This window comes from Salmo trutta, unplaced genomic scaffold (genome assembly GCF_901001165.1).
Source record: "Salmo trutta unplaced genomic scaffold, fSalTru1.1, whole genome shotgun sequence".
Lineage (NCBI taxonomy): Eukaryota > Metazoa > Chordata > Actinopteri > Salmoniformes > Salmonidae > Salmo > Salmo trutta.
This window is the reverse complement of record NW_021822709.1, coordinates 168-72,256: the sequence shown is the minus strand read 5'-3', so window position 1 is coordinate 72,256 and position 72,089 is coordinate 168. Positions and strand designations below refer to the sequence as shown.

Genomic DNA, 72,089 nt, shown 5'->3' with positions numbered 1-72,089 from the left:
CCCCTGACCCTAACCCCTGACCCTAACCCTGACCCTAACCCTAACCCCTGACCCCAATGCAATACTTCACTAACCCCTAACCCCTGCCCCTGACCCCTGACCCTAACCCCTGACCCCAATGCAATACTTCACTAACCCTAACCCCTGACCCTGACCCTAACCCCTGTCCCTAACCCTTGACCCTAACCCCTGACCCTAACCCTAACCCTAACCCTAACCCTGACCCTAATGCAATACTTCACTAACCCCTAACCCCTGTCCCTAACCCTTGACCCTAACCCCTGACCCTAACCCTGACCCTAACCCTTGACCCTAACCCCTGACCCTAATGCAATACTTCAACCACTAGAAGCTGTGTGTACTAGTGCTGAGCGATGAACCACATTTCCAGGGGGGGTTTGGTTATTAAACAACTACTTGACCAACGTTGGTTCTATTATTAGTTCAAGGGGTTTTTGTGAGGTCAACGCGCACCATTTCTCCAGAGAGAAATTAAATCATTCACGAGAGAAATTAAGGCAAATAGTCTAGTGGTTGGAGCGTTGGGCCAGTAACCGAAAGGTTGCTGGATCGAATCCCCGAGCTGACAAGGTAAAAATCTGTCGTTCTGCCCCCTGAACAAGGCAGTTAACCCACTGTTCCCCGGTAGGCCGTCATTGTAAATAAGAATGTGTTCTTAACTGACTTGCCTAGTTAAATAAAGGATAAATAAATATAATGAAAAAAAGAACTATGAGATGCTGGGCTGAAGGGAGTTGAAGTTTTCATTATGCAAATATTCAAACCAAGTTCAGCTCAAACTCACTAATTAACTACAATGACCATCATCCATTGCGCCTGTTCTTTTCCATCTCGGACACAAACAGATTCACTTTAGGTTTAGAAACTCTGTTTTTCTCTCCGCCTGCTAAGTTAGGTTAGATACGCACAGACCAACGATGTATATAAACCCTGGACTGCTGATGCTTTGTATTGGCCATTGAGAAGCTTTAAGCCATATTGGCACTCCTCGGTAGGAGCAGTTCTTCATAGGAATGAATGGAATTCTTCAGTATTTCAATGAAAGGTTTCAAGGACAACATTACATGTGTTTAAGTATGTTGTTGTTGTAGTGGGGACAGTAGCATTACGACTTTCCGAAAATGTATGATTTATTAGTCATTTCTGACAGAGACAGTGGAATATTTTCAATTATTGAATGTTCACTATTTTTGGATTTGGTATTTCCATTAAAAAGCGCTAATCATTCTAATCATTATTTCATAATGCATTTAATGTTAAAAAAAATTATCGAAACATGTTAATTTAAAAAAAATAATGAACCGAAAAGACCTCAAAAAGCACTAATCGCTCAGCACACTTTTACATTTTATTTAACTAGGCCAGTCAGCTAAAACCTGTCTGGGCTAGGGGGCAGTATTTTCACGGCCGGATAAAAAACGTACCCAAATTAAACAGGTTACTACTCTGGCCCAGAAACTAGAATATGCATATTAGTAGATTTGGATAGAAAACACTCTGAAGTTTCTAAAACTGTTTGAATGGTGTCTGTGAGTATAACAGAACTCATATGGCAGGCAAAAACCTGAGAAAATTCCAAGCAGGAAGTGGAAAGTCTGAGAATTGTAGTTCTTTTGATTCTCTATCAAAACTACAGTGTCTGTGGGGGACGTTGCACTTCCGAAGGCTTCCATTGGCTGTCTAAAGCCTTCAGAAAGTGATTTGAGCATTTTCCTGTCACTGGGCAGATAATAGGAGCTCAGTTACTGAGTGGTCTGCCTGGCAACAAAGGGATTGGATATGCGCAGTCACACGAGCACGCCCCTCCTTCTTTTTCTTCTTGAATGAATACGCTATTGTCCGGTTGGAATATTATCACAATTTTACGTTAAAAATACCATAAAGATTAATTTTAAATAGCATTTGACATGCTTCTAAGTACGGTAATGGAACACTTTGACTTTTCGTCTCGCGTTCCGCGCTCGCGCGTTATGCCTTTGGATAAATGATCTGTACGCATGAACAAAACGGAGGTATTTGTACATAAATATGGATTATTTAGAACAAAAACAACATTTCTTGTGGAAGTAACAGTCCTGGGAGTGCATTCTGACAAAGATTAGCAAAGGTAAGAGAATATTTCTAATACTATTTCTGAGTTTAGGTTGCCCCGAACTTGGCGGGTGTCTGAATAGCTCACCGTGATGGCTGAGCTATGTACTCAGAATATTGAAAAATGTGCTTTCTCCGTAAAGCTATTTTAAAATCTGACACAGCGGTTGCATCCAGGAGTAGTCTATCTATAATTCTTTAAATAATTGTTATATATTTTGTCAACGTTTATGATGAGTATTTTTGTAAATTGATGTGCACATTCACCGGTGGGAATACATTTTCTGAACATCACGCGCCAATGTAAATTGCTGTTTTTGGATATAAATATGAACTTTATCGAACAAAACATTGTGTAACATAATGTCCTAGGAGTGTCATCTGATGAAGATCGTCAAAGGTTAGTGCTTCATTTAGCTGTGTTTTGGGTTTTATTGACACATGCCCTTGCTTGGAAAATGGCTGTGTGATTATTTTTGTCTACAGTGGGGGGGGGGGGGAGTATTTGATCCCCTGCTGATTTTGTACGTTTGCCCACTTACAAAGAAATGATCAGTCTATAATTTTAATAGTAGGTTTATTTGAACAGTGAGAGACAGAATAACAACAACAAAAATCCAGAAAAACGCATGTCAAAAATGTTATAAATTGATTTGCATTTTAATGAGGGAAATAAGTATTTGACCCCTCTGCAAAACATTACTTAGTACTTGGTGGCAAAACCCTTGTTGGCAATCACAGAGGTCAGACGTTTCTTGTAGTTGGCCACCAGGTTTGCACACATCTCAGGAGGGATTTTGTCATGCTGGAATACCCATCCACGACCCATTTTCAATGCCCTGGCTGAGGGAAGGAGGTTCTCACCCAAGATTTGGCGGTACATGGCCCCATCCATCGTCCCTTTGATGCGGTGAAGTTGTCCTGTCCCCTTAGCAGAAAAACACCCCCAAAGCATAATGTTTCCACCTCCATGTTTGACGGTGGAGATGGTGATCTTGGGGTCATAGGCAGCATTCCTCCTCCTCCAAACACGACGAGTTGAGTTGATGTCATAGAGCTCCATTTTGGTCTTATCTGACCACAACACTTTCACCAGTTGTCCTTTGAGTCATTCAGATGTTCATTGGCAAACTTCAGACGGGCATGTATATGTATTCTTGAGCAGGGGGACCTTGCGGGCGCTGCAGGATTTCAGTCCTTCACGGCGTAGTGTGTTACCAATTGTTTTCTTGGTGACTATGGTCCCAGCTGCCTTGAGATCATTGACAAGATCCTCCCGTGTAGTTCTGGGCTGATTCCTCACCGTTCTCATGATCATTGCAACTCCATGAGGTGAGATCTTGCATGGAGCACCAGGCCGAGGGATATTGACAGTTCTTTTGTGTTTCTTCCATTTGCGAATAATCGCAAATGTTTTCACTTTCTCACCAAGCTGCTTGGCGATGGTCTTGTAGCCCATTCCAGCCTTGTGTAGGTCTACAATCTTGTCCCTGACATCCTTGGAGAGCTCTTTGGTCTTGTCCATGGTGGAGAGTTTGGAATCTGATTGATTGCTTCTGTGGACAGGTGTCTTTTATACAGGTAACAAGCTGAGATTAGGAGCACTCCCTTTAAGAGTGTGCTCCTAATCTCAGCTCGTTACCTGTATAAAAGACACCTGGGAGCCAGAAATCTTTCTGATTGAGAGGGGGTCAAATACTTATTTCCCTCATTAAAATGCAAATCAATTTATAACATTTCTGACATGCGTTTTTCTGGATATTTTTGTTGTTATTCTGTCTCTCACTGTTCAAATAAACCTACCACTAAAATTATAGACTGATCCTTTCTTTGTCAGTGGGCAAACGTACAAAATCTTGCACACATCAACAACTGACACCCCACGAAGCATCGTTACCCATCGCGCCACAAAAGCCGCGGCCCTTGCAACGCAAGGGGAAACCCTACTTCAAGTCTCAGAGCGAGTGACGTCACCCGATTGAAACGCTAATAGCGCGCACCACCGCTAACTAACTAGCCATTTCACATTGGTTACATCAGCAGGGGATCAAATACTTTTTTCCCCGCCACTGTATGTACTCTCCTAACATAATCTAATGTTTTGCTTTCGCAGTAAAGCCTTTTTGAAATCGGACAATGTGGTTACATCAAGGAGAAGTGTATCTTTAAAATGGTGTAAAATCGTTGTATGTTTGAGAAAGTTGAATTATGACATTTTGTATTTGCCGCCCAGATATTTCACTGGCTGTGTCCCGCAGGTGGGACGCTAGGTAGCCCATAAAAGTTAAGAACAAAATAGTATTTCCATTGACGGCCTACCCTGGCCAAACCGGGAATTTGTGCACCGCCCTGTGGGACTCCCAATCACGGCCGGATGTGATACAGCATTAGTACATTTCTGTACAGCACTTTGAGATATCAGCTGATGTAAGAAGGGCGATATAAATACATTTGATTTGATAGGCATGGTCTGAAGTTACCGGGAGAATAAGCACACTATCAAGTCAAGTTCAGTTTTCAGACTTTTTCGTGAACTGATACACGCATGTTTTGGGCCATATTCTGTGTAGCGTTTATAAATGAGGGTCCAGAGGGAATCATAGCTTTCTGGACAGAGAGGACATCTCGCCTTTTCCCCAGATATTGGTTCTGGTATCAATACACTGTCATATTAAAGGAATGATCCCCTGGGCCTTTTTCTGTTAGACAACTAGTTTACGCTTCTTGCTTATCCAGTCACTTTAGCTGGCTAGCTGGTTAGCGTTCTAGCTGGTTAGCGTTTTAGCTGGCTAGCTGGTTAGCGTTTTTAGCTGGCTAGCTGGTTAGCGTTTTAGTTGGTTAGCGTTTTAGCTGGCTAGCTGGTAAGCGTTTTAGTTGGCTAGCTGGTTAGCGTTTTAGCTGGCTAGCGTTTTAGCTGGCTAGCTGTTTAGCGTTTTAGCTGGCTAGCTGGTTAGCGTTTTAGCTGGCTAGCTGGTTAGCGTTTTAGCTGGCTAGCTGGTTAGCGTTTTAGCTGGTTAGCGTTTTAGCTGGTTAGCGTTTTAGCTGACTAGCTGGTTAGCGTTTTTAGCTGGTTAGCGGTTTTAGCTGGCTAGCTGGTTAGCGTTTTTAGCTGGCTAGCTGGTTAGCGTTTTTAGCTGGTTAGCGTTTTTAGCTGGCTAGCTGGTTAGCGTTTTTAGCTGGCTAGCTGGTTAGCGTTTTTAGCTGGCTAACGACATGGATGCGAACTATAGTAGACAACGTGATCAGACAGCTTGTCAGTTAGCTAACTAGCACCTCTCTCCGTCGAGATACAGATGGCTGGGACCCCTCAACTACACCGATTAAAAAAACAAACCCTTAAAACCACTGTAACGGTTAGGGGCCACCCCTCTCCCCCCTTCCCCCCGGCCTTCCTTACGTGTTGTCCTGGTTAAAGTTGGCGAAGAGGAGCTGGCTACAGCCGGTCTCCCCGCTCTGACTAGCCAAGTTCATGGGCCCGGCACCATCTAATCAAGCCTTGTGAGAAAGCAGCCGTCGGGTAGGTTGTGGATAATAACTGGGTAAGAATGAAGTTAGCCTGTATTCATGGAGACATCTCGCTCTTCCCTTGGTTCCAACAGTTGTTGTTGTTGTTGTTGTTGTTTTTGTCAGTCGCTGTTGCCCCCCTCCGGTCTCTCTGCGCATGAGCGGTGACAGGGTTTTTTACGACAGTTTTATTTTTAAAGGGACCGTACTTCCATTTCAAAAGGTTTGGTTTACGGCTGTGAATGGGGATGGAAGAAGATAAATCGACGTGTGGTAAATGACAATCACTTTAATGGGCAACGTCTCAAAAAATCTATAATTTATCGGAATCTCGTTTTCAGTTGAAACAATAATCTGTTCAACGACCACCGTTTTACTAAAGATTTTATGAACTAACCCAAGATAAACCAGAGCCTGTCGTTTCCAATGGGAACATATTAATCACAGTGGGCAGAGATTTCCGTTAGGAAGCACACTTCCGGTTACTGTGCTTCCTCTCATCACCATATTTGGTAGTGAGTGGAAACGCCAACCGGATGCTTCATATTTACACATCCGGTGAAATATCTGTCTGATTGTTCTGTGGTCGTGGCTATACTATTGATATTATTGATATTCTGACGTACTTGTCACCAAGAGATGGCGCAGTCTGACAACATACATTTTCATAATTTTTAGACACTGGACAACTGCGGTTTAATAAGAACTGGAGACTGCGTCCAAGATGTCCGCCTGTTGTTGTCAAGGTAATGTAATGTAATGTAATGTACTCAAATAAAATTGTATTTGTTACATGCCTTGAATACAACAGTATTTACCGTGAAATGCTTGCTTACAAGCCCTTTACCATCAATGCAACATTTTTCAAAAGTAAGAAACTTTTTCCACATTTTGTTACGTTACAGCCTTATTCTAAAATGTATTAAATTGTTTTTTCCCCTCCTCATCAATCTACACACAATACCACATAATGACAAAGCAAAAACAGGTTTTTAGAATTTCTTGGCAAATTTCTTACAAATAAAAAACTGAAATATCACATTTACATAAGTATTCAGACCTTGTACTTTGTTGAAGCACCTTCGGCAGCGATTACAGCCCCAAGTCTTCTTTGGTATGACGTTACAAGCTTGGCACACCTGTATTTGGGGAGTTTCTCCCAATCTTCTCTGCAGATCCTCTCAAGCTCTGTCAGTTTGGATGGGGAGCGTTGCTGCACAGCTATTTTCAGGTTTCTCCAGAGATGTTCGATCGGGTTCAAGTCTGGGCTCTGGCTGGGCCACTCAAGGACATTCAGAGACTTGTCCCAAAGCCACTCCTGCGTTGTCTTGGCTGTGTGCTTAGGGTCGTTGTCCTGTTGGAAGGTGAACCTTCAGCCCCAGTCTGAGGTTCTGGAGCAGGTTTTCATCAAGGATTTCTCTGTACTTTGCTCCGTTCATCTTTCCCTTGATCCTGACTAGTCTCCCAGTCCCTGCTGCAGTTAATCTTACATCTAGACGTTCCGCTAGCGGAACACCTGCTCCAATATCCAATGATGGGCGTGGCGCGAAATACAAACTCCTCGATTTCAAAAAGTCTTTACAGCGAAAGCAAAACATTAGATTATGTCAGCGGAGTACCCAGCCAGAAATAATCAGACACCCATTTTTCAAGCTAGCATATAATGTCACAAAAACCAAAACCACAGCTAAATGCAGCACTAACCTTTGATGATCTTCATCAGATGACACTCCTAGGACATTATGTTATACAATACATGCATGTTTTGTTCAATCAAGTACATATTTATATCAAAAAACAGCTTTTTTACATTAGCATGTGACGTTCAGAACTAGCATTCCCACCGAACACTTCCGGTGAATTGACTAAATTACTCACGATAAACGTTCACAAAAAACATAACAATTATTTTAAGAATTATAGATACAGAACTTCTTTATGCAATCGCGGTGTCCGATTTTAAAATAGCTTTTCAGTGAAAGCACATTTTGCAATATTCTGAGTAGATAGCTCGCCATCACGGGCTAGCTAATTTGACACCCACCAAGTTTGGTCCTCACCAAACTCAGATTTACTATAAGAAAAATTGGATTACCTTTGCTGTTCTTCGTCAGAATGCACTCCCAGGACTTCTACTTCAACAACAAATGTTGGTTTGGTTCCAAATAATCCATAGTTATATCCAAATAGCGGCGTTTTGTTCGTGCGTTCAAGACACTATCCGAAGGGTAATGAAGGGTGACGCGCGGACGCGTATCGTGACAAAAAAATTTCAAAATATTCCATTACCGTACTTCGAAGCATGTCAAACGCTGTTTAAAATACATTTTTATGCAATTTTTCTCGTAAAATAGCGCTAATATTCCGACCGGGAGTCGTTGTTTTCGTTGAAAGACTGAAAAAGTAAAATGGACTCTTCATGTGCACGCGCGCACCCGTCTCATTGTTCTCAGATCGACCACTATCCAAATGCGCTACTGTTTTTCAGCCATGGGCTGCAGAGTCATCATTCAACGTTCTGGCGCCTTCTGAGAGCCTATGGGAGCCTTAGAAAGTGTCATGTTACAGCAGAGATCCTTTGTTTTGGATAGAGATGACAAAGAAGGCCAAGAAATGGTCAGACAGGGTACTTCCTGTACAGAATCTTCTCAGGTTTTGGCCTGCCATTTGAGTTCTGTTATACTCACAGACATCATTCAAACAGTTTTAGAAACTTTGGGGTGTTTTCTATCCAAAGCTACTAATTATATGCATATTCTAGTTTCTGGGCAGGAGTAATAACCAGATTAAATCAGGTACGTTTTTTATCCGGCCGTGAAAATACTGCCCCCTATCCATAACAAGTTAAACATCCCCACAGCATGATGCTGCCACCACCATGCTTCACCGTAGGGATGGTACCAGGTTTCCTCCAGACGTGATGCTTGGCATTCAGGCCAAAGAGTTCAATCTTGGTTTCATCAGACCAGAGAATCTTGTTTCTCATGGTCTGAGAGTCCTTTAGGTGCCTTTTGGCAAACTCCAAGTCGGCTGTCATGTGCCTTTTACTGAGGACTGGCTTCCGTCTGGACACTCCACCATAAAGGCCTGATTGGTGGAGTGCTGCAGAGATGGTTGTCCTTCTGGAAGGTTCTCCCATCTCTACAGAGGAACTCTGGAGCTCTGTCAGGGTGACCATCAGGTCCCCCGATTGCTCAGTTTGGCCGGGCGGCCAGCTCTAGGAAGAGTCTTAGTGGTTCCAAACTTCTTCCATTTAAGAATGATGGAGGCCACTTTGTTTTTGGGGACCTTCAATGCTACAGAAATGTTCTGGTACCCTTCCCCAGATCTGTGCCTCGACACAATCCTGTCTCTGAACTCTACGGACAATTACTTCGACCTCATGGCTTGGTTTTTGCTCTGACGTGCACAGTCAACTGTTGGAATTTACCACAAGTGGACTCCAAGTTGTAGAAACATCTCAAGGATGATCAATGGAAACAGGATGCACCTGAGTTCAATTTCGAGTCTCATAGCAAAGAGTCTGAATACTTATGTAAACAAGGTATCTGTTTTTTATTTTTTATTAACAAATTTGCTAAAATTTCGAAAAAAAACTTTTTTCCCTGTCATTATGGGGTATTGTGATGTCATTATGGGGTATTGCGTGTAGATTGCTGAGGATTTTATTTAATCCATTTTAGAATAAGGCTGTAACGTAACAAAATGTGGAAAAAGTCAAGGGGTCTGAATACTTTCCGAAGGCACTGTATGTGAAGAGTGTGAAGGAGTGTGAATGTATGCATGTGCCTTTCACAACAATCCAGAGTTAAAAAGTTAGACAAACTAGAGAAATAAAAAAAGGAAATAGTCAAATCAAATCAAATCAAAACATGGTTAGCAGATGTTATTGGTCACATGGTTAGCAGATGTTATTGGTCCATACACATGGTTAGCAGATGTTATTGGTCCATACACATGGTTAGCAGATGTTATTGGTCCATACACATGGTTAGCAGATGTTATTGGTCACATGGTTAGCAGATGTTATTGGTCACATGGTTAGCAGATGTTATTGGTCCATACACATGGTCAGCAGATGTTATTGGTCACATACACATGGTTAGCAGATGTTATTGGTCACATGGTTAGCAGATGTTATTGGTCCATACACATGGTTAGCAGATGTTATTGGTCCATACACATGGTTAGCAGATGTTATTGGTCCATACACATGGTCAGCAGATGTTATTGGTCCATACACATGGTTAGCAGATGTTATTGGTCCATACACATGGTTAGCAGATGTTATTGGTCCATACACATGGTTAGCAGATGTTATTGGTCACATGGTTAGCAGATGTTATTGGTCACATACACATGGTTAGCAGATGTTATTGGTCCATACACATGGTTAGCAGATGTTATTGGTCACATGGTTAGCAGATGTTATTGGTCACATGGTTAGCAGATGTTATTGGTCCATACACATGGTCAGCAGATGTTATTGGTCCATCCACATGGTTAGCAGATGTTATTGGTCACATGGTTAGCAGATGTTATTGGTCACATGGTTAGCAGATGTTATTGGTCACATGGTTAGCAGATGTTATTGGTCCATACACATGGTTAGCAGATGTTATTGGTCCATACACATGGTTAGCATATGTTATTGGTCACATGGTTAGCAGATGTTATTGGTCACATGGTTAGCAGATGTTATTGGTCCATACACATGGTTAGCAGATGTTATTGGTCCATACACATGGTTAGCAGATGTTATTGGTCACATACACATGGTCAGCAGATGTTATTGGTCACATGGTTAGCAGATGTTATTGGTCCATACACATGGTTAGCAGGTGTTATTGGTCCATACACATGGTTAGCAGATGTTATTGGTCCATACACATGGTCAGCAGGTGTTATTGGTCACATGGTTAGCAGATGTTATTGGTCACATGGTTAGCAGATGTTATTGGTCCATACACATGGTTAGCAGGTGTTATTGGTCCATACACATGGTTAGCAGATGTTATTGGTCACATGGTTAGCAGATGTTATTGGTCCATACACATGGTTAGCAGATGTTATTGGTCCATACACATGGTTAGCAGGTGTTATTGGTCACATGGTTAGCAGATGTTATTGGTCCATACACATGGTTAGCAGATGTTATTGGTCCATACACATGGTTAGCAGATGTTATTGGTCACATACACATGGTTAGCAGATGTTATTGGTCACATGGTTAGCAGATGTTATTGGTCCATACACATGGTTAGCAGGTGTTATTGGTCCATACACATGGTTAGCAGATGTTATTGGTCCATACATATGGTTAGCAGATGTTATTGGTCACATGGTTAGCAGATGTTATTGGTCCATACACATGGTTAGCAGATGTTATTGGTCACATACACATGGTTAGCAGATGTTATTGGTCTCATGGTTAGCAGATGTTATTGGTCCATACACATGGTTAGCAGATGTTAATGCGAGTGTAGAGAAATGCTTGTGCTTCTAGTTCCAACAGTGCAGTAATATCTAACAAGTAATCTAACAATTCCACAACAAATACCTAATACACACACATCTAAAGGGGTGAATGAGAATATGTACATGTAAGTATATGGATGGTATAAAATACAGTAAATACATATGAGCAATGTAAGATATGTAAACATTATTAAAGTGGCGTCATTTAGTGGCATTGTATAAAGTGACAAGTGATCCGTTTATTAAAGTGGCCCGTGATTGGGTCTTAATGTAAGCAGCAGCCTCTCTGAGTAGGTATGGGTAAAAGTGACTTGGCAATCAGATGGATAATAAACAGAGTAGCAGCAGTGTATGTGAATCTCTCTCTCTCTCTCTCTCTCCCTCCCTCGCAACTATCTCTCTCCCTCTCCCCCTCTCCCTCCCTCTCCCTCCCTCTCCCCCTCTCCCTCCCTCTCTCCCTCTCCCCCTCTCCCTCCCTCTCCCTCTCTCCCTCTCCCCCTCTCCCTCCCTCTCCCTCTCCCCCTCTCCCTCCCTCCCTCCCTCCCTCCCTCTCTCTCTCCCTCCCTCTCCCTCCCAGTGTGGGCTCCTGTTTGTGTTCAGACGCCCAGGGTAATCCGTTGCGGCCTCGCTAGTAGATAGCTGAGAACAGTAACGGGGCCGAGTGAAACCGTTAAATCCATGTTGTCGCCGGTATGGACTTTAAGAAGAGCCGATATGGAAGGTAGGCAGAATATTATTCTAGACAGAGGAATTAATATTACTCTGATAAAGGGACGTTTTATTCAACTACTTAACTAATATTGTTGTTTGTTGGTTAGTTGACAGTTGGGGTTGGATTGGGTTGGTTGATGGTTGGAGTTAAGTTGGTTGGAGTTAGGTTGGTTGGAGTTAGGTTGGTTGGAGTTAGGTTGGTTGGGGTTAGGTTGGTTGGAGTTGGGTTGGTTGATGGTTGGGGTTGGGTTGGTTGATGGTTGGGGTTGGGGTTGGTTGGGGTTAGGTTGGTTGGTTGATGGTTGGGGTTGGGTTGGGTTGGTTGATGGTTGGGGTTTGGTTGGTTGATGGTTGGGGTTGGGTTGGTTGATGGTTGGGGTTGGGTTGGTTGATGGTTGGGGTTGGGTTGGTTGATGGTTGGGGTTGGGTTGGTTGATGGTTGGTTGATGGTTGGGGTTAGGTTGGTTGATGGTTGGAGTTGGGTGTCTGATAGCTGATGTGAAGCCATGTGCACCGATGCGCTTGGGGACAAGTGTGTGTGCGTGTGCGTGCGTGAGTGTGTGTGTCTGTGTGTGTGTGTGTGTGTGCGTGTGTGTGTGCGTGCGCGTGCGTGTGTGTGTGTCTTGCCACTAGCAGGATTCAGAAACAGATCCTCTGAGATGTAAAGATCTGGTGGACCAGACGCCACGTCTGATACTCAGCATTACTAACATTCTGTTCATTCTGTTCACTGCTGCAGATTATAGTTCCCCATTCTAACGCAACAAGCAGAATGAGAGAGAGAGAGCAGGTGAAAGTTCAAGCCCAGTCGAGGTAGACACAGCCACCCCACTATGGAGGGAGAGAGGGGGAGGGAAAGAGAGAGGGAGAGAGGGGGAGGGAAAGAGAGAGGGGGAGGGAAAGAGAGAGGGAGAAAGGGGGAGAGAGAGGGAGAGAGGGGGAAGATGGAGTGAGAGAGAGGGAGAGAGGGGGAGGGAAAGAGAGAGGGGGAGAGGGGGAAGATGGAGAGAGAGGGAGGGAAAGAGAGAGGGAGAGAGGGGGAAGATGGAGGGAGAGAGAGGGAGAGAGGGGGAGGGAAAGAGAGGGAGAGAGAGGTAGAGAGAGGGGGAAGATGGAGGTAGAGAGAGGGGGAGAGGGGGAAGATGGAGGTAGAGAGAGGGAGAAGATGGAGGGAGGGAGGGAGGGAGGGAGAGAGGGGGAGGGAAAGAGAGAGGGAGAGAGGGGGAGGGAAAGAGAGAGGGAGAGAGGGGGAAGATGGAGGTAGAGAGAGGGAGGGAGGGGGAGGGAAAGAGAGAGGGAGAGAGGGGGAAGATGGAGGTAGAGAGAGGGAGAGAGAAAGAGAGAGGGAGAGAGGGGGGAAGATGGAGGTAGAGAGAGGGAGTGAGAGATGGAGGGGGAGATATGGGCAGAGTTGGAGGCAGAGTTGGAGGCAGAGTGCCCCTCTTTTGGAGGATAACAATGCTTCCTCTGATCAGAGCCTTTGTCCCTTCAGGCTCACTGAGACACACACACACACACACACACACACACACACACACACACACACACACACACACACACACACACACACACACACACACACACACATACACACCTGTCGTCCATTAGCTGACAGAATCAAATCAAATCACATGTGGTGTGTCACATGCTCTGAAAACAACAGGTGTAGAACTTAACGGGAAATGCTTACTTACAAGCCCTTAACTCTATTTCTTGAACTGCATTGTTGGTTAAGAAAATATTTAGTAAGGTAATTGGTGACTGGAGAGTGATGGACCACAGTGAGACCAACCACCCTCTCACTCTGCTATTGAAGAGATACTGGTACTGTAGGCTTTTGCTCCAGCCCTGCTCTAATAACTCAGTTTACAAATCAGCACCTCTCACCACCTTTATGAGCTGAATAAGGCCTGTTAGAGCAGCCTCCACATCCCGTATCTCTCTAGGTAACTAAAACCTTTATGAGCTGAATAAGGCCTGTTAGAGCAGCCTCCACATCCCGTATCTCTCTAGGTAACTAAAACCTTTATGAGCTGAATAAGGCGTGTTAGAGCAGCCTCCACATCCCGTATCTCTCTAGGTAACTAAAACCTTTATGAGCTGAATAAGGCGTGTTAGAGCAGCCTCCACATCCCGTATCTCTCGGTAACTAAAACCTTTATGAGCTGAATAAGGCGTGTTAGAGCAGCCTCCACATCCCGTATCTCTCTAGGTAACTAAAACCTTTATGAGCTGAATAAGGCCTGTTAGAGCAGCCTCCACATCCCGTATCTCTCTAGGTAACTAAAACCTTTATGAGCTGAATAAGGCGTGTTAGAGCAGCCTCCACATCCTGTATCTCTCTAGGTAACTAAAACCTTTATGAGCTGAATAAGGCGTGTTAGAGCAGCCCCCACATCCTGTATCTCTCTAGGTAACTAAAACCTTTATGAGCTGAATAAGGTGTGTTAGAGCAGCCTCCACATCCCGTATCTCTCTAGGTAACTAAAACCTTTATGAGCTGAATAAGGTGTGTTAGAGCAGCCCCCACATCCCGTATCTCTCTAGGTAACTAAAACCTTTATATGGGGAAATGGATCATCTTATACATCAAAATGGTAGAAATGGATTTAGAGAAAATACTGAAAGGGATTTAAAGAAAATACTGAAAGTGATTTAGAGAAAATACTGAAACGGATTTAGAGAAAATACTGAAACGGATTTAGAGAAAATACTGAAACGGATTTAGAGAAAATACTGAAACGGATTAGAGAAAATACTGAAACAGATTTAGAGAAAATACTGAAAGGGATTTAGAGAAAATACTGAAACAGATTTAGAGAGAATACTGAAAGGGATTTAGAGAAAATACTGAAAGGGATTTAGAGAAAATACAAACAGATTTAACACAATGTGTGGAATGACGCAACTAACCAAACAACATGGAAGTAAATAGCTACCCTGAACCCCGTCACACAGCTTCTGCTCGTGGGACTCTGTGTGGAATCAGCTGTCCTGGCGTCACTACCCTGAAACCTGCGGTGTGTGTGTGTGTGTGTGTGTGTGTGTGTGTGTGTGTGTGTGTGTGTGTGTGTGTGTGTGTGTGTGTGTGTGTGTGTGTGTGTGTGTGTGTGTGTGTGTGTGTGTGTGTGTGTGTGTGTGTGTGTGTGTGTGTGTGTGTGTGTGTGTTGACTTATGAAATGTGGTTTCATAACATGTCCAGATGTGCCTCTCTCTGTAAACTGGGATTGAGAGAGATTTACTGCTGATTAAAGACACACACACACACACACACACACACACACACACACACACACACACACACACACACACACACACACACACACACACACACACACACACACACACACACACACACTAGCATGGGCTGCTATGCATAGAGCCAGAGTTAGGTTTTAAGGTGGATGTCAGAGCTCAGCAGTACCTGACAGTACTTATAGAGGCCAGGAGACACATTAAACAGTCAGGATCCTGGTTGTGTTCAGCAGTATCCTGGTTGTGTGTTATCCTGGTTCATGAATGGCAGGGTTCAGCAGTATCCTGGTTGAATGGCAGAGTTCAGCAGTATCCTGGTTGAATGGCAGAGTTCAGCAGTATCCTGGTTGAATGGCAGAGTTCAGCAGTATCCTGGTTCATGAATGGCAGAGTTCAGCAGTATCCTGGTTGAATGGCAGATTTCAGCAGTATCCTGGTTCATGAATGGCAGAGTTCAGCAGTATCCTGGTTGAATGGCAGAGTTCAGCAGTATCCTGGTTGAATGGCAGAGTTCAGCAGTATCCTGGTTGAATGGCAGAGTTCAGCAGTATCCTGGTTGAATGGCAGAGTTCAGCAGTATCCAGGTTGTGTTCAGCAGTATCCTGGTTGTGTTCAGCAGTATCCTGGTTGAATGGCAGAGTTCAGCAGTATCCTGGTTGAATGGCAGAGTTCAGCAGTATCCTGGTTGAATGTCAGAGTTCAGCAGTATCCTGGTTGTGTTCAGCAGTATCCTGGTTGTGTTCAGCAGTATCCTGGTTGTGTTCAGCAGTATCCTGGTTGTGTTTTCCAGGTTCATGAATGGCAGAGTTCAGCAGTATCCTGGTTGTGTTCAGCAGTATCCTGGTTGAATGGCAGAGTTCAGCAGTATCCTGGTTGTGTTCAGCAGTATCCTGGTTGTGTTCAGCAGTATCCAGGTTGTGTTCAGCAGTATCCAGGTCGTGTTCAGCAGTATCCTGGTTGTGTTCAGCAGTATCCTGGTTGAATGGCAGAGTTCAGCAGTATCCTGGTTGTGTTCAGCAGTATCCTGGTTGTGTTCAGCAGTATCCAGGTTGTGTTCAGCAGTATCCAGGTTGTGTTCAGCAGTATCCTGGTTGTGTTCAGCAGTATCCTGGTTGTGTGTTCCAGGTTCATGAATGGCAGAGTTCAGCAGTATCCTGGTTGTGTTCAGCAGTATCCTGGTTGTGTTCAGCAGTATCCAGGTTGTGTTTTCCAGGTTCATGAATGGCAGAGTTCCATCCAGTAAGAGATATCGACCTACAGACTACGAACACGCCGCCAACTGTGCCACACATGGAGTGAGTTACACACACAACCTATCTACAGATTCATCTCTTTATCTCTGGTTCTACCCATAATGCCTTGTTTACCCATGATCCTCCACAGCTCTGGATCATCCCCAGCCTGGTGGGCGGGTCTGTACTCTACTTCCTGTCTGTGGACCAATGGCAGGCTGCTGCTGCCTGGTTGTACGGGGCGGGGCTTAGTGGTCTATTCATCTCCTCCACTCTGTTTCACACCGTGGCCTGGAAGATCAGACACCTCCGGTTAGTATCTCTGATCAGACACCTCCGGTTAGTATCTCTGATCAGTATCTCTGATCAGACACCTCCGGTTAGTATCTCTGATCAGACACCTCCGGTTAGTATCTCTGATCAGACACCTCCGGTTAGTATCTCTGATCAGACACCTCCGGTTAGTATCTCTGATCAGACACCTCCGGTTAGTATCTCTGATCAGACACCTCCGGTTAGTATCTCTGATCAGACACCTCCGGTTAGTATCTCTGATCAGTATCTCTGATCAGACACCTCCGGTTGGTATCTCTGATCAGACACCTCCGGTTAGTATCTCTGATCAGACACCTCCGGTTAGTATCTCTGATCAGACACCTCCGGTTGGTATCTCTGATCAGACACCTCCGGTTGGTATCTCTGATCAGACACCTCCGGTTAGTATCTCTGATCAGACACCTCCGGTTAGTATCTCTGATCAGTATCTCTGGTCAGACACCTCCGGTTAGTATCTCTGATCAGACACCTCCGGTTAGTATCTCTGATCAGACACCTCCGGTTAGTATCTCTGATCAGACACCTCCGGTTAGTATCTCTGATCAGACACCTCCGGTTAGTATCTCTGATCAGACACCTCCGGTTAGTATCTCGGATCAGACACCTCCGGTTAGTATCTCTGATTCTGGTCAGACACCTCCGGTTAGTATCTCTGATCAGACACCTCCGGTTAGTATCTCTGATCAGACACCTCCGGTTAGTATCTCTGATCAGACACCTCCGGTTAGTATCTCTGATCAGACACCTCCGGTTAGTATCTCCGATCAGACACCTCCGGTTAGTATCTCTGATCAGACACCTCCGGTTAGTATCTCTGATCAGACACTTCCGGTTAGTATCTCCGATCAGACACCTCCGGTTAGTATCTCTGATCAGACACCTCCGGTTAGTATCTCTGATCAGACACCTCTGTCTTTATTTCAAATTCAATTTAAGGGGCTTTATTGGTGTGGGATAGGTATGTTTACATTGCCAAAGCAAGTGAAACAGATAAACAAAAGTGAAATAAACAATAAAAACTGAACAGTAAACATTACACTCACAGAAGTTCCAAAGGAATAGAGAGACATTTCAGATGTCATGTCATGTCTACAGTGTTGTAACGATGTGCAAATAGTTAAAGTCCAAAAGGGAAAATAAATCAACATAAATATGGGTTGTATTTACAATGGTGTTTGTTCTTCACTGGTTGCCCTTTTCTTGTGACAACAGGTCACAAATCTTCCTGCTGTGATGGAACACTGTGGTATTTCACCCAGTAGATATGGGAGTTTGTCAAAATTAGATTTGTTTTTTCATTCTTTGTGGGTCTGTGTAATCTGAGGGAAATATGTGTCTCTAATATGGTCATACATTTGGGCAGGAGGTTAGGAAATGCATCTCAGTTTCCACCTCATTTTGTGGGCAGTGTTGCACATAGCCTGTCTTCTCTTGAGAGCCAACAGTGACCTTTCTCAATAGCAAGGCTATGCTCACTGAGTCTGTACATAGTCAAAGCGTCTGTTAAGTTTGGGTCAGTCACAGTGGTCAGGTATTCTGCCTCTGTGTACTCTCTGTTTAGGGCCAAAGAGCATTCTTGTTTGCTTTGTTTTTTTTGTTAATTCTTTCCAAAGTAAATATCTTTTTTGTTTTCACATGATTTGGTTGGGTCTAATTGTGTTGCTGTCCTGGGTCTCTGTGGGGTCTGTTTGTGAACAGAGCCCCAGGACCAGCTTACTTAGGGGGACTCTTCTCCAGGTTCATCTCTCTGTAGGTGATGGCTTTGTTATGGAAGGTTTGGGAATCGCTTCCTTTTAGGTGGTTGTAGAATTTAACGGCTTTTTTCTGGATTATGATAATTAGCGGCTATCAGCCTAATTCTGCTCTGCGTTATTTGATGTTTAAACGTTGTCTGTCTGGATTATTTGAGTGTTTCCCAATACTGAAGGATCCTGGTTGTCTATGTTCTGAGAGTCTGTCATTGTTTCCCAATACTGAAGGATTATGGTTGCCTATGTTCTGAGAGTCTGTCAGTGTTTCCCAATACTGAAGGATCCTGGTCCTCTATGTTCTGAGAGTCTGTCAGTGTTCCCCAATACTGAAGGATCCTGGTTGTCTATGTTCTGAGAGTCTGTCAGTGTCCCCCAATACTGAAGGATCCTGGTTGTCTATGTTCTGAGAGTCTGTCAGTGTTCCCCAATACTGAAGGATCCTGGTCCTCTATGTTCTGAGAGTCTGTCAGTGTTCCCCAATACTGAAGGATCCTGGTCCTCTATGTCCTGAGAGTCTGTCAGTGTTCCCCAATACTGAAGGATCCTGGTCCTCTATGTTCTGAGAGTCTGCCAGTGTTCCCCAATACTGAAGGATCCTGGTCCTCTATGTTCTGAGAGTCTGTCAGTGTCCCCCAATACTGAAGGATCCTGGTCCTCTATGTTCTGAGAGTCTGTCAGTGTTTCCCAATACTGAAGGATCCTGGTTCTGAGAGTCTGTCAGTGTCCCCAATACTGAAGGATCCTGGTCCTCTATGTTCTGAGAGTCTGTCAGTGTCCCCCAATACTGAAGGATCCTGGTCCTCTATGTTCTGAGAGTCTGTCAGTGTTTCCCAATACTGAAGGATCCTGGTCCTCTATGTTCTGAGAGTCTGTCAGTGTTCCCCAATACTGAAGGATCCTGGTTGTCTATGTTCTGAGAGTCTGTCAGTGTCCCCAATACTGAAGGATCCTGGTCCTCTATGTTCTGAGAGTCTGTCAGTGTTCCCCAATACTGAAGGATCCTGGTTGTCTATGTTCTGAGAGTCTGTCAGTGTTCCCCAATACTGAAGGATCCTGGTCCTCTATGTTCTGAGAGTCTGCCAGTGTCCCCAATACTGAAGGATCCTGGTCCTCTATGTTCTGAGAGTCTGTCAGTGTTTCCCAATACTGAAGGATCCTGGTTGTCTATGTTCTGAGAGTCTGTCAGTGTTCCCCAATACTGAAGGATCCTGGTTGTCTATGTTCTGAGAGTCTGTCAGTGTTCCCCAAAACTGAAGGATCCTGGTCGTCTATGTTCTGAGAGTCTGTCAGTGTTCCCCAATACTGAAGGATCCTGGTCCTCTATGTTCTGAGAGTCTGCCAGTGTTTCCCAATACTGAAGGATCCTGGTCCTCTATGTTCTGAGAGTCTGTCAGTGTCCCCAATACTGAAGGATCCTGGTCCTCTATGTTCTGAGAGTCTGTCAGTGTTCCCCAATACTGAAGGATCCTGGTTCTGAGAGTCTGTCAGTGTTCCCCAATACTGAAGGATCCTGGTTGTGAGAGTCTGTCAGTGTTCCCCAATACTGAAGGATCCTGGTCCTCTATGTCCTGAGAGTCTGTCAGTGTCCCCCAATACTGAAGGATCCTGGTTGTCTATGTTCTGAGAGTCTGTCAGTGTCCCCCAATACTGAAGGTTCCTGGTTGTCTATGTTCTGAGAGTCTGTTAGTGTTCCCCAATACTGAAGGATCCTGGTTGTGAGAGTCTGTCAGTGTTCCCCAATACTGAAGGATCCTGGTCCTCTATGTTCTGAGAGTCTGTCAGTGTTCCCCAATACTGAAGGATCCTGGTTGTGAGAGTCTGTCAGTGTTCCCCAATACTGAAGGATCCTGGTTGTGAGAGTCTGTCAGTGTCCCCAATACTGAAGGATCCTAGTCCTCTATGTCCTGAGAGTCTGCCAGTGTTCCCCAATACTGAAGGATCCTGGTTGTCTATGTTCTGAGAGTCTGTCAGTGTTTCCCAATACTGAAGGATCCTGGTCCTCTATGTTCTGAGAGTCTGTCAGTGTCCCCCAATACTGAAGGATCCTGGTCCTCTATGTTCTGAGAGTCTGTCAGTGTCCCCAATACTGAAGGATCCTGGTCCTCTATGTTCTGAGAGTCTGTCAGTGTTCCCCAATACTGAAGGATCCTGGTCCTCTATGTTCTGAGAGTCTGTCAGTGTTCCCCAATACTGAAGGATCCTGGTCCTCTATGTTCTGAGAGTCTGTCAGTGTTCCCCAATACTGAAGGATCCTGGTCCTCTATGTTCTGAGAGTCTGTCAGTGTTCCCCAATACTGAAGGATCCTGGTTGTGAGAGTCTGTCAGTGTTCCCCAATACTGAAGGATCCTGGTCCTCTATGTCCTGAGAGTCTGTCAGTGTTCCCCAATACTGAAGGATCCTGGTTGTGAGAGTCTGTCAGTGTTCCCCAATACTGAAGGATCCTGGTTATGAGAGTCTGTCAGTGTCCCCAATACTGAAGGCTCCTAGTCCTCTATGTCCTGAGAGTCTGTCAGTGTTCCCCAATAATGAAGGATCCTGGTCCTCTATGTTCTGAGAGTCTGTCAGTGTTCCCCAATACTGAAGGATCCTGGTCCTCTATGTCCTGAGAGTCTGTCAGTGTTCCCCAATACTGAAGGATCCTGGTCCTCTATGTTCTGAGAGTCTGCCAGTGTTCCCCAATACTGAAGGATCCTGGTCCTCTATGTTCTGAGAGTCTGTCAGTGTCCCCCAATACTGAAGGATCCTGGTCCTCTATGTTCTGAGAGTCTGTCAGTGTTTCCCAATACTGAAGGATCCTGGTTCTGAGAGTCTGTCAGTGTCCCCAATACTGAAGGATCCTGGTCCTCTATGTTCTGAGAGTCTGTCAGTGTTTCCCAATACTGAAGGATCCTGGTCCTCTATGTTCTGAGAGTCTGTCAGTGTTCCCCAATACTGAAGGATCCTGGTTGTCTATGTTCTGAGAGTCTGTCAGTGTTCCCCAATACTGAAGGATCCTGGTCCTCTATGTTCTGAGAGTCTGCCAGTGTCCCCAATACTGAAGGATCCTGGTCCTCTATGTTCTGAGAGTCTGTCAGTGTTTCCCAATACTGAAGGATCCTGGTTGTCTATGTTCTGAGAGTCTGTCAGTGTTCCCCAATACTGAAGGATCCTGGTTGTCTATGTTCTGAGAGTCTGTCAGTGTTCCCCAAAACTGAAGGATCCTGGTCGTCTATGTTCTGAGAGTCTGTCAGTGTTCCCCAATACTGAAGGATCCTGGTCCTCTATGTTCTGAGAGTCTGCCAGTGTTTCCCAATACTGAAGGATCCTGGTCCTCTATGTTCTGAGAGTCTGTCAGTGTCCCCAATACTGAAGGATCCTGGTCCTCTATGTTCTGAGAGTCTGTCAGTGTTCCCCAATACTGAAGGATCCTGGTTCTGAGAGTCTGTCAGTGTTCCCCAATACTGAAGGATCCTGGTTGTGAGAGTCTGTCAGTGTTCCCCAATACTGAAGGATCCTGGTCCTCTATGTCCTGAGAGTCTGTCAGTGTCCCCCAATACTGAAGGATCCTGGTTGTCTATGTTCTGAGAGTCTGTCAGTGTCCCCCAATACTGAAGGTTCCTGGTTGTCTATGTTCTGAGAGTCTGTTAGTGTTCCCCAATACTGAAGGATCCTGGTTGTGAGAGTCTGTCAGTGTTCCCCAATACTGAAGGATCCTGGTCCTCTATGTTCTGAGAGTCTGTCAGTGTTCCCCAATACTGAAGGATCCTGGTTGTGAGAGTCTGTCAGTGTTCCCCAATACTGAAGGATCCTGGTTGTGAGAGTCTGTCAGTGTCCCCAATACTGAAGGATCCTAGTCCTCTTTGTCCTGAGAGTCTGCCAGTGTTCCCCAATACTGAAGGATCCTGGTTGTCTATGTTCTGAGAGTCTGTCAGTGTTTCCCAATACTGAAGGATCCTGGTCCTCTATGTTCTGAGAGTCTGTCAGTGTCCCCCAATACTGAAGGATCCTGGTCCTCTATGTTCTGAGAGTCTGTCAGTGTCCCCAATACTGAAGGATCCTGGTCCTCTATGTTCTGAGAGTCTGTCAGTGTTCCCCAATACTGAAGGATCCTGGTCCTCTATGTTCTGAGAGTCTGTCAGTGTTCCCCAATACTGAAGGATCCTGGTCCTCTATGTTCTGAGAGTCTGTCAGTGTTCCCCAATACTGAAGGATCCTGGTCCTCTATGTTCTGAGAGTCTGTCAGTGTTCCCCAATACTGAAGGATCCTGGTTGTGAGAGTCTGTCAGTGTTCCCCAATACTGAAGGATCCTGGTCCTCTATGTCCTGAGAGTCTGTCAGTGTTCCCCAATACTGAAGGATCCTGGTTGTGAGAGTCTGTCAGTGTTCCCCAATACTGAAGGATCCTGGTTATGAGAGTCTGTCAGTGTCCCCAATACTGAAGGCTCCTAGTCCTCTATGTCCTGAGAGTCTGCCAGTGTTCCCCAATACTGAAGGATCCTGGTTGTCTATGTTCTGAGAGTCGGTCAGTGTTCCCCAATACTGAAGGATCCTGGTCCTCTATGTTCTGAGAGTCTGTCAGTGTTCCCCAATACTGAAGGATCCTGGTCCTCTATGTTCTGAGAGTCTGTCAGTGTTCCCCAATACTGAAGGATCCTGGTCCTCTATGTTCTGAGAGTCTGTCAGTGTTCCCCAATACTGAAGGATCCTGGTCCTCTATGTTCTGAGAGTCTGTCAGTGTTCCCCAATACTGAAGGATCCTGGTCCTCTATGTTCTGAGAGTCTGTCAGTGTTCCCCAATACTGAAGGATCCTGGTTGTGAGAGTCTGTCAGTGTTCCCCAATACTGAAGGATCCTGGTCCTCTATGTTCTGAGAGTCTGTCAGTGTTCCCCAATACTGAAGGATCCTGGTTGTGAGAGTCTGTCAGTGTTCCCCAATACTGAAGGATCCTGGTTATGAGAGTCTGTCAGTGTCCCCAATACTGAAGGCTCCTAGTCCTCTATGTCCTGAGAGTCTGCCAGTGTTCCCCAATACTGAAGGATCCTGGTTGTCTATGTTCTGAGAGTCGGTCAGTGTTCCCCAATACTGAAGGATCCTGGTCCTCTATGTTCTGAGAGTCTGTCAGTGTTCCCCAATACTGAAGGATCCTGGTCCTCTATGTTCTGAGAGTCTGTCAGTGTTCCCCAATACTGAAGGATCCTGGTCCTCTATGTTCTGAGAGTCTGTCAGTGTCCCCAATACTGAAGGATCCTGGTCCTATATGTTCTGAGAGTCTGTCAGTGTCCCCAATACTGAAGGATCCTGGTCCTCTATGTTCTGAGAGTCTGTCAGTGTTCCCCAATACTGAAGGATCCTGGTCCTATGTTCTGAGAGTCTGTCAGTGTTCCCCAATACTGAAGGATCCTGGTTGTGAGAGTCTGTCAGTGTTCCCCAATACTGAAGGATCCTGGTCCTCTATGTCCTGAGAGTCTGTCAGTGTTCCCCAATACTGAAGGATCCTGGTTGTGAGAGTCTGTCAGTGTTCCCCAATACTGAAGGATCCTAGTCCTCTGTGTCCTGAGAGTCTGCCAGTGTTCCCCAATACTGAAGGATCCTGGTTGTCTATGTTCTGAGAGTCTGTCAGTGTTTCCCAATACTGAAGGATCCTGGTTGTCTGTGTTCTGAGAGTCTGCCAGTGTTCCCCAATACTGAAGGATCCTGGTTGTCTGTGTTCTGAGAGTCTGCCAGTGTTCCCCAATACTGAAGGATCCTGGTTGTCTATGTTCTGAGAGTCTGTCAGTGTTTCCCAATACTGAAGGATCCGGGTCCTCTATGTTCTGAGAGTCTGTCAGTGTCCCCAATACTGAAGGATCCTGGTTGTGAGAGTCTGTCAGTGTTTCCCAATACTGAAGGATCCTGGTCCTCTATGTTCTGAGAGTCTGTCAGTGTCCCCAATACTGAAGGATCCTGGTCCTCTATGTTCTGAGCGTCTGTCAGTGTTCCCCAATACTGAAGGATCCTGGTCCTCTATGTTCTGAGAGTCTGTCAGTGTCCCCCAATACTGAAGGATCCTGGTTGTCTATGTTCTGAGAGTCTGTCAGTGTCCCCAATACTGAAGGATCCTGGTTGTCTATGTTCTGAGAGTCTGTCAGTGTTCCCCAATACTGAAGGATCCTGGTTCTGAGAGTCTGTCAGTGTCCCCAATACTGAAGGATCCTGGTCCTCTATGTTCTGAGAGTCTGTCAGTGTTCCCCAATACTGAAGGATCCTGGTCCTCTATGTTCTGAGAGTCTGTCAGTGTTCCCCAATACTGAAGGATCCTGGTCCTCTATGTTCTGAGAGTCTGTCAGTGTCCCCCAATACTGAAGGATCCTGGTTCTGAGAGTCTGTCAGTGTCCCCAATACTGAAGGATCCTGGTCCTCTATGTTCTGAGAGTCTGTCAGTGTTCCCCAATACTGAAGGATCCTGGTCCTCTATGTTCTGAGAGTCTGTCAGTGTTCCCCAATACTGAAGGATCCTGGTTGTCTATGTTCTGAGAGTCTGTCAGTGTTCCCCAATACTGAAGGATCCTGGTTGTCTATGTTCTGAGAGTCTGTCAGTGTTCCCCAAAACTGAAGGATCCTGGTCGTCTATGTTCTGAGAGTCTGTCAGTGTTCCCCAATACTGAAGGATCCTGGTCCTCTATGTTCTGAGAGTCTGCCAGTGTTTCCCAATACTGAAGGATCCTGGTCCTCTATGTTCTGAGAGTCTGTCAGTGTCCCCAATACTGAAGGATCCTGGTCCTCTATGTTCTGAGAGTCTGTCAGTGTTCCCCAATACTGAAGGATCCTGGTTCTGAGAGTCTGTCAGTGTTCCCCAATACTGAAGGATCCTGGTTGTGAGAGTCTGTCAGTGTTCCCCAATACTGAAGGATCCTGGTCCTCTATGTCCTGAGAGTCTGTCAGTGTCCCCCAATACTGAAGGATCCTGGTTGTCTATGTTCTGAGAGTCTGTCAGTGTCCCCCAATACTGAAGGTTCCTGGTTGTCTATGTTCTGAGAGTCTGTTAGTGTTCCCCAATACTGAAGGATCCTGGTTGTGAGAGTCTGTCAGTGTTCCCCAATACTGAAGGATCCTGGTCCTCTATGTTCTGAGAGTCTGTCAGTGTTCCCCAATACTGAAGGATCCTGGTTGTGAGAGTCTGTCAGTGTTCCCCAATACTGAAGGATCCTGGTTGTGAGAGTCTGTCAGTGTCCCCAATACTGAAGGATCCTAGTCCTCTTTGTCCTGAGAGTCTGCCAGTGTTCCCCAATACTGAAGGATCCTGGTTGTCTATGTTCTGAGAGTCTGTCAGTGTTTCCCAATACTGAAGGATCCTGGTCCTCTATGTTCTGAGAGTCTGTCAGTGTCCCCCAATACTGAAGGATCCTGGTCCTCTATGTTCTGAGAGTCTGTCAGTGTCCCCAATACTGAAGGATCCTGGTCCTCTATGTTCTGAGAGTCTGTCAGTGTTCCCCAATACTGAAGGATCCTGGTCCTCTATGTTCTGAGAGTCTGTCAGTGTTCCCCAATACTGAAGGATCCTGGTCCTCTATGTTCTGAGAGTCTGTCAGTGTTCCCCAATACTGAAGGATCCTGGTCCTCTATGTTCTGAGAGTCTGTCAGTGTTCCCCAATACTGAAGGATCCTGGTTGTGAGAGTCTGTCAGTGTTCCCCAATACTGAAGGATCCTGGTCCTCTATGTCCTGAGAGTCTGTCAGTGTTCCCCAATACTGAAGGATCCTGGTTGTGAGAGTCTGTCAGTGTTCCCCAATACTGAAGGATCCTGGTTATGAGAGTCTGTCAGTGTCCCCAATACTGAAGGCTCCTAGTCCTCTATGTCCTGAGAGTCTGCCAGTGTTCCCCAATACTGAAGGATCCTGGTTGTCTATGTTCTGAGAGTCGGTCAGTGTTCCCCAATACTGAAGGATCCTGGTCCTCTATGTTCTGAGAGTCTGTCAGTGTTCCCCAATACTGAAGGATCCTGGTCCTCTATGTTCTGAGAGTCTGTCAGTGTTCCCCAATACTGAAGGATCCTGGTCCTCTATGTTCTGAGAGTCTGTCAGTGTCCCCAATACTGAAGGATCCTGGTCCTCTATGTTCTGAGAGTCTGTCAGTGTCCCCAATACTGAAGGATCCTGGTCCTCTATGTTCTGAGAGTCTGTCAGTGTTCCCCAATACTGAAGGATCCTGGTCCTATGTTCTGAGAGTCTGTCAGTGTTCCCCAATACTGAAGGATCCTGGTTGTGAGAGTCTGTCAGTGTTCCCCAATACTGAAGGATCCTGGTCCTCTATGTCCTGAGAGTCTGTCAGTGTTCCCCAATACTGAAGGATCCTGGTTGTGAGAGTCTGTCAGTGTTCCCCAATACTGAAGGATCCTAGTCCTCTGTGTCCTGAGAGTCTGCCAGTGTTCCCCAATACTGAAGGATCCTGGTTGTCTATGTTCTGAGAGTCTGTCAGTGTTTCCCAATACTGAAGGATCCTGGTTGTCTGTGTTCTGAGAGTCTGCCAGTGTTCCCCAATACTGAAGGATCCTGGTTGTCTGTGTTCTGAGAGTCTGCCAGTGTTCCCCAATACTGAAGGATCCTGGTTGTCTATGTTCTGAGAGTCTGTCAGTGTTTCCCAATACTGAAGGATCCGGGTCCTCTATGTTCTGAGAGTCTGTCAGTGTCCCCAATACTGAAGGATCCTGGTTGTGAGAGTCTGTCAGTGTTTCCCAATACTGAAGGATCCTGGTCCTCTATGTTCTGAGAGTCTGTCAGTGTCCCCAATACTGAAGGATCCTGGTCCTCTATGTTCTGAGCGTCTGTCAGTGTTCCCCAATACTGAAGGATCCTGGTCCTCTATGTTCTGAGAGTCTGTCAGTGTCCCCCAATACTGAAGGATCCTGGTTGTCTATGTTCTGAGAGTCTGTCAGTGTCCCCAATACTGAAGGATCCTGGTTGTCTATGTTCTGAGAGTCTGTCAGTGTTCCCCAATACTGAAGGATCCTGGTTCTGAGAGTCTGTCAGTGTCCCCAATACTGAAGGATCCTGGTCCTCTATGTTCTGAGAGTCTGTCAGTGTTCCCCAATACTGAAGGATCCTGGTCCTCTATGTTCTGAGAGTCTGTCAGTGTTCCCCAATACTGAAGGATCCTGGTCCTCTATGTTCTGAGAGTCTGTCAGTGTTCCCCAATACTGAAGGATCCTGGTCCTCTATGTTCTGAGAGTCTGTCAGTGTTCCCCAATACTGAAGGATCCTGGTTGTGAGAGTCTGTCAGTGTTCCCCAATACTGAAGGATCCTGGTCCTCTATGTCCTGAGAGTCTGTCAGTGTTCCCCAATACTGAAGGATCCTGGTTGTGAGAGTCTGTCAGTGTTCCCCAATACTGAAGGATCCTGGTTATGAGAGTCTGTCAGTGTCCCCAATACTGAAGGCTCCTAGTCCTCTATGTCCTGAGAGTCTGCCAGTGTTCCCCAATACTGAAGGATCCTGGTTGTCTATGTTCTGAGAGTCGGTCAGTGTTCCCCAATACTGAAGGATCCTGGTCCTCTATGTTCTGAGAGTCTGTCAGTGTTCCCCAATACTGAAGGATCCTGGTCCTCTATGTTCTGAGAGTCTGTCAGTGTTCCCCAATACTGAAGGATCCTGGTCCTCTATGTTCTGAGAGTCTGTCAGTGTCCCCAATACTGAAGGATCCTGGTCCTATATGTTCTGAGAGTCTGTCAGTGTCCCCAATACTGAAGGATCCTGGTCCTCTATGTTCTGAGAGTCTGTCAGTGTTCCCCAATACTGAAGGATCCTGGTCCTATGTTCTGAGAGTCTGTCAGTGTTCCCCAATACTGAAGGATCCTGGTTGTGAGAGTCTGTCAGTGTTCCCCAATACTGAAGGATCCTGGTCCTCTATGTCCTGAGAGTCTGTCAGTGTTCCCCAATACTGAAGGATCCTGGTTGTGAGAGTCTGTCAGTGTTCCCCAATACTGAAGGATCCTAGTCCTCTGTGTCCTGAGAGTCTGCCAGTGTTCCCCAATACTGAAGGATCCTGGTTGTCTATGTTCTGAGAGTCTGTCAGTGTTTCCCAATACTGAAGGATCCTGGTTGTCTGTGTTCTGAGAGTCTGCCAGTGTTCCCCAATACTGAAGGATCCTGGTTGTCTGTGTTCTGAGAGTCTGCCAGTGTTCCCCAATACTGAAGGATCCTGGTTGTCTATGTTCTGAGAGTCTGTCAGTGTTTCCCAATACTGAAGGATCCGGGTCCTCTATGTTCTGAGAGTCTGTCAGTGTCCCCAATACTGAAGGATCCTGGTTGTGAGAGTCTGTCAGTGTTTCCCAATACTGAAGGATCCTGGTCCTCTATGTTCTGAGAGTCTGTCAGTGTCCCCAATACTGAAGGATCCTGGTCCTCTATGTTCTGAGCGTCTGTCAGTGTTCCCCAATACTGAAGGATCCTGGTCCTCTATGTTCTGAGAGTCTGTCAGTGTCCCCCAATACTGAAGGATCCTGGTTGTCTATGTTCTGAGAGTCTGTCAGTGTCCCCAATACTGAAGGATCCTGGTTGTCTATGTTCTGAGAGTCTGTCAGTGTTCCCCAATACTGAAGGATCCTGGTTCTGAGAGTCTGTCAGTGTCCCCAATACTGAAGGATCCTGGTCCTCTATGTTCTGAGAGTCTGTCAGTGTTCCCCAATACTGAAGGATCCTGGTCCTCTATGTTCTGAGAGTCTGTCAGTGTTCCCCAATACTGAAGGATCCTGGTCCTCTATGTTCTGAGAGTCTGTCAGTGTCCCCCAATACTGAAGGATCCTGGTTCTGAGAGTCTGTCAGTGTCCCCAATACTGAAGGATCCTGGTCCTCTATGTTCTGAGAGTCTGTCAGTGTTCCCCAATACTGAAGGATCCTGGTCCTCTATGTTCTGAGAGTCTGTCAGTGTTCCCCAATACTGAAGGATCCTGGTTGTCTATGTTCTGAGAGTCTGTCAGTGTTCCCCAATACTGAAGGATCCTGGTTGTCTATGTTCTGAGAGTCTGTCAGTGTTCCCCAATACTGAAGGAACCTGGTCCTCTATGTTCTGAGAGTCTGTCAGTGTTCCCCAATACTGAAGGATCCTGGTCCTCTATGTTCTGAGAGTCTGTCAGTGTCCCCAATACTGAAGGATCCTGGTCCTCTATGTTCTGAGAGTCTGTCAGTGTTTCCCAATACTAACGGGAAAAAACCCAGCCTGGCGCGTACACACGAAACACATAACAATTAAAATATCACACAAAGACATGGAGGGGAACAGAGGAATAAATACATGCAGTGTGATTAGGGAATGAAAACCAGGTGTGCAGGGAACAAGACAAAACAAATGGATACATGAAGAATGACGCGGCGATGGCTAGAAAGCCAGTGACATCGACCGCCAAACGCTGCCTGAACAAGGAGAGGAAGTCGTGACATTCCCCCCCCCCCCCCGACGTGCAGCTCCAGCAGCGCGTCGGCACTGGCCTCGGGGACGACCCAGAGGGCGAGGCGCAGGGCGATCCGGCCGGCGACGGTGGAACTCCCGCAGCAGTTCAGGGTCCAACACATCCGCCACCGGAACCCAGCACCTCTCCTCCGATCCGTACCCCTCCCACTCCACGAGGTACTGAAGGCCCCCCGCCCGACGTCTTGAATCCAGGATGGAACGAACAGAGTACGCCGGGGGTGGAGGAACCTCCTGCACCTCAGATTCCTGGAGCGGACCAACCACCACCGGCCTGAGGAGAGACACATGGAACGAGGGGTTAATACGGTAATCAGGTGGAAGCTGTAACCTGTAACACACCTCGTTCACTCTCCTCGGGACTTTGAATGGCCCCACAAACCGCGGGCCCAGCTTCCGGCAGGGCAGGCGGAGGGGCAGGTTTCGGGTCGAGAGCCAGACCCGGTCCCCCGGTGCGAACACCCGGGCCTCACTGCGGTGACGGTCTGCGCCCACTTTCTGGCGCAGCACGGCACGCTGAAGGTGGACATGGGCGGCGTCCCATGGTTCCTCCACGCGCCGGAACCAGTCGTCTACCGCAGGAGCCTCGGTTTGACGCTGATGTCAAGGAGCCAGAACTGGCTGATACCCAAATACACACTGGAAGGGGGTGAGGTTAGTGGAGGAGTTGCGGAGCGAGTTCTGGGCCATCTCTGCCCAGGGCACGAATGCAGCCCACTCCCCCGGCCAGTCCTGGAAATAGGACCTCAGAAACCAACCCACATCCTGGTTTACTCTCTCCACCTGCCCGTTACTCTCTGGGTGAAAACCTGAGGTAAGGCTGACTGAGACCCCCAGTGGTTCCATGAACGCCTTCCAGACCCTCGACGTGAACTGAGGACCCCGATCAGACACTATGTCCTCAGGCACCCCGTAGTGCCGGAAGACGTGTGTAAACAAGGCCTCCGCAGTCTGTAGGGCCGTAGGGAGACCGAGCAAAGGGAGGAGACGACAGGACTTAGAAAAACGATCCACAATGACCAGGATCGCGGTGTTACCCTGTGAGGGAGGAAGATCGTTAAGGAAATCTACTGATAGGTGCGACCACGGCCGTTGTGGAACGGGTAAGGGTTGTAACTTACTTCTGGGCAGGTGCCTAGGAGACTTGCACTGGGTGCACACCGAGCAGGAGGAAACATAAACCCTCACGTCCTTTGCCAAGGTGGGCCACCAGTACATCCCAGTCAGACAGCGCACCGTCCGACCAATACCCGGATGACCAGAGGAGGGTGATGTGTGGGCCCAATAGATCAACTGGTCATGGACAGCAGACGGGACGTACAGACGCCCAGCGGGACACTGGAGGGGAGTGGGCTCTGTACGCAACGCCTGCTCAATGTCCGCGTCCAGCTCCCACACGACCGGCGCTACCAGGCAGGAGGCCGGGAGAATGGGAGTCTGATCCATGGGCCGCTCCTCTGTGTCATACAGCCGGGACTGTGCGTCTGCCTTCATATTCTGGGAACCTGGTCTGTAGGACAGGGTAAACAAAAAACGGGTAAAGAACATGGCCCACCTAGCCTGACGAGGATTCAGTCTCCTCGCTGCTCGGATGTACTCCAGGTTGCGGTGGTCAGTCCAGATGAGAAAAGGGTGTTTAGCCCCCTCAAGCCAATGTCTCCACGCCTTCAAAGCTTTAACCACAGCCAACAGCTCCCGGTCCCCCACATCATAGTTCCGCTCTGTCCGGCTGAGCTTCTTCGAGAAGAAAGCACAGGGGCGGAGCTTCGGTGACGTGCCCGAGTGCTGAGAGAGCACAGCTCCTATCCCAGCCTCGGACGGGTCCACCTCCACAATGAACGCCAAAGAGGGATCCGGATGGGCCAGCACGGGAGCCGAGGTAAACAGAGCTCTCAGGTGCCCAGCAGTGAGGTAATGGGAGCAGCCACCTGGCCAAAACCCCGGATAAACCTCCGGTAGTAATTGGAAAACCCTAAAAAAACCCTGCACCTCGCTGTGGCGATGAGAGGTAGCGGGTAACTGTACCACACCGTGATTTGATTGAGACCTCGATAGTCAATGAACGGGCGCAGACCTCCCTCCTTCTTCACAAAAAAGAAACTCGAGGAGGCGGGTGAAGTGGGGGACTGAATGTACTATAATAACTGTGTATAATAACTGTTTATAACACCTGTGTGTGTATAATAACTGTTTATAATACCTGTGTGTGTATAATAACTGTTTGCAATAACTGTAATAACTGTGTATAATAACTTTATTACTGTATAATAACTGTTCATAATAACTGTGTATAATAACTTTATAATAACTGTGTGTATAATAACTGTGTGTAATAACTGTGTGTAATAACTGTGTGTATAATAACTGTATAATAACTGTGTATAATAACTGTGTGTAATAACTGTGTGTAATAACTGTGTGTAATAACTGTGTATAGTAACTGTGTATAGTAACTGTGTGTAATAACTGTGTGTGTAATAACTGTGTGTAATAACTGTGTGTGTAATAACTGTGTGTATAATAACTGTGTGTAATAACTGTGTGTAATAACTGTGTGTGTAATAACTGTGTGTGTAATAACTGTGTGTGTAATAACTGTGTGTAATAACTGCGTGTATAATAACTGTGTGTATAGTAACTGTGTGTAATAACTGTGTGTAATAACTGTGTGTAATAACTGTGTGTAATAACTGTGTGTATAATAACTGTATAATAACTGTGTGTAATAACTGTGTGTAATAACTGTGTATAATAACTGTGTATAATAACTGTGTGTAATAACTGTGTAATAACTGCGTGTATAATAACTGTGTGTGATAACTGTGTGTATAATAACTGTGTGTAATAACTGTGTATAATAACTGTGTGTAATAACTGTGTGTAATAACTGTGTATAATAACTGTGTAATAACTGTGTGTATAATAGCTGTGTGTGTAAAATAACTGTGTAATAACTGTGTAATAACTGTGTGTAATAACTGTGTGTAATAACTGTGTGTAATAACTGTGTGTGTAATAACTGTGTGTATAATAACTGTGTGTGTAATAACTGTGTGTATAATAACTATGTGTGTAATAACTGTGTGTATAATAACTGTGTATAATAACTGTGTGTGGAATAACTGTGTGTGTAATAACTGTGTGTAATAACTGTATAATAACTGTGTGTAATAACTGTGTGTAATAACTGTATGTAATAACTGTGTGTATAATAACTGTGTGTGTAATAACTATATAATAACTGAGTATAATAACAGTGTGTAATAACTGTGTATAATAACTGTGTGTAATAACTGTGTATAATAACTGTGTGTATAATAACTGTGTGTGTAATAACTGTGTGTATAATAACTGCGTGTAATAACTGTGTGTAATAACTGTGTGTGTAATAACTGTGTGTAATAACTGTGTGTGTAATAACTGTGTGTGTAATAACTGTGTGTGTAATAGCTGTGTGTAATAACTGTGTGTGTAATAACTGTGTAATAACTGTGTGTAATAACTGTGTGTAATAACTGTGTGTGTAATAACTGTGTGTATAATAACTATGTGTGTAATAACTGTGTGTATAATAACTGTGTATAATAACTGTGTGTGGAATAACTGTGTGTAATAACTGTGTGTGTAATAACTGTGTGTTATAACTGTGTATAATAACTGTGTGTAATAACTGTGTGTAATAACTGTGTGTGTAATAACTGTGTGTAATAACTGTGTGTATAATAACTGTGTGTGTAATAACTATATAATAACTGAGTATAATAACTGTGTGTAATAACTGTGTATAATAACTGTGTAATAACTGTGTGTAATAACTGTGTGTGTAATAACTGTGTATAATAACTGTGTGTATAATAACTGTGTGTGTAATAACTGTGTGTATAATAACTGCGTGTAATAACTGTGTGTATAATAACTGTGTGTATAATAACTGTGTGTATAATAACTGCGTGTAATAACTGTGTGTAATAACTGTGTGTGTAATAACTGTGTGTATAATAACTGTGTGTAATAACTGTGTGTAATAACTGTGTGTGTAATAACTGTGTGTATAATAACTGTGTGTGTAATAGCTGTGTGTAATAACTGTGTGTGTAATAACTGTGTAATAACTGTGTGTAATAGCTGTGTGTAATAACTGTGTGTATAATAACTGTGTGTGTAATAACTGTGTGTAATAACTGTGTGTATAATAACTGTGTGTGTAATAACTGTGTGTGTAATAACTGTGTGTAATAACTGTGTGTAATAACTGTGTGTGTAATAACTGTGTGTATAATAACTGTGTGTAATAACTGTGTGTAATAACTGTGTGTGTAATAACTGTGTGTATAATAACTGTGTGTGTAATAGCTGTGTGTAATAACTGTGTGTGTAATAACTGTGTAATAACTGTGTGTAATAACTGTGTGTAATAACTGTGTGTATAATAACTGTGTGTGTAATAACTGTGTAATAACTGTGTGTGTAATAACTGTGTGTAATAACTGTGTGTAATAACTGTGTGTGTAATAACTGTGTGTATAATAACTGTGTGTGTAATAGCTGTGTGTAATAACTGTGTGTGTAATAACTGTGTAATAACTGTGTGTAATAACTGTGTGTAATAACTGTGTGTATAATAACTGTGTGTGTAATAACTGTGTAATAACTGTGTGTAATAACTGTGTGTATAATAACTGTGTGTGTAATAACTGTGTGTAATAACTGTGTGTAATAACTGTGTATAATAACTGTGTGTGTAATAACTGTATAATAACTGTGTGTAATAACTGTGTGTATAATAACTGTGTGTGTAATAACTGTGGTCTCTCTACAGTATAGTGGAGCAGCGTTTCCACATGTGTGACAGAATGGCCATCTACTTCTTCATCGCTGCTTCCTACACCCCCTGGTAGGTGTGTGTGTGTGTACACCCCCTGGTAGGTGTGTGTGTGTGTGTGTGTGTGTACACCCCCTGGTAGGTGTGTGTGTGTACACCCCCTGGTAGGTGTGTGTGTGTGTGTGCACCCCCTGGTAGGTGTGTGTGTACCCCCTGGTAGGTGTGTGTGTGTGTGTGTGTGTGTGTGTGTGTGTGTGTGTGTGTGTGTGTGTGTGTGTGTGTGTGTGTGTGTGTATATGTGTGTATATGTCAACATAAATGGGCATATCAACAGGAGAGGGAGTATGGAAATCAAACCGCTAATTGGGCAGATTTGTTGCCACTCAATAACGTTTTTTGGCTGCGCCTGTGAGAGCATTTTAGCTAAGCCTAACCCTTTTCCTAAACTTAACCTCATTCTCCTAACCTGCTACGTTAGTTCTCCCTAACCTGCTACGTTAATTCTCCTAACATGCTACGTTAATTCTCCTAACCTGCTGCGTTAATTCTCCTAACCTGCTACGTTAATTCTCCTAACCTGCTGCGTTAATTCTCCTAACCTGCTAAGTTAATTCTCCTAACCTGCTACGTTAATTCTCCTAACCTGCCACGTTAATTCTCCTAACCTGCTACGTTAGTTCTCCTAACCTGCTACGTTAATTCTCCTAACCTGCTACGTTAATTCTCCTAACCTGCTACGTTAGTTCTCCTAACCTGCTACGTTAATTCTCCTAACCTGCTACGTTAATTCTCCTAACCTCCTACGTTAATTCTCCTAACCTGCTACGTTAATTCTCCTAACCTGCTACGTTAATTCTCCTAACCTGCTACGTTAATTCTCCTAACCTGCCACGTTAATTCTCCTAACCTGCTACGTTAATTCTCCTAACCTGCTACGTTAATTCTCCTAACCTGCTACGTTAATTCTCCTAACCTGCTACAGTACGTTAATTCTCTTAACCTGCTACGTTAATTCTCCTAACCTGCAACGTAAACGAAGCATCATTATCGCTACACAGGAACTGACCAATGAAAACGCGTTAACAAACAAAAAACGTCGCTCAATCAAAACTGTCTGACCAATCACAGAGCGCTGATGTTACACCCACTTATTCCACCAATCCCACGGTCACACACCTTCCATATGAAGCTCCCCGTACCTGAGTCCATGGTCATGTGTTTCCAGGTTAATACTGAGGGAGTTGGGTCCATGGTCATGTGTTTCCAGGTTAATGCTGAGGGAGTTGGGTCCATGGTCATGTGTTTCCAGGTTAATAATGAGGGAGTTGGGTCCATGGCCATGTGTTTCCAGGTTAATACTGAGGGAGTTGGGTCCATGGTCATGTGTTTCCAGGTTAATGCTGAGGGAGTTGGGTGTTTCCAGGTTAATACTGAGGGAGTTGGGTCCATGGTCATGTGTTTCCAGGTTAATGCTGAGGGAGTTGGGTCCATGGTCATGTGTTTCCAGGTTAATGCTGAGGGAGTTGGGTCCATGGTCATGTGTTTCCAGGTTAATGCTGAGGGAGTTGGGTGTTTCCAGGTTAATGCTGAGGGAGTTGGGTGTTTCCAGGTTAATGCTGAGGGAGTTGGGTCCATGGTCATGTGTTTCCAGATTAATGCTGAGGGAGTTGGGTTATGTGTTTCCAGGTTAATGCTGAGGGAGTTGGGTCATGTGTTTCCAGGTTAATACTGAGGGAGTTGGGTCCATGGTCATGTGTTTCCAGGTTAATGCTGAGGGAGTTGGGTCCATGGTCTTGTGTTTCCAGATTAATGCTGAGGGAGTTGGGTCATGTGTTTCCAGGTTAATACTGAGGGAGTTGGGTCCATGGCCATGTGTTTCCAGGTTAATGCTGAGGGAGTTGGGTCCATGGTCATGTGTTTCCAGGTTAATGCTGAGGGAGTTGGGTGTTTCCAGGTTAATGCTGAGGGAGTTGGGTGTTTCCAGGTTAATGCTGAGGGAGTTGGGTGTTTCCAGGTTAATGCTGAGGGAGTTGGGTGTTTCCAGGTTAATGCTGAGGGAGTTGGGTGTTTCCAGGTTAATGCTGAGGGAGTTGGGTGTTTCCAGGTTAATAATGAGGGAGTTGGGTGTTTCCAGGTTAATGCTGAGGGAGTTGGGTGTTTCCAGGTTAATGCTGAGGGAGTTGGGTGTTTCCAGGTTAATGCTGAGGGAGTTGGGTGTTTCCAGGTTAATGCTGAGGGAGTTGGGTGTTTCCAGGTTAATGCTGAGGGAGTTGGGTGTTTGCAGGTTAATGCTGAGGGAGTTGGGTCCGTGGTCATGTCACATGCGGTGGATTATCTGGATCATGGCAGTTATCGGCTCCACATATGTCTTCTACTTCCACGAGAGGTACCACACACACACACGCACACACGCACACACGCGCACACGCATGCGCGCACACACACACACACACACACACACACACACACACACACACACACACACACACACACACACTCGCACTCGCACACGCACTCACACACACACACACACACACTAACACACGCACACCACTATCCCTGACGTTAATGATCTGAGGTGATGTCACTCCCTGCAGGTATAAACTGGTGGAGTTACTAGGATACGTGGCCATGGGGGCGGGGCCTGCACTGGTCATCCTGTCCATGGTAACACACGCACACACACACACACCAATTGATCGTCCAGAAACATTTACCTAAAGTCAATGTTCCAATTTTCAAAGTAGTTTATCCCCTAAGCCCTGACCGTGTGTGTGTGTGTGTGTGTGTGTGTGTGTGTGTGTGTGTGTGTGTGTGTGTGTGTGTGTGTGTGTGTGTGTGTGTGTGTTGCAGGCGGACACGGCAGGTTTGTGTGAGCTGGCGGTGGGCGGGATTTTCTATGTAGTGGGTGTGGCCTTCTTTAAGAGCGATGGAGTCGTCCCATTCGCTCACGCCATCTGGCACCTGTTCGTTGCCATGGGAGCAGCTACACACTACTACGCTATCTGGAGACACCTGTACACACCTGGACACTGAGACACACACACACACACACACACACACAAACACACACCTAACGTGGTGCTAGCTAAACAGTGATCTGGTCTGACTGTTTATTATTAGTTGTAGTAGTAATAGAATGATCTCTTTCTCTGTCCAATTAGAGACAGGAATCAATGTACTACCAGAAGGATCTCTGTCCAATTAGAGACAGGAATCTCTGTCCAATTAGAGACAGGAATCAATTAAATACCAGAAGGATCTCTGTCCAATTAGAGACAGGAATCAATGAACTACCAGAAGGATCATCAAGGACAACAACCACCCGAGCCACTGCCTGTTCACCCTGCTATCATCCAGAAGGCGAGGTCAGTACAGGTGCATGAAAGCTGGGACCGAGAGACTGAAAAACAGCTTCTATCTCAAGGCCATCAGACTGTTAAACAGCCATCACTAACACTGAGTGGCTGCTGCCAACATACTGACTCATCTCCAGCCACTTTAATAATAAAAAATTGATGTAATAAATTTATCACTAGCCACTTTAAATTATGTCACTTTATATAATGTTTACATACCCTACATTACTCATCTCATATCTATATACTGTACTCTATACCATCTACTGCATCCTGCCTATGCCGTTCGGCCATCACTCATTCATATATTTTTATGTACATATTTTTATTCATTCCCTTACACTTGTATTGGTAGTTGTTGTGAAATTGTTAAATTACTTGTTATATATTACTGCACTGTCGGAACTAAAAGCACAAGCATTTCACTACACTCGCATTAACACCTGCTAACCATGTGACCAATAAAATGAGATTTGATTTGATTTGGATCTCTGTCCAATTAGAGACAGGAATCAGTGAACTACCAGAAGGATCTCTGTCCAATTAGAGACAGGAATCAATGAACTATCAGAAGGATCTCTGTCTGTCCAATTAGAGACATGAATCAATTAACTACCAGAAGGATCTCTGTCCAATTAGAGACAGGAATCAATGAACTACCAGAAGGATCTCTCTCTCTGTCCAATTAGAGACAGGAATCAATGAACTACCAGAAGGATCTCTGTCCAATTAGAGACAGGAATCAATGAACTACCAGAAGGATCTCTGTCCAATTAGAGACAGGAATCAGTGAACTACCAGAAGGATCTCTGTCCAATTAGAGACAGGAATCAATGAACTACCAGAAGGATCTCTGTCCAATTAGAGACAGGAATCAATGAACTACCAGAAGGATCTCTCCCTGTCCAATTAGAGACAGGAATCAGTGAACTACCAGAAGGATCTCTGTCCAATTAGAGACAGGAATCAATGAACTACCAGAAGGATCTCTGTCCAATTAGAGACAGGAATCAATGAACTACCAGAAGGATCTCTGTCCAATTAGAGACAGGAATCAGTGAACTACCAGAAGGATCTCTGTCCAATTAGAGACAGGAATCAATGAACTACCAGAAGGATCTCTGTCCAATTAGAGACAGGAATCAATGAACTACCAGAAGGATCTCTCCCTGTCCAATTAGAGACAGGAATCAGTGAACTACCAGAAGGATCTCTGTCCAATTAGAGACAGGAATCAATGAACTACAAGAAGGATCTCTCTCTCTGTCCAATTAGAGACAGGAATCAGTGAACTACCAGAAGGATCTCTGTCCAATTAGAGACAGGAATCAATTAACTACCAGAAGGATCTCTCTCTGTCCAATTAGAGACAGGAATCAATTAACTACCAGGATGATCTCTCTCTCTCTGTCCAATTAGAGACAGGAATCAATTAACTACCAGAAGGATCTCTGTCCAATTAGAGACAGGAATCAATGAACTACCAGAAGGATCTCTGTCCAATTAGAGACAGGAATCAGTGAACTACCAGAAGGATCTCTGTCCAATTAGAGACAGGAATCAATGAACTACCAGAAGGATCTCTGTCCAATTAGAGACAGGAATCAATGAACTACCAGAAGGATCTCTCCCTGTCCAATTAGAGACAGGAATCAGTGAACTACCAGAAGGATCTCTGTCCAATTAGAGACAGGAATCAATGAACTACCAGAAGGATCTCTCTCTCTGTCCAATTAGAGACAGGAATCAGTGAACTACCAGAAGGATCTCTGTCCAATTAGAGACAGGAATCAATTAACTACCAGAAGGATCTCTCTCTGTCCAATTAGAGACAGGAATCAATGAACTACCAGAATGATCTCTCTCTCTGTCCAATTAGAGACAGGAATCAATTAACTACCAGAAGGATCTCTGTCCAATTAGAGACAGGAAACAATGAACTACCAGAAGGATCTCTGTCCAATTAGAGACAGGAATCAATGAACTACCAGAAGGATCTCTGTCCAATTAGAGACAGGAATCAATGAACTACCAGAAGGATCTCTGTCCAATTAGAGACAGGAATCAATGAACTACCAGAAGGATCTCTGTCCAATTAGAGACAGGAATCAATGAACTACCAGAAGGATCTCTCTCTCTGTCCAATTAGAGACAGGAATCAATTAACTACCAGAAGGATCTCTGTCCAATTAGAGACAGGAATCAATGAACTACCAGAAGGATCTCTGTCCAATTAGAGACAGGAATCAATGAACTACCAGAAGGATCTCTGTCCAATTAGAGACAGGAATCAATGAACTACCAGAAGGATCTCTGTCCAATTAGAGACAGGAATCAGTGAACTACCAGAAGGATCTCTGTCCAATTAGAGACAGGAATCAATGAACTACCAGAAGGATTTCTCTCTCTGTCCAATTAGAGACAGGAATCAATGAACTACCAGAAGGATCTCTGTCCAATTAGAGACAGGAATCAATGAACTACCAGAAGGATCTCTCTCTGTCCAATTAGAGACAGGAATCAATTAACTACCAGGATGATCTCTCTCTCTGTCCAATTAGAGACAGGAATCAATTAACTACCAGAAGGATCTCTGTCCAATTAGAGACAGGAATCAATTAACTACCAGAAGGATCTCTGTCCAATTAGAGACAGGAATCAGTGAACTACCAGAAGGATCTCTGTCCAATTAGAGACAGGAATCAATGAACTACCAGAAGGATCTCTGTCCAATTAGAGACAGGAATCAATGAACTACCAGAAGGATCTCTCCCTGTCCAATTAGAGACAGGAATCAGTGAACTACCAGAAGGATCTCTGTCCAATTAGAGACAGGAATCAATGAACTACCAGAAGGATCTCTCTCTCTGTCCAATTAGAGACAGGAATCAGTGAACTACCAGAAGGATCTCTGTCCAATTAGAGACAGGAATCAATTAACTACCAGAAGGATCTCTCTCTGTCCAATTAGAGACAGGAATCAATGAACTACCAGAATGATCTCTCTCTCTGTCCAATTAGAGACAGGAATCAATTAACTACCAGAAGGATCTCTGTCCAATTAGAGACAGGAAACAATGAACTACCAGAAGGATCTCTGTCCAATTAGAGACAGGAATCAATGAACTACCAGAAGGATCTCTGTCCAATTAGAGACAGGAATCAATGAACTACCAGAAGGATCTCTGTCCAATTAGAGACAGGAATCAATTAACTACCAGAAGGATCTCTCTCTGTCCAATTAGAGACAGGAATCAATTAACTACCAGGATGATCTCTCTCTCTCTGTCCAATTAGAGACAGGAATCAATTAACTACCAGAAGGATCTCTGTCCAATTAGAGACAGGAATCAATGAACTACCAGAAGGATCTCTGTCCAATTAGAGACAGGAATCAGTGAACTACCAGAAGGATCTCTGTCCAATTAGAGACAGGAATCAATGAACTACCAGAAGGATCTCTGTCCAATTAGAGACAGGAATCAATGAACTACCAGAAGGATCTCTCCCTGTCCAATTAGAGACAGGAATCAGTGAACTACCAGAAGGATCTCTGTCCAATTAGAGACAGGAATCAATGAACTACCAGAAGGATCTCTCTCTCTGTCCAATTAGAGACAGGAATCAGTGAACTACCAGAAGGATCTCTGTCCAATTAGAGACAGGAATCAATTAACTACCAGAAGGATCTCTCTCTGTCCAATTAGAGACAGGAATCAATGAACTACCAGAATGATCTCTCTCTCTGTCCAATTAGAGACAGGAATCAATTAACTACCAGAAGGATCTCTGTCCAATTAGAGACAGGAAACAATGAACTACCAGAAGGATCTCTGTCCAATTAGAGACAGGAATCAATGAACTACCAGAAGGATCTCTGTCCAATTAGAGACAGGAATCAATGAACTACCAGAAGGATCTCTGTCCAATTAGAGACAGGAATCAATGAACTACCAGAAGGATCTCTGTCCAATTAGAGACAGGAATCAATGAACTACCAGAAGGATCTCTGTCCAATTAGAGACAGGAATCAATGAACTACCAGAAGGATCTCTCTCTCTGTCCAATTAGAGACAGGAATCAATTAACTACCAGAAGGATCTCTGTCCAATTAGAGACAGGAATCAATGAACTACCAGAAGGATCTCTGTCCAATTAGAGACAGGAATCAATGAACTACCAGAAGGATCTCTGTCCAATTAGAGACAGGAATCAATTAACTACCAGAAGGATCTCTCTCTCTTTCCAATTAGAGACAGGAACCAATGAACTACCAGAAGGATCTCTGTCCAATTAGAGACAGGAATCAATGAACTACCAGAAGGAAGACCTGACCTGCACTACAGTCAACCTCTTTATACTGACACCTTTAAGGAGTAATACTGTGTTACCTTTATATTGACACCTTTAAGGAGTAATACTGTGGTACCTTTATACTGACACCTTTAAGGAGTAATACTGTTACCTTTATACTGACACCTTTAAGGAGTAATACTGTGTTACCTTTACACTGACACCTTTAAGGAGTAATACTATACCTTTATACTGACACTTTTAAGGAGTAATACTGTTACCTTTATACTGACACCTTTAAGGGGTAATACTGTGGTACCTTTATACTGACACCTTTATACTGACACCTTTAAGGGGTAATACTGTGGTACCGTTATACTGACACCTTTAAGGAGTAATACTGTGTTACCTTTATACTGACACCTTTAAGGAGTAATACTGTGGTACCTTTATACTGACACCTTTAAGGGGTAATACTGTACCTTCATACTGACACCTTTAAGGGGTAATACTGTGTTACCTTTATACTGACACCTTTAAGGGGTAATACTGTGGTACCTTTTATACTGACACCTTTAAGGAGTAATACTGTACCTTTATACTGACACCTTTAAGGGGTAATACTGTTACCTTTATACTGACACCTTTAAGGAGTAATACTGTTACCTTTATACTGACACCTTTAAGGAGTAATACTGTGGTACCTTTATACTGACACCTTTAAGGGGTAATACTGTGTTACCTTTATACTGACACCTTTAAGGGGTAATACTGTGGTACCTTTTATACTGACACCTTTAAGGAGTAATACTGTACCTTTATACTGACACCTTTAAGGGGTAATACTGTTACCTTTATACTGACACCTTTAAGGAGTAATACTGTTACCTTTATACTGACACCTTTAAGGAGTAATACTGTGGTACCTTTATACTTTACTTTATCCTTAAAGGTACCACAGTATTACCCTTTAAAGGTGTCAGTATAAAGGTACCACAGTATTACCCTTTAAAGGTGTCAGTATAAAGGTACAGTATTACTCCTTAAAGGTGTCAGTACAAAGGTAACAGTATTACCCCTTAAAGGTGTCAGTATAAAGGTACAGTATTACTCCTTAAAGGTGTCAGTATAAAGGTAACAGTATTACCCCTTAAAGGTGTCAGTATAAAGGTACAGTATTACTCCTTAAAGGTGTCAGTATAAAGGTAACAGTATTACTCCTTAAAGGTGTCAGTGTAAAAGGTACCACAGTATTACTCCTTAAATGTGTCAGTATAAAGGTAACACAGTATTACCCCTTAAAGGTGTCAGTATAAAGGTAACAGTATTACCCCTTAAAGGTGTCAGTATAAAGGTAACACAGTATTACTCCTTAAAGGTGTCAGTATAAAGGTAACACAGTATTACCCCTTAAAGGTGTCAGTATAAAAGGTAACGTAGTATTACCCCTTAAAGGTGTCAGTATAAAGGTACCACAGTATTACCCCTTAAAGGTGTCAGTATAAAGGTACCACAGTATTACCCCTTAAAGGTGTCAGTATAAAAGGTACCACAGTATTACCCCTTAAAGGTGTCAGTATAAAGGTAACACAGTATTACCCCTTAAAGGTGTCAGTATAAAGGTACCACAGTATTACCCCTTAAAGGTGTCAGTATAAAGGTACCACAGTATTACCCCTTAAAGGTGTCAGTATAAAGGTAACACAGTATTACCCCTTAAAGGTGTCAGTATAAAAGGTACCACAGTATTACCCCTTAAAGGTGTCAGTATAAAGGTAACACAGTGTTACCCCTTAAAGGTGTCAGTATAAAGGTAACACAGTGTTACCCCTTAAAGGTGTCAGTATAAAGGTACCACAGTATTACCCCTTAAAGGTGTCAGTATAAAGGTACCACAGTATTACCCCTTAAAGGTGTCAGTATAAAGGTACCACAGTATTACCCCTTAAAGGTGTCAGTATAAAGGTAACACAGTATTACCCCTTAAAGGTGTCAGTATAAAGGTAACAGTGTTACCCCTTAAAGGTGTCAGTATAAAGGTACCACAGTATTACCCCTTAAAGGTGTCAGTATAAAGGTACCACAGTATTACCCCTTAAAGGTGTCAGTATAAAGGTAACAGTGTTACCCCTTAAAGGTGTCAGTATAAAGGTAACAGTGTTACCCCTTAAAGGTGTCAGTATAAAGGTAACAGTGTTACTCCTTAAAGGTGTCAGTATAAAGGTACCACAGTATTACCCCTTAAAGGTGTCAGTATAAAGGTACAGTATTACTCCTTAAAGGTGTCAGTATAAAGGTACCACAGTGTTACCCCTTAAAGGTGTCAGTATAAAGGTAACAGTATTACCCCTTAAAGGTGTCAGTATAAAGGTAACAGTGTTACCCCTTAAAGGTGTCAGTATAAAGGTAACAGTATTACCCCTTAAAGGTGTCAGTATAAAGGTAACACAGTGTTACTCCTGAATTTATTTAGCCATAACAAAGGGGTTGAATAGTTTTTTTTTGACAAGACATTTCAGCTTTTCATTTTGTATTAATTTGTAAAAACTTCAAAAAGCATAATTCCACTTTGACATTATGGGGTATTGTGTGTAGAGGCCAGTGACAAATAATCTCAATATAATCTATTTTAAATTCAGGCTGTAACACAAAATGAATACTTTCTGAAGGCACTGTAGATGTCTGTCAGTCCTGTCTAGTATAACTATATCTAGATGGCTCAGTCATTCCTGTCTAGTATAACTATATCTAGATGGCTCAGTCAGTCCTGTCTAGTATAACTATATCTAGATAGCTCAGTCAGTCCTATCTAGTATAACTGTATCTATGATCTTGACTCAGGAACTAAGAGATTTATATCAGAGAAACTGTTGATTAAAAGAGATTTACAGCATTTCTTGTACATAGTCCCCCCTCATTTTAGAGGACCAAAAGTTATTGGGAAAAATTAACTTGTGTGTATTACATCAGTCAAAAGTTGAGTATTTGGTCCCGTATTCACAGCACTCAGTAACTACATCAAGCTGGTGACTCTATAGACTGGTTGGATGTATTTGCTGTTTGTTTTGTTTCAGATTATTTTGTGCACAACAACAACAAAAAAGTGTCACAGTCCCAATACTTTTGGCGCTCACTGTATAATAACAAGATATTTACAAAGTCATTTACAAGTCAATTTATTGAAAACATACATCATTTAAGGTCTATGTGAAATTGCGATTATATTTTAGCGTGTGTGAGGCCAGTCAGTGTTCTGAGTCTCGGTGGCAGCGCTGCGTTGGCGTCTCCATGCCAACGGGGGGAAGTGGTGAGAGGAGGCGGGGTTAGAACACTCAGCGCCACGCTCGGAAGTTTCAGCAGCGACCATAACTCCTCCCCTCTGGTCACTACGGCGACAACGTCCTCCTCACTGCCACACCAGGAGACTGCTCCGTTACGAAGCTTAGAGAGGAACAGAGAAACCCTACACACACACACACACACACACACACACACACACACACACACACACACACACACACACACACACACACACACACACACACACACACACACACACACACAGAGTAAGGAACGGCTGTAGTGTGTGTAATTGTGTGACTGTAGCATGTAGGACAGCAGTGAGCCTGTAGGACAGCAGTGAGCCTGGAGGACAGCAGTGAGGGACAGCTGTGAGGGACAGCAGTGAGCCTATAGGACTGCAGTGAGCCTGTAGGACAGCAGCGAGCCTGTAGGACAGCAGCGAGCCTGTAGGACAGCAGTGAGCCTGTAGGACAGCAGTGAGCCTGTAGGACAGCAGTGAGCCTGTAGGACAGCAGTGAGCCTGTAGGACAGCAGAGAGCCTGTAGGACAGCAGTGAGGGACAGCAGTGAGCCTGTAGGACAGCAGTGAGGTGTGGGGGCTGTGCTTTGGCAAAGTGGGTGGGGTTATATCCTGCCTGTTTGGCCCTAGCGAGCCTGTAGGACAGCAGCGAGCCTGTAGGACAGCAGTGAGGGACAGCAGTGAGCCTGTAGGACAGCAGTGAGCCTGTAGGACAGCAGTGAGCCTGTAGGACAGCAGCGAGCCTGTAGGACAGCAGCGAGCCTGTAGGACAGCAGTGAGGGACAGCAGTGAGCCTGTAGGACAGCAGTGAGCCTGTAGGACAGCAGTGAGCCTGTAGGACAGCAGAGAGCCTGTAGGACAGCAGTGAGGGACAGCAGTGAGCCTGTAGGACAGCAGTGAGGTGTGGGGGCTGTGCTTTGGCAAAGTGGGTGGGGTTATATCCTGCCTGTTTGGCCCTGTCCGGGGGTATCATCGGATGGGGCCACAGTGTCTTCTGATCCCTCCTGTCTCAGCCTCCAGTATTTATGCTGCAGTAGTTTATGTGCCGGGGGGCTAGGGTCAGTCTGTTACATCTGGAGTATTCTCTTGTCTTATCCGGTGTCCTGTGTGAATTTAAATATGCTCTCTCTAATTCTCTCTTCCTTTCTTTCTCTCGGAGGACCTGAGCCCTAGGACCATGCCTCGGGACTACCTGGCATGATGACTCCTTGCTGTCCCCAGTCCACCTGGCCATGCTGCTGCTCCAGTTTCAACTGTTCTGCCTGCGGCTACGGAACCCTGACCTGTTCACCGGACGTGCTTGTTGCACCCTCGACAACTACAATGATTATTATTATTTGACCATGCTGGTCATTTATGAACATTTTAACATCTTGACCATGTTCTGTTATAATATCCACCCGGCACAGCCAGAAGAGGACTGGCCACCCCTCATAGCCTGGTTCCTCTCTAGGTTTCTTCCTAGGTTTTTGGCCTTTCTAGGGAGTTTTTCCTAGGGAGTTTTTCCTAGCCACCGTGCCTCTTTCACATGCATTGCTTGCTGTTTGGGGTTTTAGGCTGGGTTTCTGTACAGCACTTTGAGATTTCAGCTGATATACGAAGGGCTATATAAATACATTTGATTTGAATTTTGATTTGAGGGACAGCAGTGAGGGACAGCAGTGAGCCTATAGGACTGCAGTGAGCCTGTAGGACAGCAGTGAGCCTGTAGGACAGCAGAGAGGGACAGCAGTGAGCCTGTAGGACAGCAGTGAGCCTGTTAGATAGCAGTGAGCCTGTAGGACAGCAGAGAGGGACAGCAGTGAGCCTGTTGGACAGCAGTGAGCCTGTAGGACAGCAGTGAGCCTGTTAGATAGCAGTGAGCATGTAGGACAGCAGTGAGGGACAGCAGTGAGCCTGTAGGACAGCAGTGAGCCTGTTAGACAGCAGTGAGCCTGTAGGACAGCAGAGAGGGACAGCAGTGAGCCTGTTGGACAGCAGTGAGCCTGTAGGACAGCAGTGAGCCTGTAGGACAGCAGTGAGCCTGGAGGACAGCAGTGAGCCTGGAGGACAGCAGTGAGCCTGGAGGACAGCAGTGAGCCTGTAGGACAGCAGTGAGCCTGTAGGACAGCAGTGAGCCTGTAGGACAGCAGTGAGCCTGTAGGACAGCAATGAGCCTGTTAGACAGCAGTGAGCCTGTTAGACAGCAGTGAGCCTGTAGGACAGCAGTGAGCCTGTAGGACAGCAGTGAGCCTGTAGGACAGCAATGAGCCTGTAGGACAGCAATGAGCCTGTAGGACAGCAGTGAGGGACAGCAGTGAGCCTGTAGGACAGCAATGAGCCTGTAGGACAGCAATGAGCCTGTTAGACAGCAGTGAGCCTGTAGGACAGCAGTGAGCCTGTAGGACAGCAGTGAGGGACAGCAGTGAGCCTGTAGGACAGCAATGAGCCTGTAGGACAGCAATGAGCCTGTTAGACAGCAGTGAGCCTGTAGGACAGCAGTGAGGGACAGCAGTGAGCCTGTAGGACAGCAGTGAGGGACAGCAGTGAGGGACAGCAGTGAGCCTGTTAGACAGCAGTGAGCCTGTAGGACAGCAGTGAGGGACAGCAGTGAGCCTGTAGGACAGCAGTGAGCCTATAGGACAGCAGTGAGGGACAGCAGTGAGCCTGTAGGACAGCAGTGAGGGACAGCAGTGAGCCTGTAGGACAGCAGTGAGCCTGTAGGACAGCAGTGAGCCTGTAGGACAGCAGTGAGGGACAGCAGTGAGCCTGTTGGACAGCAGTGAGCCTGTAGGACAGCAGTGAGCCTGTAGGACAGCAGTGAGCTTGTTAGACAGCAGTGAGCCTGTTAGACAGCAGTGAGCCTGTTAGACAGCAGTGAGCCTGTAGGACAGCAGTGAGGGACAGCAGTGAGCCTGTTAGACAGCAGTGAGCCTGTAGGACAGCAGTGAGGGACAGCAGTGAGCCTGTTGGACAGCAGTGAGGGACAGCTGTGAGGGACAGCAGTGAGCCTGTAGGACAGCAGTGAGCCTGTAGGACAGCAGTGAGGGACAGCAGTGAGCCTGTAGGACAGCAGTGAGCCTGTTGGACAGCAGTGAGGGACAGCAGTGAGCCTGTAGGACAGCAGGGAACAGGAAGCCCATTGTGTGTGTGTGTGTGTGTGTGTGTGTGTGTGTGTGTGTGTGTGTGTGTGTGTGTGTTACCTGGGTATGAGGTCATGGGAACGGGAAGCCAGTTTAGCGAGCGCGCTCAGTAAGGAGGTAACCACCCTGGGGGAGGGGCTTCCAGAGGAAGTGATCTCGAAGAGGACTGCCTCCAATGTCTCGAAACAGGAAGTAACCAGATCCACAGAACACCGAGAGTCAAATGACACCGACAGGTACTCATCGAGTACCCACACCTACACACACACAGATACACAGATACACAGATACACAGATACACACACAGAGAGACACACAGAGACACAGATACACACAGAGACACACACACACACACAGTTAACAAGATAGACACACACTCAGTCTCGATCTGTCACCATGTGTCTCTAAAGGTTTCTCTCTCACTTTGTTTATAATATAGTATAGTGTGTATATTATAGTGTATATTATAGTATATAGTTCTCACCACATGTGTGTATATTATAGTATATAGTTCTCACCACGTGTGTATATTATAGTATATAGTATATATTATAGTATATAGTTCTCACCACGTGTGTATATTATAGTATAGTATATAGTATAGTATATATTATAGTATATAGTGTATATTATAGTATATAGTATATATTACTGTATATAATATAGTATATAGTGTATGTTATAGTATATAGTATATATTATAGTATATAGTGTATATTATAGTATATAGTATATATCATAGTTTAGTGTATATTAAAGTATATAGTGTATATTATAGTATATAGTATATATTATAGTATATATTATAGTACATACTGTATATTATAGTATATAGTATATATTATAGTATATAGTGTATATTATAGTATATATTATAGTATATAGTTCTCACCATGTGTGTATATTATAGTATATAGTATATATTATTGTATATAGTGTATATTATAGTATATATTATAGTATATAGTATATAGTTCTCACCACATGTGTGTATATATTATAGTATATAGTATATAGTGTATATTATAGTATATATTATAGTATACATTAAATAGTTCTCACCACATGTGTGTATATTATAGTATATAGTATATATTATAGTATATAGTATATATTATAGTATATACTATATATTGTAGTATATAGTTCTCACCACATGTGTGTATATTATAGTATATATTATAGTATATAGTATATATTATAGTATATAGTATATATTATAGTATATATTATAGTATATAGTATATATTATAGTATATATTATAGTATATAGTTCTCACCACATGTGTATATTATAGTATATAGTATATATTATAGTATATATTATAGTATATAGTATATATTATAGTATATAGTATATATTGTAGTATATAGTTCTCACCACATGTGTGTATATTATAGTTTATATTATAGTATATATTATAGTATATATTATAGTGTATAGTTCTCACCACATGTGTGTACAGGTCTTCTTTGCTGTTGATGTTAGTGGTGGTTCCAGCAAACTCTAGCAGCTCCCGTGATTGGTCAACAACCAGAGAGGGGTGGAGCTTACACAGCTTCAACAAGTGGTGGCTAAAAACTCTAGAGAGAGAAACGAGAGAGAGAGGAATGAGAGAGAGAGGAGAGAAACGAGAGAGAGGAGAGAGACGAGAGAGAAACGAGAGAGAAACGAGAGAGGAGAGAAACGAGAGAGAGAAACGAGAGAGAGAGGAGAGAGAAACGAGAGAGAGAGGAGAGAGAAACGAGAGAGAGAGGAGAGAGAAACGAGAGAGAGAGGAGAGAAACGAGAGAGAGAAACAAGAGAGAGGAGAGAAACGAGAGAGAAACGAGAGAAACGAGAGAGGAGAGAAACGAGAGAAACGAGACAGAAACGAGAGAGAAACGAGAGAGAGGAGAGAGAAACGAGAGAGAGAGGAGAGAGAAACGAGAGAGAGAGGAGAGAGAGAGGAGAGAGAAACGAGAGAGAAACGAGAGAGAGAGGAGAGAAACGAGAGAGAGAAACAAGAGAGAGGAGAGAAACGAGAGAGAGAAACGAGAGAGAGAGGAGAGAAACGAGAGAGAAACGAGAGAAACGAGAGAGAGAAACGAGAGAGAGAAACGAGAGAGAAACGAGAGAGAAACGAGAGAGAGAAACGAGAGAGAGAAACGAGAGAGAGAAACGAGAGAGAGACGAGAGAGAGGAGAGAGAAACGAGAGAGAGGAGAGAGAAACGAGAGAGAGAGGAGAGAGAAACGAGAGAGAGAGGAGAGAGAAACGAGAGAGAGAGGAGAGAGAAACGAGAGAGAGAGGAGAGAGAAACGAGAGAGAGGAGAGAGAAACGAGAGAGAGGAGAGAGAAACGAGAGAGAGGAGAGAAACGAGAGAGAGGAGAGAAACGAGAGAGAGGAGAGAAACGAGAGAGAGAGGGAGAGAAACGAGAGAGAGAGGAGAGAAACGAGAGAGAGAGGAGAGAAACGAGAGAGAGAGGAGAGAAACGAGAGAGAGAGGAGAGAGAGGAGAGAGAGAGAGAGAGAGAAAAGAGAGAGAAACGAGAGAGGGAGAGAGAGAGAGAGAGAGGAGAGGAGAGAGGAGAGAGAGGGAAGAGAGAGGGGATATGAGAGAGAGAGCAGAGAGAACGAGAGAGAAGAGGTAGAGAGAGGAGGAGAGAGAGGAGTAGAGAGAGGAGAGAGAGACGAGAGAGAAAGGAGAGAGAGAGGAGAGAAACGAGAGAGAGAGAGGAGAGAAACGAGAGAGAAACGAGAGAGAGAGGAGAGAGAGAAAAGAGAGTTAGTTAACGAGAGAGTGTTAATGAGCAGATGAGCTCCTGAATTGTTCAGCATGTTTTTACCAAAAGATAGACTGAGGGTTGTATAAAAAGGTGGATTATTTTACAAGGACATATACAGGGTGATACCCTCCGCATCATCTACAGGGTGATACCCTCCGCATCATCTACAGGGTGATACCCTCCGCATCATCTACAGGGTGATACCCTCCGCATCAGCTACAGGGTGATACCCTCCGCATCAGCTACAGGGTGATACCCTCCGCATCATCTACAGGGTGATACCCTCCGCATCATCTACAGGGTGATAACCTCATCATCTACAGGGTAATAACCTCCGCATCATCTACAGGGTAATACCCTCCTCATCAGCTACAGGGTAATAACCTCCTCATCATCTACAGGGTAATAACCTCCTCATCATCTACAGGGTAATACCCTCCATCTACAGGGTAATACCCTCCGCATCATCTACAGGGTAATACCCTCCATCTACAGGGTGATACCCTCCATCTACAGGGTGATACCCTCCATCTACAGGGTGATACCCTCCATCTACAGGGTGATACCCTCCATCTACAGGGTGATACCCTCCATCTACAGGGTGATACCCTCCATCTACAGGGTGATACCCTCAGCTCCATCTACAGGGTGATACCCTCAGCATCATCTACAGGGTAATACCCTCCATCTACAGGGTAATACCCTCCATCTACAGGGTAATACCCTCCATCTACAGGGTAATACCCTCCGCATCATCTACAGGGTAATACCCTCCGCATCATCTACAGGGTAATAACCTCCGCATCATCTACAGGGTAATAACCTCCGCATCATCTACAGGGTAATAACCTCCGCATCATCTACAGGGTAATAACCTCCGCATCATCTACAGGGTAATAACCTCCGCATCATCTACAGGGTAATAACCTCCGCATCATCTACAGGGTAATAACCTCCGCATCATCTACAGGGTAATAACCTCCGCATCATCTACAGGGTAATAACCTCCGCATCATCTACAGGGTAATAACCTCCGCATCATCTACAGGGTAATAACCTCCGCATCATCTACAGGGTAATAACCTCCGCATCATCTACAGGGTAATAACCTCCGCATCAGCTACAGGGTAATACCCTCCGCATCAGCTACAGGGTAATACCCTCCGCATCAGCTACAGGGTAATACCCTCCGCATCAGCTACAGGGTAATACCCTCCGCATCAGCTACAGGGTAATACCCTCCGCATCAGCTACAGGGTAATACCCTCCGCATCAGCTACAGGGTAATACCCTCCGCATCAGCTACAGGGTAATACCCTCCGCATCAGCTACAGGGTAATACCCTCCGCATCAGCTACAGGGTAATACCCTCCTCATCAGCTACAGGGTAATACCCTCCTCATCATCTACAGGGTAATACCCTCCGCATCATCTACAGGGTAATACCCTCCGCATCATCTACAGGGTAATAACCTCCATCTACAGGGTGATACCCTCCATCTACAGGGTAATACCCTCCACATCATCTACAGGGTAATACCCTCCACATCATCTACAGGGTAATACCCTCCGCATCATCTACAGGGTAATAACCTCCGCATCATCTACAGGGTAATAACCTCCGCATCATCTACAGGGTAATAACCTCCGCATCATCTACAGGGTAATAACCTCCGCATCATCTACAGGGTAATAACCTCCGCATCATCTACAGGGTAATAACCTCCGCATCATCTACAGGTAATAACCTCCGCATCCATCACAGGGTAATCCCTCCGCATCATCTACAGGGTAATACCCTCCATCTACAGGGTAATACCCTCCATCTACAGGGTAATACCCTCCATCTACAGGGTAATACCCTCCATCTACAGGGTAATACCCTCCATCTACAGGGTATATACCCTCCATCTACAGGGTAATACCCTCCATTACAGGGTAATACCCTCCACATCATCTACAGGGTAATACCCTCCACATCATCTACAGGGTAATACCCTCCACATCATCTCACTAGGGTAATACCCTCCCATCTACAGGGTAATAACCTCCATTACAGGGTAAAACCTCCGCATCATCTACAGGGTAATAACCCCTCCGCATCATCTACAGGGTAATAACCTCCGCATCATCTACAGGGTAATAACCTCCACATCATCTACAGGGTAATAACCTCCGCATCATCTACAGGGTAATAACCTCCGCATCATCTACAGGGTAATAACCTCCGCATCATCTACAGGGTAATAACCTCCGCATCATCTACAGGGTAATAACCTCCGCATCATCTACAGGGTAATACCCTCCGCATCATCTACAGGGTAATACCCTCCGCATCATCTACAGGGTAATACCCTCCATCTACAGGGTAATACCCTCCATCTACAGGGTAATACCCTCCATCTACAGGGTAATACCCTCCATCTACAGGGTAATACCCTCCATCTACAGGGTAATACCCTCCATCTACAGGGTAATAACCTCCATCTACAGGGTAATACCCTCCACATCATCTACAGGGTAATACCCTCCACATCATCTACAGGGTAATACCCTCCTCATCATCTACAGGGTAATACCCTCCATCTACAGGGTAATACCCTCCATCTACAGGGTGATACCCTCCATCTACAGGGTGATACCCTCCATCTACAGGGTGATACCCTCCATCTACAGGGTGATACCCTCCATCTACAGGGTGATACCCTCCATCTACAGGGTGATACCCTCCATCTACAGGGTGATACCCTCCATCTACAGGGTGATACCCTCCATCTACAGGGTGATACCCTCCATCTACAGGGTGATACCCTCCATCTACAGGGTGATACCCTCCATCTACAGGGTGATACCCTCCATCTACAGGGTGATACCCTCCACATCATCTACAGGGTAATACCCTCCATCTACAGGGTGATACCCTCCACATCATCTACAGGGTAATACCCTCCATCTACAGGGTGATACCCTCCATCTACAGGGTAATACCCTCCGCATCATCTACAGGGTAATACCCTCCATCTACAGGGTGATACCCTCCATCTACAGGGTAATACCCTCCATCTACAGGGTAATACCCTCCATCTACAGGGTAATACCCTCCATCTACAGGGTGATACCCTCCACATCATCTACAGGGTAATACCCTCCATCTACAGGGTGATACCCTCCATCTACAGGGTAATACCCTCCATCTACAGGGTAATACCCTCCATCTACAGGGTGATACCCTCCATCTACAGGGTAATACCCTCCATCTACAGGGTAATACCCCTCCATCTACAGGGTAATACCCTCCATCTACAGGGTAATACCCTCCATCTACAGGGTAATACCCTCCATCTACAGGGTAATACCCTCCATCTACAGGGTAATACCCTCCATCTACAGGGTAATAACCTCCATCTACAGGGTAATAACCTCCATCTACAGGGTAATAACCTCCGCATCATCTACAGGGTAATAACCTCCGCATCATCTACAGGGTAATACCCTCCATCTACAGGGTAATACCCTCCGCATCATCTACAGGGTAATACCCTCCGCATCATCTACAGGGTAATACCCTCCATCTACAGGGTAATACCCTCCATCTACAGGGTAATACCCTCCATCTACAGGGTAATACCCTCCATCTACAGGGTAATACCCTCCATCTACAGGGTAATACCCTCAGCATCATCTACAGGGTACTACCCTCCATCTACAGGGTACTACCCTCCATCTACAGGTTAATACCCTCCGCATCATCTACAGGGTAATACCCTCCGCATCATCTACAGGGTAATAACCTCCATCTACAGGGTGATACCCTCCATCTACAGGGTGATACCCTCCATCTACAGGGTAATACCCTCCGCATCATCTACAGGGTAATACCCTCCGCATCATCTACAGGGTAATACCCTCCGCATCATCTACAGGGTAATAACCTCCGCATCATCTACAGGGTAATAACCTCCGCATCATCTACAGGGTAATAACCTCCGCATCATCTACAGGGTAATAACCTCCGCATCATCTACAGGGTAATAACCTCCGCATCATCTACAGGGTAATAACCTCCGCATCATCTACAGGGTAATAACCTCCGCATCATCTACAGGGTAATAACCTCCGCATCATCTACAGGGTAATACCCTCCGCATCATCTACAGGGTAATACCCTCCGCATCATCTACAGGGGTAATACCCCTCCATCTACAGGGTAATACCCTCCATCTACAGGGTAATACCCTCCATCTACAGGGTAATACCCTCCATCTACAGGGTAATACCCTCCATCTACAGGGTAATACCCTCCATCTACAGGGTAATACCCTCCACATCATCTACAGGGTAATACCCTCCATCTACAGGGTAATAACCTCCATCTATAGGGTAATACCCTCCACATCATCTACAGGGTAATAACCTCCGCATCATCTACAGGGTAATAACCTCCGCATCATCTACAGGGTAATAACCTCCGCATCATCTACAGGGTAATAACCTCCGCATCATCTACAGGGTAATAACCTCCGCATCATCTACAGGGTAATACCCTCCGCATCATCTACAGGGTAATAACCTCCGCATCATCTACAGGGTAATACCCTCCGCATCATCTACAGGGTAATACCCTCCGCATCATCTACAGGGGTAATACCCTCCATCTACAGGGTAATACCCTCCATCTACAGGGTAATACCCTCCATCTACAGGGTAATACCCTCCATCTACAGGGTAATACCCTCCATCTACAGGGTAATACCCTCCATCTACAGGGTAATACCCTCCATCTACAGGGTAATACCCTCCATCTACAGGGTAATACCCTCCATCTACAGGGTATACCCTCCATCTACAGGGTGATACCCTCCATCTACAGGGTGATACCCTCCATCTACAGGGTGATACCCTCCATCTACAGGGTGATACCCTCCATCTACAGGGTGATACCCTCCATCTACAGGGTGATACCCTCCATCTACAGGGTGATACCCTCCATCTACAGGGTGATACCCTCCATCTACAGGGTGATACCCTCCATCTACAGGGTGATACCCTCCACATCATCTACAGGGTAATACCCTCCACATCATCTACAGGGTAATACCCTCCATCTACAGGGTGATACCCTCCACATCATCTACAGGGTAATACCCTCCATCTACAGGGTGATACCCTCCATCTACAGGGTAATACCCTCCGCATCATCTACAGGGTAATACCCTCCATCTACAGGGTGATACCCTCCATCTACAGGGTAATACCCTCCATCTACAGGGTAATACCCTCCATCTACAGGGTAATACCCTCCATCTACAGGGTAATACCCTCCATCTACAGGGTAATAACCTCCATCTACAGGGTAATAACCTCCATCTACAGGGTAATAACCTCCGCATCATCTACAGGGTAATACCCTCCATCTACAGGGTAATACCCTCCATCTACAGGGTAATACCCTCCGCATCATCTACAGGGTAATACCCTCCGCATCATCTACAGGGTAATACCCTCCATCTACAGGGTAATACCCTCCATCTACAGGGTAATACCCTCCATCTACAGGGTAATACCCTCCATCTACAGGGTAATACCCTCCATCTACAGGGTAATACCCTCCATCTACAGGGTAATACCCTCAGCATCATCTACAGGGTACTACCCTCCATCTACAGGGTACTACCCTCCATCTACAGGGTAATACCCTCCGCATCATCTACAGGGTAATACCCTCCGCATCATCTACAGGGTAATACCCTCCATCTACAGGGTAATACCCTCCATCTACAGGGTAATACCCTCCATCTACAGGGTAATACCCTCCATCTACAGGGTAATACCCTCCATCTACAGGGTACTGTGAAGAGATCCCCATAGTACATCACCCTTTAGATATTAAAAATGACAAGGCACCGAAAGAGTACAAAGAGAAGCTCCTCATGGACAATCCAGACCAGCCCTTTCTTTAACCAGGTCGGCTAGTTGAGAACAAGTCCTTTATTTAACCAGGTCGGCCAGTTGAGAACAAGTCCTTTCTTTAACCAGGTCGGCTAGTTGAGAACAAGTCCTTTATTTAACCAGGTCGGCCAGTTGAGAACAAGTCCTTTATTTAATCAGGTAGGCCAGTTGAGAACAAGTTCTCATTTACAACTGTGACCTGGCCAAGATAAAGCAAAGCAGTGCGACACAAACAACAACACAGAGTTACACAAACAAACGTACAGTCAATAACACAATAGAAAAATATATATACAGTGTGTGCAAATGAAGTAAGGTTAGGGAAGTAAGGCAATAAATAGGCCATAGTGGCGAAATAATTACAATTTAGAAAATGAACACTGGAGTGATAGATGTGCAGATGATGATGTGTAAGTAGTGATACTGGTGTGCAAAAGAGCAGAAAAGTAAATAAAAACAATATGGGGATGAGGTAGGTAGATTGGATGGGCTATTTACAGATGGACTATGTACAGCTGCAGCGATCGGTTAGCTGCTCAGATAGCTGATGTTTAAAGTTAGTGAGGGAAATATAAGTCTCCAGCTTCAGCGATTTTTGTAGTCTGTTCCAGTCATTGGCAGCAGAGAACTGGAAGGAAAGGCGGCCAAAGGAGGAATTGGCTTTGGGGATGACCAGTGAGATATACCTGCTGGAGAGCGTGCTACGGGTGTTGCTATGGTGACCAGTGAGCTGAGATAAGGCGGAGCTTTACCTAGCATAGACTTATAGATGACCTGGAGCCAGTGGGTTTGGCGACAAATATGTAGCGAGGACCAGACAACGAGAGCATACAGGTCACAGTGGTGGGTAGTATATGGGGCTTTGGTGACAAAACTGAGATATTCTATAAGAGGAACAGGATATGGAGCTAATATTCTATAACAGGAACAGGATATGGAGCTAATATTCTATAAGAGGAACACAATACTATGGAGCTAATATTCTATAAGAGGAACACAATACTATGGAGCTGATATTCTATAAGAGGAACAGGATATGGATCTAATATTCTATAAGAGGAACAGGATATGGATCTAATATTCTATAAGAGGAACACAATACTATGGAGCTAATATTCTATAAGAGGAACAGGATATCGATCTAATATTCTATAAGAGAAACACAATACTATGGAGCTGATATTCTATAAGAGGAACAGGATATGGAGCTAATATTCTATAAGAGGAACAGGATATGGAGCTAATATTCTATAAGAGGAACACAATACTATGGAGCTAATATTCTATAAGAGGAACAGGATATGGATCTAATATTCTATAAGAGGAACAGGATATGGATCTAATATTCTATAAGAGGAACACAATACTATGGAGCTGATATTCTATAAGAGGAACAGGATATGGATCTAATATTCTATAAGAGGAACAGGATATGGAGCTAATATTCTATAAGAGGAACAGGATATGGAGCTAATATTCTATAAGAGGAACACAATACTATGGATCTAATATTCTATAGGAGGAACAGGATATGGAGCTAATATTCTATAAGAGGAACAGGATATGGAGCTAATATTCTATAAGAGGAAACACATACTATGGAGCTAATATTCTATAAGAGGAACACAATACTATGGATCTAATATTCTATAGGAGGAACAGGATATGGAGCTAATATTCTATAAGAGGAACAGGATAAGGAGCTAATATTCTATAAGAGGAACACAATACTATGGAGCTAATATTCTATAAGAGGAACACAATACTATGGAGCTAATATTCTATAAGAGGAACAGGATATGGAGCTAATATTCTATAAGAGGAACAGGATATGGATCTAATATTCTATAAGAGAAACACAATACTATGGAGCTAATATTCTATAAGAGGAACACAATACTATGGAGCTAATATTCTATAAGAGGAACAGGATATGGAGCTAATATTCTATAAGAGGAACAGGATATGGAGCTAATATTCTATAAGAGGAACACAATACTATGGAGCTAATATTCTATAAGAGGAACAGGATATGGATCTAATATTCTATAAGAGGAACAGGATATGGAGCTAATATTCTATAAGAGGAACAGGATATGGAGCTAATATTCTATAAGAGGAACACAATACTATGGAGCTAATATTCTATAACAGGAACAGGATATGGATCTAATATTCTATAACAAGAAGAATAAATTGAGCTAATATTCTATAACAGGAAGAGGAAATGGATCTAATATTCTATAACAGGAAGAGGAAATGGATCTAATATTCTATAACAGGAAGAGGAACTCAAGCAGTAGAACATTGAGATATGAAGACGTTACTTTCGGTCAACGAAGATGTGTTTGTCAGGTATCGTCCTAAAACCAACACTAGACACTATGGAACACAAAGCTTTTACTATCTCATCCTGGAATATACAAGGTCAGAGGTCATCTGCCTTTAGCCTTAAAGAGCAGGAACCCAGACTTCATCAAAGACATTGGAAATACAGACACTTTCATCCTACAAGAAACATGGTACAGAGGAGACGGACCCACTGGTTGTCCTCTAGGTTACAGAGAGCTGGTAGTCCCATTCACCACACTACCAGGTGGTATAGAGGAGACGGACCCACTGGTTGTCCTCTAGGTTACAGAGAGCTGGTAGTCCCATCCACCACACTACCAGGTGGTATAAATGAGATGGACCCACTGGTTGTCCTCTAGGTTACAGAGAGCTGGTAGTCCCATCCACCACACTACCATAGTGAAGGTGTAAACTTGGCAGTAGAAAGCCTAAACAGTCTGACGTTTCAGCTCCCCTATCAAATCTAAACATTTCAAGCAGACAACCTTAGATAATGACAAATGGTTTGATGAAGAATGCAAAAACCTAAGAAAGAAATTGAGAAACCTGTCCAACCAAAAACATAGAGACACAGAAAACCTGAGTCTACGCCTTCACTACGGTGAATCACTAAAACAATACAGAAATACACTACGGAAAAAGAAGGAGCAGCACGTCAGATATCAGCTTAGTACAGCGCCTTCGGAAAGTATTCAGACCCTTGACTTTTTCCACATTTTTGTTACGTTAACAGCCTTATTCTAAAATGGATGAAATTAAACAAATCCTCAGGAATCTACACACCATACCCCATGATGACATCACAATACCCCATGATGACATCACAATACCCCATGATGACATCACAATACCCCATGACGACATCACAATACCCCATGACGACATCACAATACCCCATGATGACATCACAATACCCCATAATGACGTCACAATACCCCATAATCAAATCAAATCAAATTTATATAGCCCTTCGTACATCAGCTGATATCTCAAAGTGCTGTACAGAAACCCAGCCTAAAACCCCAAAGAGCAAGCAATGCATGTGAAAGAAGCACGGTGGCTAGGAAAAACTCCCTAGGAAAAACTCCCTAGAAAGGCCAAAAACCTAGGAAGAAACCTAGAGAGGAACCAGGCTATGAGGGGTGGCCAGTCCTCTTCTGGCTGTGCCGGGTGGAGATTATAACAGAACATGGTCAAGATGTTAAAATGTTCATAGATGACCAGCATGGTCAAATAATAATAATCATAGTAATTGTCGAGGGTGCAACAAGCACGTCCGGTGAACAGGTCAGGGTTCCATAGCCGCAGGCAGAACAGTTGAAACTGTTACAGCCTCATTCTAACATGGATGAAATAAAACAAATCCTCAGCAATCTACACACAATACCCCATAATGACATCACAATACCCATAATGACATCACAATACCCCATAATGACATCACAATACCCCATAATCTACTCATTCCAGTGTTGCCTTATTTTTTAATTGTTTTACTATATTAGTGAAGACGTAGTAACCAAAAAAGTGTTAAACAAATTAAAATATATTTTATATTCTTCAAAGTGGCCCCCCCTTTCTCTCAACCACCTTCATGAAGAATGCTTTTCCAACAATCTTGAAGGAGTTCCCACATATGCTGAGCACTTGGTGGCTGCTTTTCCTTCACTCTGCGGTCCAACTCATCCCAAACCATCTGAATTGGGTTGAGGTCAGGTGATTGTGGAGTCCAGGTCATCTGATCAGTACTCCATCACTCTGCGGTCCAACTCATCCCAAACCATCTGAATTGGGTTGAGGTCAGGTGATTGTGGAGTCCAGGTTATCTGATCAGTACTCCATCACTCTGCGGTCCAACTCATCCCAAACCATCTGAATTGGGTTGAGGTCAGGTGATTGTGGAGTCCAGGTCATCTGATCAATACTCCATCACTCTGCGGTCCAACTCATCCCAAACCATCTGAATTGGGTTGAGGTCAGGTGATTGTGGAGTCCAGGTCATCTGATCAGTACTCCGTCACTCTGCGGTCCAAACCATCTGAATTGGGTTGAGGTCCGGTGATTGTGGCGGCCAGGTCATCTGATCAGTACTCCACCACTCTCCTGTGATGGAGTGGATGGACAAGGCCACCAGACTATTACATTGACCCCCCTCCATTGGTTTTGTACACTGCTGTTACGTTTATTTATTTAATATTTTTAATCGCAGGCCCCCGTCCCGGCAGGAGGCCTTTTGGGAGGCCGTCATTGTAAATAATTATTTGTTCTTACTGGACTTGCCCAGTTAATTAAAGGATAAATAAAAAATACATACTCGCTGTTATTATCTATGCAGTCACTTCACCCCTACCTACATGTCCACATTACCTCAACTAACCTGTACCCTTCACCCCTACCTACATGTACACATTACCTCAACTAACCTGTACCCTTTACCCCTACCTACATGTATACATTACCTCAACTAACCTGTACCCTTCACCCCTACCTACATGTACACATTACCTCAACTAACCTGTACCCTTTACCCCTACCTACATGTATACATTACCTCAACTAACCTGTACCCTTCACCCCTACCTACATGTACACATTACCTCGACTAACCTGTAGCCTTCACCCCTACCTACATGTACACATTTTCTCAGTGTGTGTGTACTAACCGGTGTACCAGTGTGTGTGTACTAACCGGTGTACCAGCGTGTGTACTAACCGGTGTACCAGCGTGTGTACTAACCGGTGTACCAGTGTGTGTGTACTAACCGGTGTACCAGTGTGTGTGTACTAACCGGTGTAACCAGTTGTGTGTACTAACCGGTGTACCAGTGTGTGTGTACTAACCGGTGTACCAGTGTGGTGTACTAACGGTGTCCTAGGTGTGAGGTGTACTAACCGTGTTCTACCAGTGTGTGTGTACTAACCGGTGTACCAGTGTGTGGTACTAACCGGTGTACCAGTGTGTGTGTACTAACCGGTGTACCAGTGTGTGTGTACTAACCGGTGTACCAGTGTGTGTGTACTAACCGGTGTACCAGTGTGTGTGTACTAACCGGTGTACCAGTGTGTGTGTACTAACCGGTGTACCATATGTGTGGTACTAACCGGTGTACCAGTGTGTTGACTAACCGGTGTACCAGTGTGTGTGTACTAACCGGTGTACCAGTTGTGTGTGTACTAACCGGTGTACCAGTGTGTGTTGTATAACCGGTGTACCAGTGTGTGTGTACTAACCGGTGTACCAGTGTGTGTGTACTAACCGTGTAAACCAGTGTGTGTGTACTAACCGGTGTACCAGTGGGTGTTACAACCGTGTACCAGTGTGTGTGTACTACCGGTGTACCAGTGTTGTGTACTAACCGTGTACCAGTGTGTGTGTACTACCGGTGTACCATGGTGGTGACTAACCGGTGTACCAGTGTGTGTGTACTAACCGGTGTACCAGTGTGTGTGTACTAACCGGTGTACCAGTGTGTGTGTACTACCGGTGTACCAGTGTGTGTACTAACCGTGTACCATTGTGTGTACTAACCGGTGTACCAGTGTGTGTGTACTACCGGTGTAACCAGTTGTGTGTACTAACCGGGTAACCGTGGTGTTGACTCAACCGGTGTACCAAGTGGTGTGTGTACGAAACCGGTGTACCAGTGTGTGTGTACTAACCGGTGTACAGTGTGTGTGTACTAACCGGTGTACCAGTGTGTGTGTACTAACCGGTGTACCATGTGTGTGTACTAACCGGTGTACCAGTGTGTGTGTACTAACCGGTGTACCAGTGTGTTGTGTACTAACCGGTGTACCAGTGTGTGTGTACTAACCGTGTGTACCAGTGTGTGTCTAACCGGTGTACCAGTGTGTGTGTATTAACCGGTGTACCATGTGTGTATTAACCGGTGTACCAGTGTGTGTATTAACCGTGTACCATGGTGTGTATTAACCGTGTACCAGTGTGTGTATTAACCGGTGTACCAGTGTGTATTAACCGTGTACCAGTGTGTATTAACCGGTGTACCAGTGTGTGTACTAACCGGTGTACCAGTGTGTGTATTAACCGGTGTACCAGTGTGTGTATTAACCGGTGTACCAGTGTGTGTACTAACCGGTGTACCAGTGTGTGTATTGACCGGTGTACCAGTGTGTGTACTAACCGGTGTACCAGTGTGTGTACTGACCAGTGTACCAGTGTGTGTACTAACCGGTGTACCAGTGTGTGTACTAACCGGTGTACCAGTGTGTGTGTGTATTGACCGGTGTACCAGTGTGTGTATTAACCGGTGTACCAGTGTGTGTACTAACCGGTGTACCAGTGTGTGTACTAACCGGTGTACCAGTGTGTGTACTAACCGGTGTACCAGTGTGTGTGTACTAACCGGTGTACCAGTGTGTGTGTATTGACCCGGTATTGACCAGTGTGTACTAACCGGTGTACCAGTGTGTGTGTGTGTGTATTGACCGGTGTACCAGTGGTGTGTGTACTAACCGGTGTACCAGTGTGTGTACTAACCGGTGTACCAGTGTGTGTACTAACCGGTGTACCAGTGTGTGTACTAACCGGTGTACCAGTGTGTGTGTATTGACCCGGTATTGACCAGTGTGGACTAACCGGTGTATCTCTGCAGTGTATCTGGGGATGTTCAGCAACAGGCTGCTTCTCTCCAGCAGCACCAACACCAGCTGGGCCAGCAGCCTCTCATCTGATACCTACACACACACAGTTACCACGGTAACACACACACACACACACACACACACACACACACAGTACTTATATACACAAAATGCATGTTTTATCTCTGACTTATTCTGGTTGCAGCCTTGTGTGGGTGTGTGTGTGGTGTGTGTGTGTGTGTGTGTGTGTGTGTGTGTGTGTGTGTGTGTGTGTGTGTGTGTTACCGTGGTAACTGTGTTGAAGTAGACGTGCAGCAGCACTGGAACACTTTGAGCTGATTGGATGACTCTGGACCAATCAGCTGCCTCCATCAGCAGGTCATGGAGTACGCTCAGTCTGTCCATGGTATCACCTGGGGAGAAATACAGTAATGTTACTGTAGTGGTATTACAGTAGTGGTATCATAGTATTACAGTAGTGGTATTACAGTAGGTATATATTACAGTAGGTGTTTCACAGTAGTACAGTAGTGGTATTATAGTATTACAGTAGTGGTATTATAGTATTACAGTAGTGGTATTATAGTATTACAGTAGTGGTATTATAGTATTACAGTAGTAGTGGTATTACAGTAGTAGTGGTATTACAGTATTACAGTAGTAGTGATGGTATTACAGTAGTATTAGTAGTATTACCAGACCCTGCCTCCCCTCAACAGGAACAGGAAGAGGCCTCTATGGGCGGGGCTTCAACACAGTTACCATGGTAACACAAACACTAGTAATATTACAGTAGTGGTATTGTAGTATTACAGTAGTAGTGGTATAACAGTAGTATCAGTAGTAGTGGTATTACAGTAGTAGTGGTATTACAGTATTACAGTAGTATCAGTAGTATTACCAGACCCTGCCTCCCCTATCAACAGGAACAGGCCTCTATGGGCGGGGCTTCAACAGTTACCATGGTAACACAAACACTAGTAATATTACAGTAGTGGTATTATAGTATTACAGTAGTAGTGGTATAACAGTATTGGTATTATAGTAGTACAGTAGTAGTGATGGTATTACAGTATTATAGTAGTGGTATTACAGTATTGGTATTATAGTAGTACAGTAGTAGTGATGGTATTACAGTATTATAGTAGTGGTATTACAGTATTGGTATTATAGTAGTACAGTAGTAATGATGGTATTACAGTAGTATCAGTAGTATCAGTAGTATTACCAGACCCTGCCTCCCCTCTCAACAGGAACAGGAAGAGGCCTCTATGGGCAGGGCTTCAACACAGTTACCATGGTAACACAAACACTAGTAATATTACAGTAGTGGTATTACAGTATTACAGGAGTAGTGGTATTATAGTATTGGTATTATAGTAGTACAGTAGTAGTGGTATTACAGTAGTATCAGTAGTATTACCAGACCCTGCCTCCCCTCTCAACAGGAACAGGAAGAGGCCTCTATGGTGCAGTATTACAGTAGTATCAGTAGTAGTGGTATTACAGTATTGGTATTATAGTAGTACAGTAGTAGTGGTATTACAGTATTATAGTAGTGGTATTACAGTATTGGTATTATAGTAGTACAGTAGTAGTGGCATTACAGTAGTATCAGTAGTATCAGTAGTATTACCAGACCCTGCCTCCCCTCTCAACAGGAACAGGAAGAGGCCTCTATGGGCGGGGCTTCGGAAAGCTTCCAGCGATGACAGACCACGGCCCCCTGGCTCAGACACAGGGAAGCAAGCAGACCTGACGGGCACAGATCACTGTGTTACATGTGTATTCTGCACTGCTCTGATGTTTCCCTGAAATGCTTCTAGGAACATTGTGAATGTTATTGATTGATTTGTTATTACGCCATCTTACAGAGATAACTTAGAATACACTACGTATTTACTGTGTGTACAGTTGAAGTCGGAAGTTTACATCCACTTAGGTTGGAGTCATTAAAACTCGTTTTTCAACCACTCCACTAATGTCTTGTTAACAAACTATAGTTTTGGCAAGTCGGTTAGGACATCTACTTTGTGCATGACACAAATCATTTTTCCAACAATTGTTTACAGACAGATTATTTCACTTATAATTCACTGTATCACAATTCCAGTGGGTCAGGAGTTTATATACACCAAGTTGACTGTGCCTTTAAACAGCTTGGAAAATTCCAGAAAATGTTGTCATGGCTTTAGAAGCTTCTGATAGGCTAATTGACATCATTAGAGTTAATTGGAGGTGTACCTGTGGATGTATTTCAAGGCCTACCTTCAAGTTAAACAATTTAAAGGCAATACTACCAAATACTAATTGAGTGTATGTAAACTTCTGACCCAGTGGGAATGTTATGAAAGAAATAAAAGCTGAAATAAATAATTCTCTCTACTATTATTCTGACATTTCACATTCTTAAAATAAAGTGGTGATCCTAACTGACCTAAGACAGGGACTCTTTACTAGGATTAAATGTCAGGAATTGTGAAAAAAGTGAGTTGAAATGTATTTGGCGAAGGTGTATGTAAACTTCAGAGTTCAGCTGTGTCTGTACGTGTGTGTCTGTACGTGTGTGTGTGTGTGTACCTGAGCTGTAGGGTGAGCGCAGCAGTGAGACAGGGCAAGTCCAGTAGAGAGTGTAGCAGCTCCACTGCAGTCCCAGCCGTGATCAGAGAGGGCAGCACATCCACATAGTCAGATACCAGGCCTGGACTGTCCCACGCTAGGAACTACAGCACATCCACATAGTCAGATACCAGGCCTGGACTGTCCCCACGCTAGGAACTACAACACATCCACATAGTCAGATACCAGGCCTGGACTGTCCCCACGCTAGGAACTACAACACATCCACATAGTCAGATACCAGGCCTGGACTGTCCCACGCTAGGAACTACAACACATAGTCAATACCAGGCCTGGACTGTCCCACACTAGGAACTACAACACATCCACATAGTCAGATACCAGGCCTGGACTGTCCCACGCTAGGAACTACAACACATCCACATAGTCAGATACCAGGCCTGGACTGTCCCCACGCTAGGAACTACAACACATCCACATAGTCAGATACCAGGCCTGGACTGTCCCACGCTAGGAACTACAACACATAGTCAGATACCAGGCCTGGACTGTCCCACACTAGGAACTACAAACACATCCACATAGTCAGATACCAGGCCTGGACTGTCCCCACGCTAGGAACTACAACACATTTTTATTTTTTTATTTATTTCACCTTTATTTAACCAGGTAGGCAAGTTGAGAACAAGTTCTCATTTACAATTGCGACCTGGCCAGATAAAGCAAAGCAGTTCGACAACATACAAAAACACAGAGTTACACATGGAGTAAAACAACATACAATCAATGATGCAGTAGAAAAAAAATAAGACTATATACAATGTGAGCAAATGATGTGAGATAATGGAGGTAAAGGCAAAAAAAATGCCACGCTAGTCAGATACCAGGCCTGGGACTGTCCCACGCTAGGAACTACAACACATCCACATAGTCAGATACCAGGCCTGGACTGTCCCACGCTAGAACTACAACACATCCACATAGTCAGATACCAGGCCTGGACTGTCCCACGCTAGGAACTACAACACATAGTCAGATACCAGGCCTGGACTGTCCCACGCTAGGAACTACAACACATAGTCAGATACCAGGCCTGGACTGACCCCACGCTAGGAACTACAACACATAGTCAGATACCAGGCCTGGACTGTCCCCACGCTAGGAACTACAGCACATCCACATAGTCAGATACCAGGCCTGGACTGTCCCACGCTAGGAACTACAACACATCCACATAGTCAGATACCAGGCCTGGACTGTCCCACGCTAGGAACTACAACACATAGTCAGATACCAGGCCTGGACTGTCCCCACGCTAGGAACTACAACACATCCACATAGTCAGATACCAGGCCTGGACTGTCCCACTCTAGGAACTACAACACATCCACATAGTCAGATACCAGGCCTGGACTGTCCCCACGCTAGGAACTACAACACATAGTCAGATACCAGGCCTGGACTGTCCCCACGCTAGGAACTACAACACATCCACATAGTCAGATACCAGGCCTGGACTGTCCCACGCTAGGAACTACAACACATCCACATAGTCAGATACCAGGCCTGGACTGTTCCACGCTAGGAACTACAACACATAGTCAGATACCAGGCCTGGACTGTCCCACGCTAGGAACTACAACACATAGTCAGATACCAGGCCTGGACTGTCCCACGCTAGGAACTACAACACATCCACATAGTCAGATACCAGCCCTGGACTGTCCCACGCTAGGAACTACAACACATCCACATAGTCAGATACCAGGCCTGGACTGTCCCCACGCTAGGAACTACAACACATAGTCAGATACCAGGCCTGGACTGTCCCCACGCTAGGAACTACAACACATAGTCAGATACCAGGGCTGGACTGTCCCCACGCTAGGAACTACAGCACATCCACATAGTCAGATACCAGCCCTGGACTGTCCCACACTAGGAACTACAACACATCCACATAGTCAGATACCAGGCCTGGACTGTCCCACGCTAGGAACTACAACACATAGTCAGATACCAGGCCTGGACTGTCCCACGCTAGGAACTACAACACATCCACATAGTCAGATACCAGGCCTGGACTGTCCCACGCTAGGAACTACAACACATCCACATAGTCAGATACCAGGCCTGGACTGTCCCACGCTAGGAACTACAACACATCCACATAGTCAGATACCAGGCCTGGACTGTCCCACGCTAGGAACTACAACACATCCACATAGTCAGATACCAGGCCTGGACTGTCCCACGCTAGGAACTACAACACATAGTCAGATACCAGGCCTGGACTGTCCCACGCTAGGAACTACAACACATAGTCAGATACCAGGCCTGGACTGTCCCACGCTAGGAACTACAACACATCCACATAGTCAGATACCAGGCCTGGACTGTCCCACGCTAGGAACTACAGCACATAGTCAGATACCAGGCCTGGACTGTCCCCACGCTAGGAACTACAACACATCCACATAGTCAGATACCAGGCCTGGACTGTCCCACGCTAGGAACTACAACACATCCACATAGTCAGATACCAGGCCTGGACTGTCCCACGCTAGGAACTACAACACATAGTCAGATACCAGGGAAGTAGTGGGTCCACAGTGTTATAAAGGGGGCGGGGCGTTACCTTGAGCAGGTTAGGGAAGTAGTGGGAGTACAGCGGTACGGAGGAGTGTAGCTGCAGCTGATTGGCTCTGATGAACGACAGCGTCTCGTGGGCCAGATAGGGGTCGTTGAAACACTCGGCCGGGAGAACTCCGAACACACACCTCCACACACACTCACTGTCCACCGCTGCAGCCTCGCCTACACACACACACACACAGAGAGACAGAGACACACACACACACCACACACACACCACACACACACACACAGTAAGTACACACTAACTCTATCCTTCACACGTTGACACACACACACAGTAAGTACACACTAACTGTATCCTCCACACACCCCCCCCCCCCCCCACCGTGGTTCAGGTAGAACTGAGCGATGGGCAGGAGGACTCGGCTGCAGGACAGGTCAGAGTTCAGACGGCCGAACAGCGACTTCACACACGGGAACGCACGATACACACAACCAGCGTCCTCTACACACACACCGTCCAGGATACACACGGCCTCCACCAGGCACTGAGACACACACACACACACACAGAGAGGATTGTAGGGGACAGGGTTACTACAGCAGTATGACTGTATGGTGTGTGATTGACAGGGTTACTACAGCAGTATGACTGTATGGTGTGTGATTGTAGGGGACAGGGTTACTACAGCAGTATGACTGTATGGTGTGTGATTGTAGGGGACAGGGTTACTACAGCAGTATGACTGTATGGCGTGTGATTGTAGGGGACAGGGTTACTACAGCAGTATGACTGTATGGCGTGTGATTGTAGGGGACAGGGTTACTACAGCAGTATGACTGTATGGCGTGTGATTGTAGGGGACAGGGTTACTACAGCAGTATGACTGTATGGTGTGTGATTGTAGGGGACAGGGTTACTACAGCAGTATGACTGTATGGTGTGTGATTGTAGGGGACAGGGTTACTACAGCAGTATGACTGTATGGTGTGTGATTGTAGGGGACAGGGTTACTACAGCAGTATGACTGTATGGTGTGTGATTGACAGGGTTTCTACAGCAGTAGGACTGTATGGTGTGTGATTGACAGGGTTACTACAGCAGTATGACTGTATGGTGTGTGATTGACAGGGTTACTACAGCAGTATGACTGTATGGTGTGTGATTGTAGGGGACAGGGTTTCTACAGCAGTATGACTCACTGCTTTCTGGAGCTCTGTGTCTGTTCTCTTCAGCGCCTCTGAAACAGAAGAAAACAGTCTTTACAACACAGGGACACATTGGGATTTCCAAACATACTGCGGTCACTCTGGTCTATGAGGCAGTAGTGTAGGGGTTAGGGTGTAGGGTACATACTGCGGTCACTCTGTTCTATGAGGCAGTAGTGTAGGGGTTAGGGCACATACTGCGGTCACTCTGTTCTACAAGGCAGTAGTGTAGGGGTTAGGGTGTAGGGTACATACTGCGGTCACTCTGTTCTATGAGGCAGTAGTGTAGGGATTAGGGTGTAGGGTACATACTGCGGTCACTCTGTTCTATGAGGCAGTAGTGTAGGGGTTAGGGTGTAGGGTACATACTGCGGTCACTCTGTTCTACGAGGCAGTAGTGTAGGGGTTAGGGTGTAGGGTACATACTGCGGTCACTCTGTTCTATGAGGCGTTGGCAGTACTCGAAACTCTTCTCTCTCAGACGTTCTTTAGGAGGAAGGAGTCTGCTGGAGGAGGAGGTGGCTGAAACCATGGAAACCACAGAGCCGTCCACCTCCGACCTGTCATCTGGGGCCACAGAGAGGTCAAGGGTTAAAGGTCAGGGACGGACTGGACTGACCAGTTAAAGCAACACACTGTAAAATGAGCATAACACCAATGAAACAAATCCATGACATGATTACATGCAAATAGTTGATTTGAAGAGACAGGTAGGCTGAAGGTCTGAGCCATCTAATAGACAGTCAGCCAGCCAGTAGTCAGCCAATCAGTCAGCAAGCCAGTCAGCTAGACTGCCAGTCAGCCAGCCAGTCAGTCAGCTAGCCAGCCAGTCAGTCAGCTACCCAGTCAATCAGCTAGACAGTCAGTCAGCCAGTCAGCTAGCCAGTCAGTCAGCCAGTCAGCAAGCCAGTCAGTCAGCTAGTCAGCTAGCCAGCCAGTCAGCTAGCCAGCCAGTCAGCTAGCCAGCCAGCCAGTCAGTCAGCTAGTCAGCCAGTCAGTCAGCTAGCCAGTCAGCTAGTCAGCCAGTCAGCTAGTCAGCCAGTCAGTCAGCTAGTCAGCCAGTCAGCCAGTCAGTCAGCTAGTCAGCCAGTCAGTCAGTCAGCCAGTCAGTCAGCCAGCCAGTCAGTCAGCTAGTCAGCCAGCCAGTCAGCTAGCCAGTCAGCTAGCCATAAGTTAGCTAATCAGCTAGCCAGCCAGTCAGCTAGCCAGTCAGCTAGTCAGCTAGCCAGTCAGCTAGTCAGCTAGCCAGCCAGTCAGCTAGCCAGCCAGCCAGTCAGCTAGCCAGCCAGCCAGTCAGCCAGCCAGCTAGCCA

At 45.1% G+C, this 72,089-nt stretch overlaps 2 protein-coding genes, 1 long non-coding RNA gene and 1 pseudogene across 5 annotated transcripts in view; 1 reads left to right on the top strand and 3 right to left on the bottom strand.

Annotated features, from left to right (window-relative positions):
- Window positions 1-5,783, bottom strand: part of LOC115183949 (WD repeat domain phosphoinositide-interacting protein 2-like) — a 32,504-nt pseudogene extending 26,721 nt beyond the window's left edge.
- LOC115183950 (uncharacterized) overlaps window positions 1-14,870 on the bottom strand; it is a 69,701-nt gene extending 54,831 nt beyond the window's left edge. Inside the window, exons 1-2 of the long non-coding RNA XR_003874133.1 lie at window positions 14,364-14,870; window positions 13,696-14,296 (exon numbers count right to left, since the gene is read on the bottom strand). This is a non-coding gene — a long non-coding RNA (uncharacterized LOC115183950). The remainder of the gene's footprint in view (window positions 1-13,695; window positions 14,297-14,363) is intronic.
- On the top strand, window positions 11,661-37,831 carry LOC115183948 (monocyte to macrophage differentiation factor 2). 3 transcript variants are annotated; one of them, XM_029744933.1, is made up of 9 exons: window positions 11,661-11,815; window positions 15,851-15,867; window positions 15,918-15,974; window positions 16,260-16,355; window positions 16,444-16,604; window positions 34,618-34,692; window positions 36,905-37,006; window positions 37,218-37,287; window positions 37,474-37,831. In XM_029744933.1, exons 2-9 carry the CDS (start codon window positions 15,859-15,861, stop codon window positions 37,654-37,656), a joined length of 753 nt encoding a protein of 250 aa, XP_029600793.1. In that variant the 5' UTR covers window positions 11,661-11,815; window positions 15,851-15,858; the 3' UTR covers window positions 37,657-37,831. The 3 variants fall into 3 exon arrangements, with proteins under 3 accessions (XP_029600793.1, XP_029600791.1, XP_029600794.1); XM_029744931.1 differs by having other exon boundaries at window positions 15,851-15,882; window positions 15,933-15,974; XM_029744934.1 differs by lacking the exons at window positions 15,851-15,867; window positions 15,918-15,974 and having other exon boundaries at window positions 11,665-11,815; window positions 16,274-16,355.
- A 7,601-nt stretch (window positions 37,832-45,432) lies between these two features.
- Window positions 45,433-71,375, bottom strand: LOC115183944 (AP-5 complex subunit zeta-1-like; the record flags this gene model as incomplete). The annotated part of the gene is made up of 11 exons (XM_029744927.1): window positions 45,433-45,735; window positions 48,776-48,972; window positions 50,167-50,299; window positions 64,386-64,483; window positions 64,676-64,803; window positions 66,027-66,145; window positions 66,971-67,113; window positions 69,609-69,787; window positions 69,954-70,116; window positions 70,772-70,809; window positions 71,204-71,375. Coding segments are annotated over 11 exons (1,614 nt in total), but the record flags the coding sequence as incomplete, so codon positions are not given.
- Window positions 71,376-72,089: the final 714 nt, after the last annotated feature.

Excerpts from the sequence above, each read along its gene's own strand:
- LOC115183948 (XM_029744933.1), top strand. Across the intron at positions 16,605-34,617 it reads TGGAAGATCAGACACCTCCG|TATAGTGGAGCAGCGTTTCC; the intron begins GTTAGTATCTCT and ends GTCTCTCTACAG. Across the intron at positions 34,693-36,904 it reads GCTGCTTCCTACACCCCCTG|GTTAATGCTGAGGGAGTTGG; the intron begins GTAGGTGTGTGT and ends GGGTGTTTGCAG.